Source organism: Malus domestica, chromosome 15 (assembly GCF_042453785.1).
Source record: "Malus domestica chromosome 15, GDT2T_hap1".
Taxonomy (NCBI): Eukaryota; Viridiplantae; Streptophyta; class Magnoliopsida; order Rosales; family Rosaceae; genus Malus; species Malus domestica.
The window spans coordinates 20,714,985-20,787,073 of record NC_091675.1 but is presented as its reverse complement, the minus strand read 5'-3'; the positions used below and the strand labels follow the sequence as shown (position 1 = coordinate 20,787,073).

General features: G+C 37.0%; 2 protein-coding genes and 1 long non-coding RNA gene across 4 annotated transcripts; 1 reads left to right on the top strand and 2 right to left on the bottom strand.

Annotated features, from left to right (window-relative positions):
- The first annotated feature begins 31,177 nt into the window (after nt 1-31,177).
- On the top strand, nt 31,178-35,709 carry LOC103401092 (probable methyltransferase PMT27). The gene is made up of 8 exons (XM_008339798.4): nt 31,178-32,875; nt 32,971-33,120; nt 33,666-33,936; nt 34,055-34,165; nt 34,338-34,512; nt 34,595-34,867; nt 34,960-35,154; nt 35,237-35,709. The coding sequence occupies exons 1-8, from the start codon at nt 31,376-31,378 to the stop codon at nt 35,457-35,459; spliced, it is 2,898 nt and encodes a 965-aa protein (XP_008338020.3). The 5' UTR covers nt 31,178-31,375; the 3' UTR covers nt 35,460-35,709.
- A 47-nt stretch (nt 35,710-35,756) lies between these two features.
- LOC103401091 (uncharacterized) lies at nt 35,757-37,423 on the bottom strand. Its single transcript, XR_011575822.1, has 3 exons — nt 36,461-37,423; nt 36,168-36,279; nt 35,757-36,074 (listed from the first exon to the last, which is right to left on the bottom strand). It is a non-coding gene; the product is annotated as an uncharacterized lncRNA (long non-coding RNA).
- Nucleotides 37,424-45,585: 8,162 nt separating this feature from the next.
- LOC103401089 (aldehyde dehydrogenase family 3 member F1-like) lies at nt 45,586-49,028 on the bottom strand. Of its 2 annotated transcripts, none has more exons than XM_008339795.4 (11): nt 48,820-49,028; nt 48,493-48,709; nt 47,994-48,062; nt 47,747-47,843; nt 47,428-47,634; nt 47,182-47,306; nt 46,982-47,086; nt 46,717-46,889; nt 46,527-46,617; nt 46,284-46,433; nt 45,586-46,194 (listed from the first exon to the last, which is right to left on the bottom strand). In XM_008339795.4, the coding sequence occupies exons 1-11, from the start codon at nt 48,825-48,827 to the stop codon at nt 45,958-45,960; spliced, it is 1,479 nt and encodes a 492-aa protein (XP_008338017.3). In that variant the 5' UTR covers nt 48,828-49,028; the 3' UTR covers nt 45,586-45,957. The 2 variants fall into 2 exon arrangements, with proteins under 2 accessions (XP_008338017.3, XP_070669247.1); XM_070813146.1 differs by having other exon boundaries at nt 49,006-49,023.
- Between the last annotated feature and the right edge of the window lie 23,061 nt (nt 49,029-72,089).

The window sequence follows — 72,089 nt, the reverse complement described above, 5'->3', positions numbered from 1 at the left end:
AACTCCATGACTTGTCTGGACAAGTGTTGTTCGTCATCCGGGTTGGAAGAGCTTGGAAGAAATGTGTCTCATTGATAAGTGGAAGGGTGGTAGACTCCGGGCATGAGATTTGAGTTGAGAAATATCAAATCCGCACAGAAATGTGGTGAGAATGCCCCGGTTTGATCGCAGGTCCTGAAATTTAAAATCGGGATGGTTGAGCTAATCTTGGGTCTGCTTGGGCAGCTTGGGAAGCCACATGAGCAGGCTAGGCCGTGGGAATTGGCTGCTCGGCGTGTGGCGCACGTGGGTGCGAGGCTTGGGCTTGGCTTAGCAACACATTGGGCTTACGTTGGATTTGGGTGGCACGAGCCGACTCGATTAGGGCTTAGGCCTTTAAAGGCTGAGATTGCACAGCTTGGGCTGTGGTGGTGGCACCATAGACCTCGTCGTTGGTGGCCACCGCGGTAGTTGCCATGGTGGAGCCTTGTGGTGGTGGTGTCGCTCCACTTATTGTCACGTTTAGCCTCGTGGATCGCCGTTGTCCTAATCCTTGAACGTTGGAATTTCCGTTTGTAGAGGTTTCCACATCTCTTACCATTGGACTTTTCTTTTACGTATTATCAAAGGATTTTTAGAAATAAAAATTCCTAAGACAAGTACGTACGAAAAATCTACAAATAAGCAAGGAAACGAAAAACCTTAGATGCAAGAGTCTTCTACGAGTGTGTGACTCAACTCTCAATGAAAGCACCAATTTGGGGATGCAAATTTTTTTCTTCCTTGATCTTGGATAAAATTGCACCTACGAAACAAGTAACACCTTAGGTCGAGGCCAAAAGCCTCATGCATATTATTATTATTATTATTATATTATTGCCACTCGCAAGTGCACTGTATAAGAAATCTTTTTAGTGTGACCATCATACTATTAAATATTGTTACTAATTCAGTGTCATAGTATGAATGGACGATTGCGTTGTGATGATGTGAATTAAGGGTACAATATTAATAAATCAATAAGTGGGTTATAATGATATGATTAGCAACACTATACGGTAATGTGGCGGTGATACTATAAAGTTACTCTCTAAAGTTAGGCTATTTAGACCATCTCCAAATAAGGTGTCAAATTACAATTGATGGCTGATATGGCAATCTGAAGCCTTATAACAAATTTTGTACTTCTCCAACCGAATTGTCAAATGTTATTTTATTATTTAAATAGAGTTTTAAATGGTTGTAATTATTAAAAAAATATTGAAACAAAATTTTTGTTGGTTGAAATGTTAGTGGAATAAGGGATCCACCATTAAAATGAATTAAAAAAATTTGACATTGATTTCAAATTTGACTCCAAATCACAAAACCTTTATATCTAGTTAGTAAATAACGCTTTGGTTGGAGAGATTTTTTATGTCAAATATGCACAATGGCATTCCACCTAGGATTTTGACATCTCATTTGGAGATGCTCTTAAACTAAATACATTGCAGTCAATTCCAATTCAATTCTTTTCCACAATGGACATGATTTACTTATGGGAAATTTTATTTGAACCCATATAACATCTTTCTACACTCAACTTACTATCCACACCCATATTACTTTTAATTGAATTCTTAATATCTCTTTAAACCCAATTTACTACCTAAACTATCCTGACAAACCCAATCCAATATATAAGTTTATCTTTACACCCATTTAGAAAATAAAACCTCAAAATCAATGTATTGAAGCTCATTCTATGCGGTACATGTCACTCAATCTTTTATGAAGATTAGCATTGAATGGCACCGTCAGCCACATCATGCACTTGAAGTGTTCATTGAATTTTTCCTCATAACAGTCGAAGGAGACAAAAATTATCTCAAAAACTCTTTGCCCTTCCGCTCAAAGCATTTCATAAAGTCTCACCATCTGAGAAGTAAGAGCCTTGCAAGGCATACACGAATTTGCAGAGAAGCACAGGCACGCCATCTTCCCATCACATGACGATAAGGGTACCTAATAATCTCGTAACTAAAACAAGATTATGATAAGGATTATATTTTAATTATCATAATCAAGATAAAAAATTCACCTATGAAATTGAAGGCATATTTTTCTATGCTACGGACCTACTTGAACCTCATGTTCCTATATTTTCATGAAATTGAAACATTTTCGACATCCAACAACCGAATTAGATTATGATTGATTCAAACAAGAGGAAGATGAGGAAGCTTTTGGAGACTACATACTAACATACATTTGTTTAACCAAATAGAAGGAACTCAGCACCTTCAAATTCAAGGACAATCGCTATATTGCTGCTATGCACTGCCATCAAAATTACAAGCAAAGTATTGCCTCCACTCTTCACGAATGAAACGAAAATAAAGCGTGACATTTACACAAGTAGCTAAACTTTAAAATTTTAAATCCCATATATGTTTCTGTGAGTAATTATGCAATGAAAAAAAGGTTGATTATGAAATTAAATGAAAAAAAAATTGCATAAATCGATTCATACCTTTGTTAGAGGATTCAAAACTTCAAAATCATTATCCATCATTCAAAAAAAGCTTGTCTTTCTCTATGGGAACGTCTTTGAGTTTTAGCTAGAATGAACAGAGGATGAAGAATCAGTTTAGGTTTGATGATTGGGTATGAGTTTGTTGATAAATTTTTGTTTTATTGTTAATTTGATTTTGTACTTAATAGTAATTATGCAATAGAATAAAAAGACAAATCACATTTAAAATTTAAGTTAAGTGTAAAGATAGATTAGATAGGTTCAAATAAAACTTTCCTTTACTTATTTAAAATAGATAAGCAAGGAATGTGTTTCACATTTACCCTCAACATATATATCCAGCGTTTACTAACAACATCCCAAAATAAAAAAATAAGTCCATATATAGATTTTTTATTTTGGGTCGAATAAGTCCATATATAGATTCAGTGGGAAAAGTAAGTCCATATAAATTATTCTAATTAAGTATTGTATGAAAAAATATACTCGATCGTACACTTGAATTTTTGAAGTGCTGTTATTTTTGTGTTTTGGGTTTGTGAGGTGGGATAATGATGGATGAATGGATGAATGGATGGATGGATGTGTGCTAGTCCCAATAATTATTGTACCTGCAGTGCAGGCTTCCCGCAGTGGGTCTGTCACTCTGTTATTCTCGAGCCCTGTGTTTGTTCCCATGGTTGACTACCGCCTTAGCAACTACTTTATGCTTCAGTTCTTCCTTTTATCCCTTCCTTTTTTTTATTAAAAGACTAAATTTTTTAAATTAAATAATATATTTTAAATAATTAAATTATTAATTACATATCAATTAACGTGCTCATTATTTATTAATAATATATTATTTAATTTATAAATTTAATCATCTTATCATTATTTCTAACTTACAATACTATACAAACTTACAAAGCATAGAGAGAGAGACTTTTTTCCATCTCTCTCACAATCCAGAGAGAGAGAGAGAGAGACATGCAACGCATAGAGAAGAGAGAGTAGTACTGTGCCGCCAACAAAACGGTATTATTTCACCTCTTTAAGCAAATGAGCAGCGAAACTCCATGTTTTAATGAAGTGTTTGATTGAGTAGGTAATTTTTCTACTCTCTCAAAATAAGTAATATTTTCTACAATAACATGTGTAAGTAAATCGGGTCTCATGTCTCTTTTTATGATAAAATACTTTATATAGATGAAGATGACAAAAAAAAAGAGTAGTTGCATGTTTAGTTCGTCATCTCTAATTTATTGGAGTGACAAACTTTGTTCACAAAGCAATTGAATAAGCAACATGTCAATACTAAGAAGATTGTTTTAAAATGAAACTTTTCATGGGCTATTTGTTACTTTACAATTTAATATCAATTTTCATGCCAATACTAAAAAATATTATGTCAAAACATAAAGTGGCAAATAATTCATAGATAATCTCATTTTTGAAGAGGCATGTATCTCAGCTTTTATAGTACAATTTTATCTACTTTAATTGCTTATGTTATTGGAGATGCTCCTGGTTTAATGGTGTGATAATGAAAATTTTGGCTAATTTTTTCTCCCAATGTTATTCCAACTGTTCACTTAATAAAGTAAAGCCGTCAAGTAAAATATTTTCTTAAAAAGTTTTATTTTATTATTATTTAAATACAAGGCCGTCCTGCTACTTAGTATTACGATATAGTGATATTCTTCTTTACTTGTAACTACGAGGTCTTAAGTTCGATTCTCACCAAAGGCAAATTTAAACCGCATTATTGCTAGCTCATTGCGAGGCGAAACTCACCATCTCCCCCTTAATGTAAATAATATCATTTGTTCAAAAAAAAAAATGAAAGGCCGGCCTAGATAGGAAGGAAACCCACACACAAGCAATATTGCAAAAACTACACTATTATATATCCACTCCATATTGTCATTATTAACATTCAAAGTTGAAAGGTTAACACAAATCAATGCAGTCGATTTATGGTGGACTCGGCGTAAAAACAATAAGAATCTTGACAACAAGGATTAAGTGGTCCATTCTTAAAAACTAGGCATATCCACTGAGGTGCTCGTATATATTGTATAAAGGTTACAAGAAGCACTCGATATAGTCTAATATCTTTTTTCTCTCTTATGTCTAACCTACTATAAGAGGTACCCATCCCTCTTATATAGGAACTCAATGAGCCCCAAAAGTTTATGAGCTTGATTACTCCACCGCCATTGTTTAGGCCTAAATGCATGTTTTCCAGGGCCAAAGCATAGCGAGCCCCTTGCTCGGCTTTGGATTTTGAGGAAACCCACACTCAAGCGCTTGATCTGACAGCCTTTATATCCCTTTATAGGATTTTGCTCTTGTTAATGACCAACACGTGGCATATGGTTGGTGTCTGAGTAGGGCTGCCCATGAGACTTTGTGCTCTAAAGTTGTCGGTATGCCCACTTGCCGCATGCAGCCGAAAATTACTTTATGATGAGATGCTCGGCTTCTTTGCTTGCAGGCAAACTAGATCGTTGAACGGTTATTTGTAGCACTCGGCGTTGCCCCTTCTAGTCCTTTTAGGCCTTAGTCTTCCTTTCCTTCTTTGGGCCTATCTTTCTTTCCTTCTTTGGATTGTCCTTGGATCTTTACTGGCCCTTTCTCAAGCTATACTATTTTAGGCGTCGAAAAGGACTGTGCATTAATAGTTATCAACTTTCATTTTTGGCAAACCCTAACCCCATTTAGACAACTCTTTCATTTCACACAATTCATTCTTCTTATTTTTGCCGATCACAAGTAGGTAGAGTTCAAAAGAAAAAGAACATATGAACCCTTCAAACCGAAAAAATCAATTCAATCTAAACGGTTGTATTCATCTTTTGCACTTAAAATGTGTCGTCTTCAACTTAAGTTTTTATTTTTTTATTTTTTAGGTCAAGTAGCACTTATTTCAACTTTTGCTAAGAGGAAGTGTGAATTGTAAAGGTAATGCGGGTGGCAGTGGAGAACGTATAACAAGGAATTATTTGGATGCATCGAAGTACCCGCTACTTTACTTGTTTTAACTGTAAAATTTTTATTTAAAATATAAAATACAAATCCAACTATTAAAATTTTTGAAGTACTGAATATTTTGAAACAAACAAATACACCGAAGCACTTAAGAATTTTGGGTATAATAAGGCCCCGTTTGGGATTGAGGTGATTTTAAAAAAAGCTACTATGAAAAAAAGCTGAGGGTCATTTTTTTGTTTGGTAAACTGAAAAAAAATGGCTTATTTTGGAAGCTGCTGTGAGAATAAGCTGAAAATCAAAGGAAAAGCTGAAGCTGCTATTTGCTGCTTTGAAAAAAAGCCAGTTTTTTCAAAGCACACGGAGCTACAGTGCTCCTTTAATGAAAAGACACACTATCATCCTGCTTTTTATTCCAAAAGCACTTTCACAAAAAAGTTTACCAAACACTCTACTGGCTTTATTTCACAGCCGCTTATTCTCACAGCACAGCCGCTTATTCTCACAGCAGCTTTTTTTCAAAGTACAGCAATACCAAACCAGCCATAAAACTAAGAGGGGGTTTAGAGGGAGGAGTCAGTGTCAAGGCAATAAATTTGAGAGTGACAGGAAACTACTAGGGGTGGAATTTTTTGCCAAATTACCATACCAAAGTTGTGCCAAAAAATTTGTACCATTGATAATGGTACGGTACCATACATTTTCGGTATGGTAATGGTATTCAAAATCATACCAGTGGTATACCGTACCGTACTACTATTATTAATATTATATAATTTATTTATTTAGTTATATATATAAATATGTATTATTATCATTATATATGCACTTTATATGTTTTTTCTAATTATTTATCCAATCATCTCACTCTCTAACCTCTACTTTCCCAATAAAAAAACCTAAGCCTTCTTGCACTGCGACTCTTCTTCTTTTCACTTATCTAGCCATCGGCTTCATCTATGTTGTTGCCGTTCCGGCAACTCTCTCTCTCTCTCTCTTTGCAGTCCATCTCATCTTCTCCTTCGTCAAATTGGGATGTCTTTCTCCCTGGCTTCGTCTATCAACTTAATTTTTGTACAATTTTAAAGAATGTAGAGATGAAATTTATGAATCTTTGTACTATTTTTTTAGGGATGTTGGGTTCTTTTAACAATTCTTCTATCTATTTACTTCTTGTTTCTTAAATGAATCTCTATAAAATTCTCATAATTAAATAAAAAAGTTTTAGAAACCCAAAGAGAGTGGCAAAACACGTTTGGACCTTGAATTGGGTTGAAAAAAAAAAAAAATTTGGCCCAAAATAAAGAGGTAATTACAATTACTATACCATGCTAACCGAACTATTTGGCATGCCGAAATTTGGTATACCAAAAGTTTGGCACATTAATAGTAATAAATTTTATCATATCGAAAGTTTGATATGGTAATTGATACATGGGTTTTGGTACGGTAATAGTACCGATACCACCCCCACAGGAAACGGCATGTGATATATGGGGGAAGTAAAAAATTATGCTAAATGATTTGGTTGCCTCCTCTCAGTCTCTCAGTTCGAATGAGTTCTCTCTCTCTCTCTCTCTCTCTCTCTCTCTCTCTCTCTCTCTCTATATATATATATATATATATTTGTTCATTTATATTCTATTGTTCTTAATTCTAATAGCAGAAGTAGGCCAAATGTTACCATTTTATTCCTTGGGTTTGTTTTTTTGCTTCTGTCTGTCTCTCAGCAGAGCTGGTTCTGGCTGTTGCTCCTCATGATCATGAATATACAGTGCATGGTGTTTGGCGATGATGAACTGAATTTTGGGCCCACCATTTCTCATCGTACATGCATTGTTTGTTTTGGAAAAGTATCTTATATTGTTGAAAGAATGAATTTTTTTTATCATTATTAAGTGATGGTAATATTTATAACTATATATATATATATTAAGAAATAAGTTTAAATTTTAAAAAATTTATTTATTTACTAAACAATTTTTAAAATTTAAATTCATTGAATGATGTTAAACGAAATGATGAATTTGAGAGTTGTTAACAAAAATACTTGTTGAAAGGACTGTTGAAGTCAGACTGGATCAGTGGATTAGACACTTGGTCCCATTTCTAAGTTGACCAATTGAGTTAGATAGTTTTATTTAAAACAGTACTGAAAAGGATTGTAATAATAACCAAAATTTCAATTCTTAGAATTTGAATATTCCAATCTCAATGGTGATTGGTAAAATGGTAAAGAAAAAAGAATACATAATTAAAATTTGAGTTATAAAAGAGTGAATGGAGGATGATACGAAATATGTAAAAAGATGCTTAAATAAAGTACCAACTGTTGTAGGCATAATTTACTGAACAATTATGGAGGCCTTAGAGAGAGAGGGGGTGCGGCAATAGATAGAAGAATAGAGAGATGTGTAATTGTGGGTGTGTGTTATCTCACCCCATTGTGCCTTTATTTATAGTAGTAGGAAGGATAAAACATTTCCCTTTAGGATTACAACATTTAATAGGTAATCTAATCCTAATAGGAATATAAGATACATTCTCATATTTCCTAGGATTTTCACAATCACATTCCTATTCTAAATAGGACTGCAACACTCCCCCTTGAGTGTGTAAATACTCAAGTAAATGGCGCATCAAGTCTTCATTGATGAAGTAAGTACAGTTGATGAAGTCGTCGGCACAATAGGCAAATGCGAGTCTCAAATCAACAGAAGAATGCATAAAAAGTAAAACTCACAAAACCTCAATATGGTAAAACCCAAGATGGGAGAAAAACCCATAGTCTAAGGAGAAAAGTGAGAAGTTGCATTAAGTCAAAACTATATGTCTTTTGGACGCAAGTAGAAGAGCTCTCAAGGGTATGATCAGCCCAGGATGGGTGCCTCGTTAAAACCTAGTTAGGTAGCAAAAATCCAGTGGGAAAAATGCTCCTAATCGTAGGGAAAAAGAATACATTAAGATCAAGTGAGTATACTTTTGGATACTCCCCCTGAGTTTGACATAACTTCCAAATGAGAACTACAAGCATTGCATATGAGTAATTAGGCATACCAATTCCTCGGACAAGCTTCTAGAAGGTTAACTTCGGCAGTGACATCGTGTAGAGGTCGGCAAGGTTGTCTGGGATCGGTTTGCATGACTTCAATCTCCTGATGCTTTGCTGATGTAGATGTAGACGCAATATGTCTTGGTGTTGATTTCGTTGATGTATCATGGCTTGGTCGGGTTGATACATGTGGCATAATCTTCATGGATCGTCGTTGGGACTCAACGATGGATGAAAATATAGCAAGTACTTCGAATATGCTCAACAAGAACTCCTAACCATGTCTCACTTGTGGCATAGTGAAGTAAGGTGAGTCTTGGAACGATTCGAAGATTTCGCAACTAGGGTCATATCGTGAACGTCCAAGATATTGTAATATCCCTAACGGTAAAGACATAACCATTCGGGGATTTTGCCTTGTGCGGGTTTGATAAGTAACCAGCATCAGCATAACAAACAAGGCAAGCATCATTTCGAGGATCAGGGGGGTTAGATCCGCTCAAGATGCGTTGGGATTTGCCCACGTAATACCTTCAGGGTACGTCTTTAATACCAATTCAGTGGTTGCGTGTAGGCGCGGTGCTGCATCTTTACCAAGATCAACAGCGAAATAGATGTCCTGTCTAAATACAATGAGCTAAGTACAATGAAGCGCAAAGTTGAACTTTTAGATATGGAATTTCGGATTCCATAGACTCTTCAAGAGTCTCATTTGCATATAACGTATGGACGATTATGGGTATACTCAAAGGTGACACATTCCGGGTGTAGTTCAACTGGTAGACCAAAATACCGTCAGAACAATGCTTCAACTTCAAGTCAAGGCATAAACGAGTTTTCCCAAGATCCTTCATCTCAAATTCCATCTTCAGGTGCGAGGCAGTTTTCTTAAGCTCTTCCAGAGTCTTAGTGAGATTCGTGTTAACGACATAAACTGTAACTCTAACAATTTGGAATAAGACTTCATAGTTTAACACGCAAGGGTATAATTCATATCCTTGACTGATCAAATAATCACTTAGACGAGTATACCACATCCGTCGGATTTTTCAATCCATAAGTGAACGCCTCAAAACGAGTTAAGAGGGTGTTCCGTGGTTTGGAACTATTTGAACCAGTCCATGTAATTCTTCGAGAACTTACACGTAAATCTCCGAATTTATATCCCCATGGAGAAATACTAACCACATTTCATAATGCTGCTATCAATCACATGACGTTTTGAGAAAAACCTTGCGCCGTAAGGTGTGCATCATATCGCACTATTTCATTCATCTTATAACGTTTCATTTCCCACTTGTAACTCAACAGGGAACGACAGGTCCAATACACACTTTGGTAAGGAATTTGACCTGGATTGTAACTTTAGTTGTCCAATCAGTTCTACGTTGTCACTTAATCAACGGAACACGGTTCGATATCGTCGCTTTTCATTTATATCAGTAGCTACCATATAAGTGAAAACATCATCGATGATAATCTCATTTCAATTCCATTTTCTCATCCAAACTAGTATACTGGACCAAGAACTTCAAGTCTTATGAGTAATCTGGATTAATCTCATGAGATGGAAATGATTTGAGACAGCGATTGAGTTTAGATTCATTGTTTTGTCGTGTCTTCCTCTTCCAGGGAAGTGAATCATACGAACCGAATGATATGTCGTGCTCCAGGCCAAGACATATTGATTGGCTATCCGCCGGTGTATCAAACCGTCTAACAGGGGCGTCCAAACCGTCCAACATAGGCGGCACACACTCCAGGGATGTTGACTCGACGTCCGTTAAGTACGTCTATCCTTGCAGGCATGTTTGCAGCTGGTATATGATCTTATCACTTTAGCTAGATTAGAGGAATGCGTCTGGAGCAACATTTTGAAATCTAGAATTCGTTGCACTTGCTTATCACACTTGTGCGGTATGGGGATCAAGATGAGACATAGTAGGCAACGTCCATGCAAATTCGCGCCGTTCTACAGGAACGTTGACATTCTTATCTCCCCCTAACGGCGGGAAGACTGTCTCATTAAAGTGACAACCCGCAAATAAGCGGTAAAGAGATCATGTGCAAGGGCTTGAAGAGAGCTAGTGTGAAGGAGAATCATGATTGACAAAAGATACACATCCTTCTTTGAGGACCCATGGTGGTACGTTGTGGCGGCGCAACTTGGCACATGGAATGCGCACCCAAATGCGTAAATACGAAAGTTGTTAGGTTCGTACCTAGTAACCAACTGTAACGTCATATAGGTTGGGTGGCAATGGGCCTCAAGGCGGACCAACATAGCTGCGTGCAAGATTGCATAGCCCTAGGCAAAGACCGAAAACTTGGTACGTTTACCAAAATTTGGGCGATCATTTAAATTGCGCTTTATGATCGCTAGGCTAGGCTATTTGGGGTGAACATGGGAATGCGATGTTCAATTAAAAACCCAAAATGACATGCAATACTTTATCGAAAACCGTCGATATAAACTCTCTAGCATTATCCGGTCTTCCAGACCTTAAGGGATAAGTAGGGTGGTGAACCCTTAATCGACCAAGAGGTTTAGCAGTAATGTGTGTGGACAAACATGTGACCAGTTTGTCGATTCATCAACCAAAACCATAAATATTTATATGGTCCGCATTTTGGTTGGATTAGTCCACATATATTCCCTTGAATCCACTGCGAAAATGGAGTCGTGTCGTATCTTTGCAAGAAATGATATAGAAAATCAATTTCCCTAATGAGCAGGATTGGCAAAGTGTGCTTGTAGGCACAAAATCGTTACTTCAGATAAGGAGATACGTTGTAGCATCATTGTTCGACCTAAGTGTCCCAAAAAGGTCGTGCCAAAGCAAGTAAATTGCTCAATCACCAGGCTATAGGCCGGCCACATGTGGTGTATTCCCAGTTAGAAGACAACCCATTAGCCCCAAATCAAAGCTTCAGGCTCATTTTTGGAGGTGGTGCAAAGATATTTCACTCTATTTTCTTCAGTGGTTTCATTTATGATCATTGTCATCTCGAATATCCTTAAAAACTCAACGTCAGGAAGAATTTAAGGTCTTTTAAATGATAATTCAGTATCATTCATACAACGAGGAGCGTGCCAATGCTCTTAATCAGGTTGGATAGACCTGAAGTCGTTGTTAGAGATGTGATTTAGGTGTAAAGTTAGTGTGCGTAGTACGCATTCATCCAGACAACTAACTTTCCTACATTCCTACCTAATCACGTGTTTAATTGAATCGGTCACATGTATTAAAAAACATGATTCAATTAACTCATAGTCGAGGACAATATCAATAAGATTATCCATAAGTAAAACATACACCAAACTTGAATCCAAGAACATGGAAAAATGTTCACAAAGTAAATTTACTAAGGGGATTCGGCCAATAAGGCCATCCATGTCAAAATTTTGCTCTGCCAACGATGTTCGGTGGAGCAAAATCAATCTCACATATTGACTACTAGAATGGTACTCCTCAACAACATTGGTAGGGGCACGAACAGGTGCATAACCAATGATCTATTCCATCAAGACGGGAGTAGATTCTTGCAAGGTTGAGGTTCGAGAATATTATCCCTTATTCTTGAAGTTTTAGGTTTTATGTACCAAGGATCATGCTTTGGGCATGATGCCACACCTTGGCAGGCCCTGATTATACTATATGTTTGTGAACACAAACTCGAAATTGTATTGTGAAAGAATATGCCATTCAGTGTATCCCTATCGAAGCAGTGCATCACCATTTGGTTAGGTTTTGACCGAACTGGGTCGAGCCATTCGGTAGACTCCAGCCGAACTGGGTCCATACCTTTCTCTCACGTTTATGGCAGTAATCAGATCCGAGAATTTGGTAAATTTTCACTTTCTACACTGCTGCTTCAAGAGCGAGTTAGAAACATGGAATGACGAGAAAAGTATTCTCCAGTCAAGATTCGATCGGACTTATAAAATTCAGAATTGTACTCATTCATGGACGTAATCATGTTTTGCTACGGTCAATTTCTTTCATGATTAGACGGTCTATAGAAGCAAGCCAAAGAGCCATGGAATCCTCGTTCGGGAAGTATTTCTATTTGTAATGCTTTGAGCATAAGTCTTCGAATGAAGATTATAGCGGAGGCTTATTCAGCTGTTCCTTGCCATTGTTTGCATCAATGGTTTCTCAGCTTCTTGATAGTCAAGTGGAGATTCACGTCTTGTACCCCACCTAAAGTGGTTTCTATTAGAAAATGTCCAAATCAAGAAAATTAAACTTGTGACGGTTCGACAATCCACTGAATTTGAGGGAACAAGATTGTGATTGGTGCTATGGGAATGAATCATCCATAAGCATCAAAGTTAGAACATTCGAGTTCTAAGACATGGTTTTCATGAAAAACGTCGGGTTTTCATGGGTGTATTGTTTTATGAAATCTTCGGGTTTCAAAGGCACTAAATTTGAAACTACAGGTTCAATTTAGTTTATGAACGTTTAGTTCATAAAGGAGAGGTTCCTGCAAGAAACTCATAATGCAATATACTAACTTAGTGTAGTGGATTTGAGTTGTCTTCGGGAACTCAAGTGTGAGAGCTTCGTTACTACAAAAGTATGTGACGGTTCAAAGAAGAGAAATAAATTATTGAATCGTTAATGTCCAAAAGAGATCTTTAGGTCAATAATTTAGGATTCAGTATCAGATTAATGGACTGCAGGTCACTTTGAATTAATTCAATAGATCGGGACCATTCGGGGTCGATCGTAGAAGCAAAATAATATTAAAATAATATTATTGGATCGAAAATAGAGCCCCAAAAATAATTGGGCTTAATGCCGGGGGTTAAGAGGCACGGGTTGGGTGCCTTAAGAATAAGGCAAGGCCCAAATGTTCCTTTGGGGGTGGCTGCAGGCCACGGGTGAGGAATGGGATACCCTAGCCGCAGCTGGGTCGTGTTTTGGGCCACAAGGGAGTGCACAGACAGGTCTAGCGCAAGCTGGCCTGTGGGTTGTCACGGGGATCCCAGCGAAGGCTGGTTGTGTGAAAGCAGCCCTATAGTGACTGCAGGTCACGGGCTTGGGTATGGGTGGCGCAGTGACAAGCCCAGCATATGCTGGCTATATGTAGGCGGGCCAGAGCAACAAAACCCAGCAACCAAAAAGGTTGCAGCGTGTGTATGGGAGGACATCCCAGACAATTGGGCAGGTTTGATGGCTGCGGGCCAAGGCCCGTGTGTATAGGCTCAGGGCTGCAGGCCCTACCGAGGTAAAATCCAGGCCTAGGCCTAGTGATTATTTGCACAATGATGGTGCAGTGGTGTGCTGCACCATGTCCTGATTCCCCCAATTTTTTTTTTCAAATCCTTTAGGGTTTAGGAAAACCCGAAACATGCTTATAATTTAATTAAATACTTTGACTCACAAATTCCACATAACAATTATTGCGTAATGTATGAAACAAATATATATATTGACCAATATATGAACATATACAATATATATATATATATATATATATATATATATATATCGGAAGGTAAATATAAATGTATGGGGTTCATGCATCATGGGGAATGTTTTCATGCTTCATGGGTCGTTTCAAATATCTTCCTTTATTTTAAGCGTACCTGAGTAGCAGAAAACAACAAAAACCTTTGAATTTGTAGAAGATCCTTCTTGAAAGCCGGAATTCTCCAATGCGTTGTATTATGTTCAACACAGAAAAATTAAATTGAATCAATAGCATGTAGATCAATTTAATAAAATAATAAATTAATCATGAAAAGAATGATTAAAATGTAATACTCCTCAAATTGAAGATCAAACTCTCTTGTTAGTGTAGCGTCAAGAGCGTGCTGATAACGTGTTATAGGCATAATTTACTGACCAATTATGGAGGCCTTAGAGAGAGAGGGGGTGCGGCAATAGAGAGAAGAATAGAGAGATGTGTAATTGTGGGTGTGTGTTATCTCACCCCATTGTGCCTTTATTTATAGTAGTAGGAAGGGTAAAACATTTCCCTTTAGGATTACAACATTTAATAGGTAATCTAATCCTAATAGGAATATAATATACATTCCCATATTTCCTAGGATTTACATAATCACATTCCTATTCTAAATAGGACTGCAACACCAACAATCAAAAATAAAAATAAAAAGCGAAATTATTATAAAAGAGCTCTGAAATACAGTACCATAATATAGCTTCAACATATGTATTCAAGTTTGGACTTAACAATTTCTGACATAGCCTGTTAATCCGACACGAAATGAGACGAAATTAATAGGTTATTGGATCAACACTATAACGAATTGGGTCGTTATTTGATGACCCAATAAACACCTGTTAAGATAACAGATTAGTTCAGGTACACACGGGGATAACACGATACACGATAAGCTAAACATTAATTAATAATTTTATACCCCTTAAAAATGCTATAATAATTATATATATATTAAATTAAATTTAGAAAATTTGGAAAATCAAGTAATATATTTTTATATGGTTCGGGGCCGAAGGGGTAGAGGAAGACCTAGGAAAACTTTGGAAGAGACCCTAAGAAAAGACTTAGAGTACTTGGATCTAACGGAAGACATGACACAAAACCGAGCGCAATGGCGTTCTAGGATTCATATAGCCGACCCCACTTAGTGGGAAAAGGCTTTGTTGTTGTTGTTGTTGTTGTTGTTGTATTGTACTATGCTTCTCATAATTTGAATGATTTATAATATTTGGTTTTTCTATACTTAATAGTTTATGCAAAAGAGAATTTTGATGTGGAAAACCTTACTGAAACTAACTTCAACATAACTCTTGAAGGTAATAGATCAAGCCAAAGTTTCAATACAATTTTCCCATGATGATCGATGGAAATTGAAGGATTTTGTAAAAGGAATAACATGCAAGCTTTGAGTTTCATTGGCAAGATTTTAACTTCTAAGAAAGGCTTCACAACTTTGAAAATAAAAACTCATTCATTTTGCTTATCCTTGCACATTTGATATTTTGTAGTAAACTAGTAGTGTATTAGTGCTTTATTATTAGGCTCTTTTTGGAGTGTAGATGTAGTAATTAATGACAAATATGTTTTTATGTTTGAAGTAATATTTATGTGGTAATGTGGTATGTGCAAATTTAAGAAAAAAAATATTTTCTTAACGGGTCGGGTCATTTTACCTATTAGGTAAAGTGATCCGACCTGTTAAGGACATATCAAGATAGCGAGTGTGACACGACATGACCTATTAAGATAACATATGTTACATGAAAACAACACGAAACAAGACCCGTTTGCTTGCTTTCGATAAAAAAAAAATCTAAATTAGTTAGCGTATGAGTCCTAGGTTTTTTAAAAGCACTTATAAGTATTTCTATTAGAAGTATATTGGATCAGTGCTTCTTGAGGGAATGGGATCCTCTCCAAACCCTCTTTGTGGGGAACCAGATGATCAGTTAATCGTGTCCGTTCATCGTACATCGTGTGATTAGAAATCATTTTAAAATGGAATATAAATAGTATCTAACGAAAATTGACCGCACGATGTACTATGAATGGACACGGTTGATCCCCGAATTTCCACACAAAAAAAAATCCGAAGAGAATCCTTGTCCCTTCTCAAGCCACCACATAGCAAGTACTTCTGAAAAAAATGACTTCTAAATTTTCTTCCAAATGTTGTCATACGAACTTATAGTAGATAATGTGTTTTTACCACATATCTAGTTCTTCAAAAAAAATTACTTCTAAATTTTCTTCCAAATGCTGTCATACGAGTTTTTAGTAGATAAAAAGTGTTTTTAATCCTTTCAAAAGCACTTACAATAAACCCTAATCATGACTACCATCACAAACTGAAGCTGCATTCCAAAGCATAAGCCACTCCTTTTATGCATTATATCTGCAGATTATTTGTTCCTATTCTACATATCTAATCTATACTTTGTCTCTGTGTGCATATATTTACAAGAAATGACAGAGTGATGTTTCATTCATCAACACAAATAAGTACAATGGTGCCAATTGGATACATAGCCCTAGTGACCAACAAATTGATATGAAGTGAATTTGCACAATTAAACAAATTAGAGTAAACTAGTATAAATTTGTCGCTAAATAACGGACGCAATAAATCTTTACCGAAGACCACACCAGTCATTGCTAAAGAGCGAGGCCATATAAAGTCATCGCAGAAAAGTGCGTTAAAAAAGATATCTCTGATTGATTAGTTAAATATTGTAAATTGTTAGTTAGTGATTTACTTCCTTATTTAGCTCTCAGCCAACCTTGATTATAGGCAATAGAGTAGGATCGTGATGTACATTGTGTGTATAAAAATGTGACCTAGTTCTGTGAATTAACAAGAAAGTAATTCCATCTTATTACGTTTCTTTGGATGGTACTAGAGTGTTGATATGGGGAAAATACAAAACAGAAACATAACCCTAGCAAATCATGCCATAGGTGACAAACCAGAGTTGAGGTCAACTACTTAAGGCCTGATGTCTTACCTTAAGTGGGAAAACCCTAACCATCCACTTTACCTGAACCACTCGAACCAGCATGGTGCAGTTCTTGTACCACAACCATTGGTAAAAGAAAACTATAGCACATGGGTTCAATCCATAAGCATGGCTTTAACGGTCAAGAATAAACTCGGACTTGTTGATGGAATGATCAAGAAACTGATTGAAGACAAAAATGAGGAGTTGCAACAATGGAACCACTGCAACAACTTGGTGAAGAGATGGCTACTAGGGTCGATGTTGAAAGAAATTTCAGGGACGTTATCAACTGCAAAGATTCTCGACAGATATGGTTTGATCTGCAAGAAAAGTTTTCCCATGTGAACATCGTTTAACTATTCCATATAGAGAATGAAATTCATGACTGTATGCAAAGCAACATGACGGTAAGCTCATATTTTACAAACTTAAGAGTCTTTTGGGATGAACGTGATGTCTTATGTTTGATCCTAGCATGCAGTTGTGAGACGAAGAAGGAAATAACATCGTATGTCGAAACTCAGAAAACGATGAAGTTCTTTATGGGTCTAAATGACTCATATGCTACGGCTCGCAGCAACACTCTCTTTCTAGAGCCATTGCCTACGGTGAACAAGGCTTACTCATTGGTGTTTCGACATGAACAACAAGCAAAGACCGTTGTTTTTACAGTGAAGAACTCAAGCCGAGAAATTGAATTAGATGATAATAGGCCTCTATGTGGAAAGTGTAACAAAACTAACCACACCACAAGGAACTGTAGTACTTATCTTAAGTGCACCTTTTATGGCTAGAAGGGTCACACCTTTGAGTTCTGTCATAAGAGAAAGATAGCTGCTGAGAATGAGTCAAGGTGTCCCTTTTCTTCCAAAGGGAACCAGGCTACAACACATGACAAAAAGGAGGCGATGCCCAGCTTTCCTTTCTCCCAAGAGGATTGCAAGCAAATCATTCAACAAAAACAAGTCCTCATTTGCCAACCAAGTCGATAATTCCTTAAACGTTGAAGAACTCCTAGGTAAAGCTTTCTCTTTTACATATAATGGGAAGAAAAATATTTGGATCTTGGACAATGGTGCTACATACCACATCGTTTGTAGCTCTGATCTCCTCACACATTCAAGGCCTATTGAGAATCACACCGTTGAATTACCAAATGGTTCCTTTGCCAAAGTCACCCATATTGGACAAATTATCTTCTCTCCCAATCTCATTCTTGATAATGTCTTATGTGTACCACCTTTTAGGTCAAATTTGATATCCATCAGTAAACTAGCCTATGACTCCCTACATATCACAATTTTTCTAAGCCATTTTTGTGTCATACAAGACCTATGCTCGAGGAAGATGATTGGGACGAAAATTGAACAGGAGGGGCTCTACTACCTCGACCCACCAAAGAAAGGAACATGCAACAATATTCAAGTTATTTCTCTTAGCCTTTGGCATCGACGTCTTGGACACCCATCTCATAAAGCTTCTTCGTTATTTCTCTTTTTCAATAATTAGTCTTGTGATTCCAACAATTGTTTAATTTGTCCATTAGCTAAACAAACAAGATCACCTTTTCCATTAAGCTCCATTTCTAGTAAATCATGTTTTGAGTTAATACACATTGATATTTGGGGTGGCTATCAAGTTGCGTCTATTTCAGGTGCCAAATATTTCCTCACTATTGTAGATGATCGTACTAGGAGCACATGGATTTATTTGATGAAGCATAAATCTAATATAAGAGAACTCTTAGTCCAATTCATTCACATGGTTGAAAACCAATTCAATGCTAAGGTCAAAATAGTGTGAACTGACAATGGCCCTGAATTTAAACTCAGAAGTTTTTGTGCTCTTAAAGGAATCCTTCATCAATCTAGTTGTGTCAACACATCACAACAAAATGGTGTCGCCGAACGCAAGCATAGGCACTTTCTTAATGTGGCTAAAACGTTACTTTTTCAGGCTTGTCTTCCAAAACGTTTTTGGGGGATGCAATCCTTGCTTCGGCGTACCTCATCAATAGAATACCACCTCTTCTTCAAGGGAAAACACCATATGAAAAATTGTTTCAAAAAGAGCCAAACTATTCCCACTTAAGAGTTTTTGGCTGTTTGTGGCTTGCATCCACTCATGCCCAAAGACCTTCTAAATTTGATTTGCGTGCGATTCATTGTATTTTTCTTGGCTATCCTTACGGTCAAATTATTTGATCTCACACTTAAGAAGGTCTTTGTCTCCCGGGATGTTGTGTTCTTTGAGGACCAATTCCTTTATCAAAATCCTGATCTTTCCACTGTACCACACTCCATTTTAAACCCTCCAACTTCACTTTTGCAATTTAACATGGACTCTTTTCACGGGTCCACTCCTTTAGCCAATATATTAGAGGACACTTCTCTTGATCCTCCTAGCCAACCTATCATCACATCCACCTCAACCCAAAATCTTCCGCCTCCACAACACCACTCACCAAACACGATTTCTTCCCTCGACAGCTCATCCCATCCACCATTGCCTAATTCACCTCCACCCATACTCTCTCCTGATCATGTCTCTCATTCTCTCCAACGAGGCATGCGACAAATAAAACCATCCATTTTTTTTCAAGACTTTCACGTCCAGGTAGCCTTCCCTCTCGAGTTGTTCCCACATCTTCCACAAGCATGGTTAAGTCATCAAGTACTTTTCATTCTCATTCTAATCATTTATCCTATGATCGTTTGTCTTCTAACCATAAAATCTTCACCACCAAGCTCACCCTTCTCAAGTAACCTACAAGTTTTTCACAGGCTGTTCAAGATCCAAAGTGGCGTGATGCCATACAACATGAAATTGCAACATTTCAAGCCAACCACACTTGGACCTTCGTGCCATTGTTGCCCCACAAATGTCGCATTGGCTGGAAATGGGTCTACAAAGTGAAGCTTAAACCTTATGGGAGCCTCGAGCGGTACAAAGCTCAGCTCGTTATGAAAAGATATAGTTAAATAGAAGGTGTTGATTACTGGGAAACTTTTGCTCCAGTTGTCAAACTGACCACCGTTCGTGTGCTTCTTAGTGTTACATCATTGCGTGGTTGGCATTTACACCAGCTTGCTGTGAACAAAGCGTTCTTGCATGGTGATTTGTATGAAGATCTTTATATGTCCTTGCCTCTTGGGTTTGAACGAAAGGGGAAGACTCGAGTATGCAAATTAAACAAATCCCTTTATGGTTTAAAGCAAGCCTCAAGACAATGGTTTATCAAACTATCCAATGCTCTCAAGGCTGTTGGATTTCATTAATCATGGTCTGACTACTCACAATTTGTCTAAAGTCGTCAAGGTAGTTTCATAGCATTACTGGTCTATGTTGATGATGTGATACTCACATGAAATAACTTAAAAGAGATTGAAAATACTAAGCAATTTCTTTCCCTACGTTTCAAACTTAAAGACTTGGGGCATCTTAAATACTTCTTAAGGGTAGAAGTTGCAAGATCAAAGAAGGGAATCACTTTATGTCAACGCAAATATGCATTGGAAATATTAGAAGATGATGGGTTCCTTGGTGCAAAACCCTCATGGTTTCCTTTAGAACAAAACTTGTCCCTCACACAAACAAATGGGACGTTACTGAGTGATCATTCTCTGTATAGGTAACTCGTGGGAAGATTGATTTACTTGACCATCACGAGGCCTAATTTGACATATGCAGTTCATGTATTAAGTCAATTCATGGATAAACCATGGCAGTCACATCTTGAAGCAGTGCACAATGGTCTTAGGTACATTAAATAGGCTCATGGACAAGGAATATTTCTACCTTCTACAGGTTCATTGCAATTACAAACGTTTTGTGATGCTGATTGGGCTCAATGTAAAGACACTAGAAGATCGATAACTGGTTATTGCATCTTACTTGGTCAAGCACCAATCTCTTGGAAAACAAAGAAACAAAAACAAAGAAACAAAGTACTGTGTCTCGTTCCAGTGCAGAGGCAGAGTATTGTTCTATGGTCACTACATGTTGTGAAGTCACATGGTTGAAGAACATTTTGAAAGATTTGAGAGTAAATCATGCACAACGTGTTAAACTATTTTGTGACAATCAAGCCGTTATACACATTGCTTCAAATCCGGTATTCCATGAATGAACAAAGCACATAGAGATAGACTATCACGTAGTGCATGAGAAGATTTAAGGAGGGATGGTGCGAACAGCCTATATACGAACAACAAATCAACCAGCTGACTTGTTTACCAAGGCACTGAGTTCGATCCAGTATGAAACATTGCTTAACAAGTTGGGTGTTATCAATATACACTCCAACTTGAGGGGGAGTGTTAAAGAAGATATCTTTGTGATTAGTCAAATATTGTAAATTGTTAGTGATTTACTTCCTTATTTAGCTCTCAGTTAGCCTTGATTATAGGCAATAGAGTAGGATCGTGATGTACATTGTGGGTATAAGAATGTAACCTAGTTCTGTGAATAAACAAGAAAGTAATTCATCATATTACGTTCTTTAGAAAGCGAGACCAGAAGTCATCGTTGGAAGGCGATAGCACATAACTCATCGCTCAATGCCGAATTACAAACGAACGGTGCGGAATTCAATTTCAGTAAAAGTTCATCAGCGCTCATAGTCAACTACTAGTCAAAATTGAACTAACCTCTTGCCTAACTAAATTATATTAACGGCAATAATCCATCCGAGAGGAGAGGACCGCTGAATTTGGAGATTAATTTTTTGCCTAATTTTCTTTATGGCCTGTTGGGTGGAGGATGGTCTTACTTCTTAGGTCTACTTACGTAGATGCATGTAGAAGCAAATTAATTTTCAGAGTAAGAGGTGCCTATATTTGCTGTCACCCAGTGACGTCAAGAAATTTAGAAAAAAATTGCAACTATATATAACTTTTTAATGTCATTGCTAATCACAACCCTTTTATGTTTTCTAATTTACTTCTTTTATCATTGAAAAAAAATAAGTAAAAAGACCTTAATAATATAATTTGTTGCAAGTAAATTATGACTGGCTGATCGAAGAAACCTAACCCATGATGAGAGTTTGCCGTTAACCATCGACTTCAACAGTAAATATTGAAGTATCGGTTAATTTGCTTTGATATTTAACAACTAAAAGAAGAAGAAATAAACAAAAATTTGTACCTGGTTTATTTTCCATCATCACTTTCAAGAGCATCAGCAATCGTCTTGTTTTATAACTCAGTTTTTATTTTGATCACAGAAAGTATGGCTTAATTTTCATGGCACCTTCTCATTACTTCTTGTTTTGTCCAAATAAGTATGGCCGTTTTACTTAAAAACTAGAATATTTATCAATAATAGTCAAAGTTTAACACCCAATTTCATAAATGTCATTTTTTTTATAAAATCTTTCAAATATATATATAAAAAAAAACTCACTTAAATAAACGTAAATATCCTCAAAATGAAAACCAAATAAATATAGGTGGCAAAACCCTCACTCCCATTGTTGAGAGCAGCCTTTTCGCACACTCACCCTATTGTTTAGTTTTGATTGGTTTGTGAGGTTTGGAAAAATTCAGAACTTGCTAATCGGAATTACAGATTAATTAGATTTGCAGGTAATAGAAGCAAGAATTAAATTGGAACGATCCTCTTGTGAAAACGTTATTGTTTTAAATCTCTGTTCTCCAGCAAATTTAATTCGTAAGCATAATTAAATTGAAATTTGATTTCAATGAGTTAGAAACCTCAACTAATATCATGTTTGCTAAGATGATTGTACAAAGCATATTCTACCGAGACAATATTGTATCAATGGTAGCAATTGAGTTTTAGACATGAGTGGCAAATTTCAAGTATGTACTCAATTAGTGGACCGTTGAACAACACCCGCAACTGCTCCACGACATTTACCAACTCCCCTCGCCACGTCGCTCTTGTACAAATGTGTAGAGTAGATCTATTCAAGTGTTTTGGATTTCATGGGTATTTAGGTCTATTCACATAAGTTTTTTGCTATATTTGAATGTTTTTATAAAATGTGACATTTATGAAATTGAGTGTTAAATTTTGGCTACTATTGATAAATCCTCAAAAAGAAATTATTGTGTTTGATTATAACACACTAATTTTCATGGCACCTTCTTATTACCAGCATGTCATGTATCAATTTGTTTTGCTAATATAGTTAAACAAAAAATGTTCCTAATTAATATATTAAGCAAACTAATAAAAGAGACCTCATTGTACAAATTAAAATTAACATATTCAATGTGAAAAATTATTTCAAAAACAAGGATCGTAACAACTTTCCTCTTAGTTTATTTTTGACAAACTTTCCTCTTCGTTTAACTAAAAGTTAAACATTATTGAGACCTATCATTTTGCATATTAAATACAATATATATTAGACAATAGGCTTGACCCCTAAGCCACAAATTGGAAGCTTTGGATGGAAAGTTTATTCATTAGGGTGTTCAATTTCTATACAATTCACAGCGTCATGTTTTTCTGTCCGGTCATTTTCAGTAGGGTTAAAGTGCTTTCATATGTCCTAATTAATTAGCTCCCTAACTAATAGCGACTTCAGTAAACTTAATTAGCCACAAGCTCACATATTAACAGGTACGTGTGGTAGCATAATTCACTGTTCATATGTACAAAATAAACTAAGTTATTAACTTTGTTAAAATAAAAAAATAAAAAAATAAAAAATAAAAAAACTAATTAACTTAGCTAGGGTCATTGACTTGCCCATCTTCGCACCTATTGCACTTTTAGACACATCATAATGGATTTTCAAAATTTTAATTATGGTGATGCGGACAAGTGTATATATATATATATATATATATATATATATATATATCAATGATCAAGGGCATAAACTTTTATTCTTTTGGCTAATAATTAGTTCTGTGGAGATCAGTTAGATGACCAGATGGAAAAGAAAACTTTTAATGTACGAGAGTCACCTAATGTTTCTTATCAAAATAACTCAAAGTATAATATTAATAAATAAATGTATTATATTTAATAATTTTATAACATTGTGTGTGGCGATTTGATTGGATCACAACGAAGATCATCTCTAAACAACTAGGGTTCTAAATTTCTAGCAAATCGTTCATGTTTTGGATGAATTTGGTTTATCTCATAGTACAAATGAACAAAATATCATACCCAACTTTTCATACGATCACGCATCTTTGAATGGCACCACTACCTTTAGAACTAGTAAGTTGCAAATTCTTACCTTAATTCTTTCTTTAAAACCCAGTACAAGATGATGACTAGCTATGAAGATACATGAACCTTGTTACTGTCCTCCTCATCAGCTTGGTTATCTTCCGAATGTTCCTAAATTACTTTAAGATAATAAGCATTTAAGAGCTGTTGTATGTGTGATGGTCATGAGTAGGGGGAGTCTGAGCTGTGGATTATTTCAATATATATTAGGAAGGAAATAGCAATAGACTTGGGAGAAATTAGGCAATACGAAAACATGAAAGAAGAAAAAAGTAACATTTTCTCCAAATAGATGGTGAAATATGCATGCATTTTAATTAAAGATAATTCATTTAGAGGATGTTTACTTATAAGAAATAAATTTGCAATAAAGGTTCATTGATTTTGGGTATGACGATCTCAAATATAAAGGTATGTAATAATCAAAGTGCGGCTTGTCTATCCTATACCCGTGTTTCTTTTATTTTCTTTTTCTTCTTATTTTCACACCAAAGAAGTAAACATGTCTTAATAATTGATGCGGTGATAAACCTAGTAATTTGAAACCTTTAAAACCTATTTTCATCCAAAAAGAAAAAAGTGCCATAATCAATCTAAGAAAGTATCTCCTCAAGCATTAGATCCGACAAATTCAATTTAAATGAAGTTTCATAAGACGAACTAGAATCCTAGGAAGCCAAATGCTCAAATGAATATTCCTTCTTGTTTCACACATAATTTAGTCGATATTTGGACCTCTACATTGGGAAAGATATGGAACGAGAACCCTCCTTCCCCAATACACATTCACACGATTAAGATTCCCTGATCATGAGGAAGGAGAATTTTACTTAAGATGCTTTACTTGAACATCCAAGAATTAAAGAAAGTCTTAGATTAGGTAGCCAATCAAAATCATAATTAAAACAAAATATGAAATATGACATCTCAAAATTATTACAACAGTTCCAAAATATAAACACCAAGGTTTCTACAACACATGCAAGAATAAAGGACTCAACTTCGTGATTGGACACCGATAAGTATAATATCAACTGTTCAGAAATGCACATCTGAGTTAAAGATTATGAACAAAATTACAAACACTAATAATTATCTAATAAATTTTGACTGGTGTTTGTGTTTGGAGGGAGGTTTGTTATGCTTGACTATTCCTTGGATAAGAAAAATGAAATTTTAACGAAAAATTTTTGGTATTTTTTACTTTAACGAAAAATTATATTTTAATATTAAAAAATTAATTATAATATTATTTATTTTACTCTTTATTTTGTCATTTTCGTTAAAACTCAAAATTTTTAAAGAAGTGAGTAAAGAAGGTTATAACTTTTCATAAAGTCTACCTTCCCAACCAAAATTGTGGATTAAGAAATAGAGACGTATAACAAAAGCATCAAAGAGGGCTGTGCATGACGCATAAACCTATATGAAAGATGTGAAGGGATTGAAATGATGTAAAAAGAATATATGGCATGCCTATAATCTCATGCAAGCAAATATGGAGACACGTACAACTGCCCACACAGAAAGAGAGACAGAGAGAGAATCTCTTGGATGTTCAAATTGATTAATTAAGTTCCAAAGTTGCTAGTTAAACAGATGTAGATGATTATCTTAACTTTGTGTACGGTCGTTGTTATTAGGTAGAAATGGTCACGTTTTGCCACTTAAGCTTGTCTTAAAGAATTTTAGACCTCCATCATGAAGCTTCTTTTTAGTGAATTATTGCACCTTTGTGGTTTTTTTTCTTTTTTTGGTAAACCACCTTTGTGGTTTAGGACATAAAACAAATTTAAAATGTAATGTAATTCAAACACATAAAATTAAAACACTCTTAATAGGTAGAGTCATTAATAGCTAGAAAAAGTACTGGTAAACGTGTCAATTTTGTATATGTCTAAATAACATTACTTAACTTAAGAATTAGCAAAAATAGCCTTTAATCCATTTGTCATTCTAAGTTTCAAATAAACTTTTCTATTTTTCTTTAGTGGTAGCATGGTACATCTCCAAGGGAGATGTCAAATGCAACGTCTTCATTTCATGATGTCAATTCCAACATCAAGCTCTATACATGGGATAATAAAGAAGTGAGGATTTTTATATCATATCCGTTCATCGTATATTATGCAGTAAGAAATCATTGTAAATTTTTTATTTAAAATTGAATATAAACAATACTCGATGAAACCTGAACGCACGATGCATGATGAATGGATGTGATTGAAGGATTTCCGAGATCCTTACAAAGAGGATCCGGCGAGGATCCTCTCTCATAATAAGGGCAGCGTTGGAGTTGTATATACTTCAATATTCACTGTTTTTTTGTCCATTTAACATTTTAAAGACTCCGTTACAGATGCTTTGGGTTCACTTCAACTAAATGGAACATTTATTCTGAATCTCCTTCATCTTTCAAAGTATAAACTTTTGATTACTTAATTATTAATTTTGTAAAAAACTGAACAGTAATTAGTTGTGAAAATGGTAGATAATGCTGGTAACATGATGCAAGTGTGCCTTTGGAATTTTCATGATTAAATTGCCTCGATTGGACAGGCAGAGCATAAATACCATCCAATAAATCCTACTTAGTACATGGTGAAAGTGATGCACCGCCCAAATAGTACTATGGTAACATCAAACTTTTGCCATGAACCCTTTTGATTTTTTATTTTATTTTTATATTTTTTGGCACAGCACCTTTAAATTATTATATAATATGTTCACAATCATGCACTATATATTAGACTATTTTCTTCTATTCAGTAATTATTTTGTAGTGAAAGTCACTCAGTAAATGGTATAAATTGACCACCCTTTAGTTTTCCTTATCCTTTGATACCCTGTTCTTTTTTTCTTTGGTTACTTCGAACTTCGAAGGAGTAAAATGTTAAATAAGAATCCGTTAAAAAGGCTTACCTTTTTTACACACTTGTTTAATTTTATTTGTTGATTATGTATGATTTATCTTATTTGATGATCATAAATAAAGAGGAGTGTGTGAGACACTAAAAATAGTATGTGAAAATCACTTCTTTATTTGGCAACGCAAGATGTTTGATACTTATTTAAGTAGTTTTTTCTTCTTTTTTTGTTGTTGTTGTTGTAATTAAGTAGTTTAAAAATTGGTAGAATTTAACTTAATTATATGTTCTTTTAAACAAAGTATGTGGAATTACTGTTTGAACACCCAGATAATAGCTGAATGTATATAAACCACTTGTTATCGTTCTACAGGTCGTCAATATTGTTTCGAAATCTCTTTAGGGCTGACTATCAAAGAGATAAAGACATGCAATATCAATAAAAATCAAACTCAGAATAGTGTTGTGATATCGTAATCCAAGTCAATGGGTTACCCATCAAGTAATTAGTTTCTACTTTATTAGTTTATTTGATGGTAGGGAAGAGCAACAACAATTATTATAATTCTCTCGTGATCAAACAAAGATAACTGGTTTAATACTTGTGAATTTGTTAGTAAGTAATTATATTTAGTTAGTAGGGCTTAACTTAACCATATGATGTAAGACTGAACATTAGGGTTGTTCGAGCTCCACAACCCTAGCTGATCAGGTCAAACCAAACTTGTTTACGAGCAGGTTCGACTGTGTGAGAGTTTGATGGAGCCTCCAAAACCTACTCTTTTATTAGATGTGTTGTGTTGTTAGATTATTAATGCATTAAGTAAGAGATTATTATATTCTAGTAATAGAACGACCGATAGTTAACTACTAAAATGTCCCAAGTAAACTTGTAGTGAAGGTGGTATTATTAATATGATTGAATTGATATTAAGGATGCGATGGCGATTATATATATAGACAAGGTATGGCTATGAATTTGATATGGAGCCTATCCAACCGACACCTGTATCAAATTTGGCGCTTTTCTTATAGATATATAGACATATAGCTAGCTAGGGTTACTTTTAAAGTTTATAAATTGAAACTTTAATACTATTGGAGGCAATGGATGGTCGTTACCTGTCCGTTTCTGGGTCTGATAAACTCTCTTATCCTGATGAGGAAGATCACAAGGACGGGCCTGCCCTTCCTCCTCTTCCAAGTCATCCGAGAAGGAGAAAGGACTTCAATATCTTATACAAGCAAGCACGCATGGTGTTTAAACTAATGGGTCCTGAAAGATACATAAATAACTACATACCTTGACCGGTCAGTTTGAAAATGAAAATGCTCTCGTTAAATTTCGCACGTTTTATCTGGTTGTTCTTGTTTCTTTGGTTACAATGCAGTCGTTGTCTGAAGAACTTTTTTCATTTCTAGCTTCAGTTCGACCACAAAAACATTATTAAATCTTTAGGGCAACCCAAGAATAAACTCAACTTATCAACAATTTCGGTCCTATTTGATAATCATTTAGTTTTTAGTTTTTAGCTTTTATTTTGTGTTAGAGATAGAGAGAAATACATGAGAGAAATGTGGAAAAAACATACAAAGAAAGACACAAAATTAATGAATGCTAATAACTTGAAGCAACAAAATATATATTTTAAGTTGTTTTCATTTCAAATTTTATTTTCAAGCAAAAAAAAAAAGTGAAAATTAACATAACGAATGAGCACTTTTAACATGACAACTAATTCTGATTATTTTGGGTTCAACATGACAATTGTCAATCTAAGATCTTGTGTTCATTCAAGCAAAATGTACTTTATGTGATGAAGGATAAAGGATGAGCATTGGGTACTCAAAATAGGAAGGGGTGTGCTATCTACACACCTCATTTTACTTCTCACACACCTCTTGATAATTTTTTTCCATTGATCTTCTTCAATTCATTCGATCTGACGGCCGAAAATTAAAAAGATGTGTGAGAAGTAAAATAGGGTGTGTGGATATCACACCCCAATAGGAATTGGGTACTCAACGTCAAAAACTTCAACTGCACATACATGGGGCTCTAACTATTGATGAAGAGTACTCTATAGTATCGTTTGATGTCTAGAATTAAATTGGAAAACTCACTATATTCAAGGTATATTGAAGGAAGAAATGAAGATACTGTGTCCAATTTGAAGGTCGAAGATGAATATCACCCATTATTGAAACTTACCCCTTTCAATCAGTGGTGGATTCATGATTTGAACCTTGGGGTCCCAATGTTCCATACAAGATTTTTAGGTAGAAATAGAGCGCGAAGGGCGTAGAACAAAAAAATTCAGCTTATTCACTGTGGCATTTGATCGAACGTTCAGTGGGCTTGTTGTCGTCAACCAAATCATGTTGCACACATCTCAACATATAACGGCATATGCCAAAGGAATCTAATAAGTGATATAGAGAAAATTTGTTGAGTGTTGTCTACACAACCTATCGAGATATTCCTAGCATGCATTACATCAAACATTTAGTAGGCATAAAAAAGACCAGTACCAAATATTAAGAGAATCCGCAGAAGACCTTCATATGTATATTTTTCGGACTTCATATGGCCCTGGGACCACCTTGGTCCCTACTCCCATATGCCTCTGCTTCCAATCCGTCCCAAAATCAGAGGCCAAAGGGTTAGAAAAGATGAGTTACCTTCATGTCTAATCGCCCTCCAATCCTTTCAAATGAAAAAATAAAAATCATACAACTCTAATTTCAATAAACCTTGAATTTAACGAGTTATGAATTAAATCCAATCCTAAATACTAAATGAGCCCTAAAGGCGTCAAGGCACAAATTTGCTATCGTCGAGATTTGGGGCTTAGAATCTTCAGTGTGAAATAATTTAGGACCTTGTTCGACAACTATGGATTCGTAGATAACTCACTAGACCATGTATGTTAAAGGAAAAGATTGATATCAATTTTTAACTTTAACAAAATTTGGAAGTTGACATTCTTTTTTTTTCATTCATCTTACGTTGAATTCAGTATGTTATTTAATTCAATCATAAACATCAACCGAGTCATAAATTAACTTGAGACTGACTCTCATACTGTCGCACTCCCCCGTTTTGGGGTTTGGGTTTTAATCAAATCTCCAAATAACAACCACAAATTTTGAGATTTCATGATCCTATTGTGGGCATATACCATGGACCAAACCCACCACTTTCATTATCATCCTCTCCCAAAATCAGACTTGGGCCCTTCAAGGTGCCACAAGAGGCTGCCAAGGGCCCATGTTTTTCTACCTCCCAAACTATATGGACTGGCCCTAGCGCATGCAAGGGAACACTACATTGCAGGCAATTAGGGGTGAGCGCGTGTATCGGTTTAATTCTGTTTGATACCAAAAATACTAAATTAATAAGTACTCAATAGTTCGGTTCAGTTCTACTTTGACAAATACCATCATTGAGACCAAACCAAACCATTGTTAATCGATTTGGTTTGGTCAGTCAATTTGAGCTTATTCAACACATAAATACATATGTTCACCATTTCAAGAGTTTCAATCTTTTAAACATCCACACATTTTATGCATTTCAATTGCATTGAAAGGTTAAATTTTTCGGAATATAAAAAGTTTATCAAGTCAAATAGTTTTATGTTTCAATTAAATAAAATATCATGATGTAGCAAACAATTTATTAAGTGCAACCTCACATAAGATAAGATAAATATAAATCTCCTAATTGTTAATAATTATTACAACTTATAATATGATGAGACTTATGACATGTGTATGGTAAGACCTCTAGATAACTTATAATAAGTTGACGTATGTAAAATACATTAACTAATAATTAAAAAATACATGATTTGTTCGATTAAGTTTTAGTCGGTTTCAAAAATACCCAACCGATCCAAACCAAAAATAAATCGATTGGATTCGGTATTTAAATTGTTACTTTTTCTTGATCAAAACCAAACCAGACCAACCAAAACAATTCGGATTGGTCAGTTGAGTCGGTTTGATGCCCACCCCTACATTGCAATATTTGGAATAGTTTGCATGGAAACCCAAATATTTGATTGTATAACAAATTCCATTGTCCGACTCCCTTGGATCTTGAGACATTCCAACTTGGAATGCGTCCTTGTCTCTCTCTCTCTCTCTCTCTCACTTCATCTTCCTCCACAAACACAGATCCTCTCAGATAATTAATTCACACTTCCACACTAATCACATCCTATTTTCCAAACAACAGAACTCAAATGATCTCTCTCCCAATCGCGAAGACACAGACAGCACAATGGCGCTAGGGTTAAGGTCGCGCAGCAACAAGCGATCTTCGTCGTCGAATTCTTACGCTTCTACTGTGACGATTATGGTGTTCATATCAGTGTGCGTTTTGGCCGTGTGGATGCTCAACTACTCTAACTCAGGAGTCCCGCAAACCTCCACAAGTGCTCGAACTGCCACGACCTCCTCCACAGACGATGCTTCGTCGGATGATACTCAGGCCCAAGTGATCACCAAAAACACAAACAATGACGACGACAACAACAATAACAAGAACAATATTATTAACGAAACACCGAAGGCTTTTGAAGACAACCCGGGTGATCTCCCCGACGATGCCATCAAATCCGATGATCTGCTGAACAATTCAACAAAGGGTAGTGGTAGTAGTACTAGTTCATCAGAGCAAGACCAAAGTAGTACTGGCGATGGCGGAGGCCGCGGCGGTGATAATAAACAAGATTCTAGCGAAGTGCAGAAAGATCAGAAGGAGAAAGAAATCAGCCAGACCCAATTGGCTGAGGATCAGAGCGGCTCAGTGGTGGAACACAACCAACAACAAGCAGACCACGATGAACAGGGCACTCAGAAGGATTCTGACGATCAATCTGATCATAAAAAACAGAAGGGTGCCGACGATCAATCCGAAAAGAACGGCGATCAAATTATCACAAGCGACGATCAAACGAACAATTCAAAGAGCAATTCACAAGAGCATCAAGACACAAACAACAATGACAAGAATAATAATTCCGAAAGCAATAAGAAATCGGATAATGCAGATCAGCAGCAAAATGCAGCATCGTCGGATCAACAGCAACAGCAAGAACAAGAATTTCTAAGCAATGGGAAGCAGGGGAATTCATCGCAAGAATCCCAAAACGATCAGCAGCAGCAGCAACAGAATTGGGAATACAACGCGACCAAAAGCGGACAGTTGCAGTTCTCGGACGAGACGAGCAATGCAGTTGCCAGCTTGCAAGTACAGAGCAAGGAATCTACCGATCAGAACTTTTCACAAACACCTTCCGATCAGAACAAAAAGAACCTAGAAAAAACCCAGCAGCACTCCGACTCCGATCAGAAGAAGAAGGACGGCGGCAGCAGCGGCGGCGGAGGCAATGCAACCAATCAAAGCAAGGGTCCGGCAACTGAGTCCAACTCGGGCGATTCGCTATTGAGCGGGGACAACACTGTTCGGAAGGAGTCGAAGGAGTCAAAGAAGTCGTGGTCGACGCAGGCGGCGCAGTCGGAGAACGAGAAGGAAAGGCGCAAGGACGAATCGGACGGTCAGGACGGCATCTACGGATACACGTGGCAGCTCTGCAACGTCACGGCGGGTCCGGATTATATACCGTGTTTGGACAACGAGAAGGCTCTGAAAAAACTGCGTTCGACCAAACACTTCGAGCACCGGGAGCGGCACTGCCGGCAGGAGGGGCCCACGTGCCTGGTCCCACTACCGGACGGATACAAAATGTCCATCGAGTGGCCGAAAAGCAGAGACAAGGTGCGAAATATGTAAGATTTGTAGGATCGTGTGTGATTGAATTATTTGAACGGCGGGATTTGTGGGGGTGTAACTTTTTTGTTGTGGTCTGGCAGATATGGTATCATAATGTGCCGCACACGTTGCTGGCGGAGGTGAAGGGCCACCAGAACTGGGTGAAGGTTTCCGGTGAGTTTTTGACGTTTCCCGGCGGCGGGACGCAGTTCATACATGGCGCCCTCGTGTACATCGATTTCCTTCAAAACGTAAGCATCCTTCATCTTTGATCAAAATCCTCTACTTTTTATTAAAATTGGAAATAATGTTTTTGTAATCACACTTCATGAGTGACGGTAAGAGATATATGGCTCTTATGATTCATCCGTTCACGCCCCCAGCAGAACCGCGGACCGGCTTGTATGACAGTTAATGTGTCAATTAACCAGTAATTATATTAATCGAACATGTTATATCAATTGCGTTTACAAAGATAAAATCTTTAGTAGGACAGCCTGATCACGTGACAAGTTGAACGACTCTCACAAAGAAACATATGTCCTTTGTATTTAGATATCATACAACCCCAAGTCAATACGGTCCAATTGCATGTACCCTCGCTCTTTATGAAAGTACGTGACCAGTCCACGTATTCCTAATTCCGCCGCTGTATGCTCAATTGTGAGAATCCGCACATCGGTCTTTACTAATTATGTTTTTTGTATAAAATAAGCTTTTAGTTAATATCTGGTAGAAATTGAGTGCTAATAACATAGGAACAAATAGATGATTAATGTTGTTAAGTTGCATGCAGGCAGTCCCGAACATCGCATGGGGTGAGCACACTAGAGTTATATTGGACGTTGGTTGTGGGGTTGCAAGCTTTGGTGGATATCTCTTCGACAGAGATGTTCTAACGATGTCGTTTGCACCGAAAGATGAACACGAAGCTCAAGTCCAGTTTGCCCTTGAGAGAGGCATACCCGCAATCTCTGCAGTCATGGGTTCTCAGAGGCTGCCCTTCCCCAGCAGGGTCTTCGATGTCGTGCATTGTGCGAGATGCAGAGTCCCTTGGCACAGAGAAGGTTTGTCAGAATGTGTGGTTTAGGTTCACAGTCTGACGGCATAAGCATTTGACTAACAGGGCACACACATTTATTATAACAAGCACATTGTTAGGGTTTCCTCTTTATGACACTGCAGGTGGTACGCTTCTTTTGGAATTGAACCGGGTTCTGCGGCCCGGGGGTTACTTTGTATGGTCAGCCACTCCTGTTTACAGGAAGGAACAAGAAGATATCGAAATTTGGAAGGGTAGGGTACCGAATTTGTTATGAACGAGTACAGCTTAACGAGGAATGCTCTCTTGTTACGTTTGATTGACAGTTTGATAACAACAAACATGGAACTATTTGATAAGCGAACATTTCCCCTATTTAATGAGGCAACGATCAAAACTGATATAGAGAACGTTTCAATTTTGTAGAGATGTCTGCACTGACGGCCTCCATGTGTTGGGAGGTTGTAGCCATCAAGAACGACAAGGTTAATTTAGTTGCGGCCGCCGTCTACCGTAAACCAACCTCAAATCAATGCTACGACCAAAGAAAGCAAAAGCAGCCTCCTATGTGCAAAAACGACGATGACCCGAATGCTGCCTGGTAATTAAGTTTCCCTTGATGACCGAATTTCGTAGTCTAATTTTATCATGACTCAGGGCTATATATACCTACTTCTCTACAGGTACGTACCTCTACAGGGATGCATGCACCGGGTACCCACAGACAAATCGGAGAGAGGGACTAAATGGCCTGAGAAGTGGCCTAGTCGCCTGCAGACTCCGCCTTACTGGTTAAACAGCTCCCAAATGGGCATCTATGGGAAGCCAGCACCCCAAGATTTTTCAACAGATTACGAGCACTGGAAACGTGTTATCAGTAACACTTACATGAAGAGTTTGGGTATCAACTGGTCGAACGTCAGAAATTGTATGGATATGAGAGCTGTTTATGGAGGGTACTGCTAATTTATCGATGAATTTTTATTAATGTAATTAGGTTTACTTAATTCTAAGTGGTAATCTCAACTAAGTTGTCATACGACTGCAGATTTGCTGCAGCTCTGAAGGACCTTAAAGTGTGGGTCATGAATGTGGTGAACGTAGATTCACCAGATACACTCCCCATAATCTACGAACGGGGTCTTTTCGGAATTTACCATGACTGGTGTGAATCGTTTAGCACTTACCCCAGAACCTATGACCTACTTCATGCAGATCATCTCTTTTCAAAGCTTAAAAAGAGGTACAACTTAAATCTATGTTGCTATTCATTTCTATGATCTCTAAGTCATGGTAAACCAGATGTACCTGTTTTCGCTTCCCAGATGCAAACTTGCTCCGGTACTGGCAGAGGTTGATCGGATTGTCAGACCAGGAGGTAAGTTTATAGTCCGGGATGAGTCGAGCACAATTGGGGAGGTTGAGAACTTGTTGAAGTCCCTGCATTGGGAAGTTAGTCTAACCGTCTCCAAAAACCAAGAAGGAATGCTCAGTGCGCAGAAAGGGAACTGGCGGCCAACCACATATGCAGATAGAGATTCTTCTTAACATACACAGAAACACAGCATTCAGCTCATATACCGTGATCTCAAACTGTTGGTACCCCGGAACTAGTGATGTGCTAACCAATTTTTAGCATCGTGGTCAATTTGGATGCAATCTAGTTTTGCTACATGACTGAACAAGATTGATATGTATTTGTTCATGTTGTTAAATGCATGTAAACCTGTGAGATACATGTAATTATTGAAAACTCAAATGCAAGACGCATAAACATTACATTCACCTACCTAGAAAACGAAGGCGTTATCATTTCTGTATCAGTGTCATCGACAAAAGAAACAGTTGTTGAATCCATTCCTTCAATTTGGATTGCAGAAAATCTTAGTGTGACAAAAATAGAAAACCGAGATTGCTGGTTATCAAATGCATACAATTTCTCAAATGTTGTGGAAAATCGATGAGGTCGTGCTAATTCAACATTACACCGATTATTATGTTTTACATCACTATCATTTTAGGTACATCAAAGTCAGAGAACTAACTCATTAATCCCCATATGCAGCTTCGCATCTGCGCTCGGGCTTCTTCATTTAACATATCTCCTCGACTTTATACTAAGAAGAGTCTGAAGCTGGCCACTCAGAACTGCTGCTTTGAGGTCTGAATTGTAGTAAAGAATTAAAAAAGCAGATTGAAGGGAACAATGCCAGACGAAAAGCATGAAAACAAGCACAAACACAGATGAGAGCTCACCATCAGAGACGCCAATGTGCTTTCCATTCACAAAAATCTGCGGGACAGTGGTTCGGCCCACCACATCTAGAAGAACACTCTGAATTTGAGCTCCATCATCTTAGTGAAATATCTGAAGATGCAAACAAATATTGATACAAATTAGTAATCTCAGACCAAAAGATCAGTAATTTATAAATTAGTGAAAAGATGCAAACAAATATTTCTCAAAATTATAAAATTGAGCTACTAATACTTCTGAAATTACAATGTGATTGCTTTACGATTTTCAAAGTTTGAGGGAGAGAACGTACGGGCAATAGGATTTGGAGAAGATGGCAATCTTGTTGGAGTAGATGGTGTTCTGCACGAACGCCGCCGAAGACGAAGACGAAGCCGAAGCCTCCACAACGACGCCGTTTCCAAAAAGTAGCAGAGTCGCCGCCACCGCCGCGATCACAGCACCGCCCAATAACTCTGCCCTACGCATCTTCCCACCACGACACCGCGATCCCGCCGTTACGCCATTCCAAAACATGTTATCATTTCCCGTTATATCAGAATCCGTGGGCCGGGCCCATTAATTGGCAGGCCTTTTCATCAAATTCGCCCAGTTTTTATTTGTTTTTCTTCTAAATTTAATTTTTCATCGAGAAATCCAGGCAAAAAAAATACCAAAATTCACTAAAACAATCTGAACAAATTGTGAATATTCAATCTTTGAATTGAAATCTGGTTACAAAATTATCTTAAGATCTACAGCATCAATTCGAATTCAAGCTATTTGGAGTTGGAATCACATTTGTACAGCTTGTTGTATTCGTCGAGCTCGTCGTAATACACATCCCACACGCACCGTACGCATCCGCTGCCGCAGCAATCGCCCGGCTCCGGCTTCTCGGGCGGCGGAGGCGGAGGTGTTTTCTCCGCTGACTTTGCTTCTTCCTCTTTCGGCTTCGCTGCTTCAATCGGTTGAGGGACTCGAGTCTTCGTTGCTGCTGCTGCCGCATCGCCGTTGCGGTCGGCCATGGAGTTGTGCTGGATGGTGGTGCGCGCGCAGAGGGGTAGGCGTGGTGGAGGTCGTTGGGGGTTGATTCTGGTGGTGTTTCGGATGCTTATAGCTCCTCCTCTCATGGCCAACATCGTGTGGGTCCGGGCATTCTCTGGTTTTGCCACGTTCTGTTTGGTTAGCGCCTGAGGTATACGGTAGGAGCTCCCGCAGACAATGACGATGCGGTGCTGTGTCCATACACGCCACGGCCACGGCTACGGCTCATAGTTTCCTGACCCGTCTAGTAGTCTAGTAGGGCTGGGTTTGGTTTTTTGCCAAAACCGAAACCGAATCGAAATTTCGGTTCGGTCTTTTTTTTTTCGGTTTCGGTTTTTTCCGGTTCGGTTTCGGTTTTTTCGGTTTTTTTTTTTTTTTTTTAATGATGTAAATGGAAGGAATAAATCTCCCAGTTCTCATATATCAATGGAGCCTGCTCCGCCCAGCATCGTCTTCCATTTCCTGACCCGTCTAGTCCCCCAAAGAAGCTTTTGTGGTAATTGAGAACAAAATTTTAAATTAAATTTATATATTAATTGATGTGTTATCAGTCTTATTTATTGTGTAAAGGTTTTTCTTGGTAATAGGTTATTCAATCTCCTTGATTGAATAGTAACTGATTTTAGTAAACAATTATTGCCTATCGCATTTTCATCTTTAAATTGAATGGTCTAAGCAATTTGTATTAAAATATTATTATTGTTATTTTATAAAATAATTTTGGATATGATTTTATTTTAAGTAAAATACCAAATTAACTAAATGCAAATATTACATAAAGTATTAAATTAAATAAATATGAAATTACATAAATTACTAAATTAAATAAATACAAAATTACAATCCAAAGTAAATAGAAACTTATGGCCTCCGATTTTCAACAAATTCCCTAGCAATCACACCAATTTGTGGTGCTAGGATATGTGGTACTAGGATCTTCAGTGCTACGATCATCTCCACTTGTTCCCTTGTCTTGCACCACATCCGCTTTTCAAGATGTTTTATATCATTTTTCTATTTCAATAAAATTCCTTTTGTTTTATGGTTGTTCGTAAATAATTTTCTTTTGCTAGGGTAAGGCCACGAGCCTTAGCATGAATATGTAGTCTTTATTTAATTGTTTATGATATTATACACGTATACTTTGAATTATTAATCACTGTGTTTAAACTGTCTTTGTGTCTTAATGATCCGTGACCATTATGATGTTTAGATAAGTAATTGGATGCAATTTATGTTGGAATGTCACCCTGAAATTGAGGAATGCTTCTTGTGGTTAATAATTGTAAGTTCACCTAGGGCGAATGCCACATCTTAGGGGTTGCATGGTTTTTCAAATGGTTTTCACAAAACGTAATGAGTCATGCATGTTTATATTTGATCTGAATGCCATAGACGGATTGCATGTTTGATATGCGTTCTAACTTGAATGTCACAAGTAGAATATGCATAAGGAAAATCTAACTTTCAAAGTTGCATGTGTAATTCGTAAGTAATTGGTAAAACTACATAGAATTGTTAAGGTGATGGTGGAACACTAGTGTTTTTACAATTTTAATTTTCAAAATTGTTTTCTTTATTTTGCTAATTTCTTTAATTGTTTTAATTTAAAATTCGTTTTTAATATTTCAGGTTATAAAATCGACTTTTTTTGTTTTTTTTCAAACTTTGTTTCAAATAGTTAATTAAGAATTAGTTTTTTTTAGTACCGATATTTTTATACTAAGGGGAGGGGGAATTTGGCTAAGCCACATAATGGGCAATCTAATTTGGTATTGAATTCGCTATCCACGAGATTTGAACCTAAGACCTCTCACTTCCAAGTGAAGATGAATACCACCAGACCGTAGTACTAAGAGGCAATTAAGAATTAGTTTAAATCCAAATTATTCAATCAATTCCTATGGAAACGACCTTACTTGAACAGTTTATACTACAACTACCTTGTTCTCTTGCAAGTATTTTTAAGTGTTCTTATCCCCACTTTTGCAGGTGGTAAAAATCTTATCAGTAGAGATGATCTAAGAAATAAGAACGTTAATCAATACTTAATTAATAGTCCAATGGCTAAATTAGATTAAGTTCCCGTGGTGATAGAGTAGTCGGAAGATAGTGTCCATGGTAAAAAAAATTCGAATCTAAACCCTTGTGGTAGGGCGCGTTAAGATTCAAGCTTAAAATTAACATTTTTGTCAACTCTCCATTAACATTCTTCCATCTTTTTTCCTAGATAGCTCATCATCCATTTGGGTTCTGCCTTTGCCTACTTGCTTTTCTGCATCCATGCTATCTTTCTTTCTTCTCATTGCCTCTCCAGACTTTCAACCTGCCTCCCTCTCTCTCTCTATCTCTCTCACTCTTCAGCTTCCCTTCGTTGTTCATGCCATTATTGATGAACAAATCCTCAGATGAGAATTACTGTCATTTGTTAGATGTTTGAAAGTCAGTGGGTCACTTAGCTAGTTGACTTGGCACTATTAAGCAGTACCTTCCACATCTGGTAGCTATGCAGCACTATCAAGATTCTTATGAGCATACCGTGTTTTGTTACTAGTCGTAATCTAGATTCCTATAAAATTAACAAACAAGCAATCCAATTAAAGCACCCACATAAGAAAGGATAACTAAAATTTTCAATTTTACTTGGACGGGCTAGTGCTGCATTGAAAAAATCTAGTCGCATTGATGGACAAAAGAGTTTTGAATGAAATTGTAGCATAGAGTGAAGGATTCATATCCTTGACTGAATGGGTTTTTAATTTTTTTTTATTTTTTATTTTTAATTTTTTTTTTATGGTTATGAAGGCAGAATAGGTTAATGGTGAGTTGATGAAAATGTTAATTTTTTGCTTGAATCCTAACGGACTTCATTACGAAAGTTTAAATCCGAATTTTTCACCACATGGGTTATCTTGTGATTATCCTATCATCGCGGGACCATTAACTCAATTAATAATCCAATTAGTCAAAGAACTCGAAATTTTAGTTGTTTGAGATTTCACAATAATGTAGCAGCAAGTTGTTATTTTCTAATTCTAAGGGTGGGTAGGATCTATGTGATTTATAACCTATTAATTGATGAATATATCGATAAGTTTCCAATACAATTATTGTTGAAAATGATCCATGATGTTTGGAGAACTCGTCGTTTTCATTCCTTATGTTTCAAATCAATTAGTTTTATTTGTACCATACTTGACCAATCTTGAAACTACTGAGCACCGGTCAATGTTATACCGTCAAGGACCCAGAAGAGTTTCCCTCCAACCAGGAGGCCAATCACAGCGCGACACGTGTCGACATCAGAAGCCAATCATAGCGCGACACGTGTCAACATAAAAAGCCAATCACAACACGACACGTGTCAATGTCAGAATGAAATTAGAAACTTTCTTATATAAATAGAGATTATTCTCTCACAATATTTCCTAATGTCATTTGTACTAAATCATTCACTTGTACTCACTAAAGGAGAGCTTGAACCTATGTACTTGTGTAAACCCTTCATAATTAATGAGAACTCCTCTACTCCGTGGACGTAGCCAATCTGGGTGAACCATTAGTGACCGGAGCAATCTAGCAAAGGTCACAAACTTAACACTTTCTGTTGTACCAAAGTCCTCACTGATTTTGTGCATTAACATTTGGCGCCGTCTGTGGGAACGACACTTATTCCCACTCTCTTCAGCTTTGCCAAGCTGGTTTCCACCATTCGTACACTCTCTTTTGACTAGGCATCCCTTTCCAACATGGGGAGCGAAGGAAGCCACAACACACAGAATGACACCCCTCTTGCACCTAGTGCGAAGCAACGAAAGAAGGAAAGAAAGAGGGTTGCTCTTCAAGCTAAAGTCGATAAGCTAAAAGCTCAGAATAACAAGATAGCAATGAAGAATGAGGTCCTCCAGGATCAGTATGAGAAGTTATTTGAGACGCTCCACGAAACTAGGCGTACTCAAACACACGAGCTCGTTGCCCCTGTGGACATCAACCATCATCTGGGTGCCCCTCCAACACGGAGGGTCACCTCTCTTCGACATGAGTATCCTTGATGAGGAGTGAGCTAATCATCAAAACATTGATCAACATGAGACTTCTCTCAACCCAGATGCTTCGACCCGAAGTAGAAGAAGTGGAGGAAGACACATTCTTGCAGAGGGTTGGAAGGATCGAAAGCCGTTTATTGTGACTGCCGAGACTTCCTAAAGCAACGTCAAGAAAATCCCTTCCACATATGCTCGAAGATCAATGACCCAAGGGTTTCTGAAAGACTCGGTCCCCTCCCACGACCCAGGCTAGCTGCCAGTCTAGGGAAGGAATGACAGGTCCTAGAGGAACATGAAGGTACGGGGGACTCTGAGGTATTCCGACAAACTTGCCCTAGAAGTCAGTACGGCGAGTCCAAGAAAAAACTACACGCCCTTGCTCAAACTTTCATACTTTCAAAAGGCGATGTAAACTTATGAAAGAAAATTCCAGTGGTACATGACTCCACTCAGGACCCCCTTGTCCTATAGCTAATTGAGGAAGTAAACAAGTTGAAGGTCGAACATCAGGCTGAGATACCTGATTGGAACCAACCCAGGCTTGACCCTCTCACAAAAAGGATATTCGACACCCTCTTTCAAGCGAAGACAAAACAAAAGCTTGGTTTACAACTCTATATTGGAAGGGAGGACCCAATTGAACACCTTAACCTCTTTGAGTCCACCATGGCATATCTGATGCACACTGACGAAGAACGATGTCTTCTCTTCCCCTTCACCCTCTCTGGCGGAGCTCTAAACTGGTATTGTCGTCTTTCACCTGAGACAGTAGACTCATTTGAGGAATTGAGGAAACTGTTTGTCTCTCATCACATCTTCCAGACCGATCACTTGCATTCTGCAGATGACTTGTACACTATTCGCCAGAAGCCGGACGAGTCACTACGAGAGTATGCCGGTCGCTTCAGCCATGAATATTCTCGCTGCGTTGAGACAGATGACAAGATCGCCCTCAAGGCTTTCACGGTAGGCCTACGTGATTGTTTCTTCAAGTACATGATCAATGCCAACACTTGGAAGACTTACTCTGAGATGATGGCACAGACTTACAACCACGCCTCTGCCGAAGCAATAACATACCAAGGGAACCCCCATATGGTTAACCCCTATCATCAAATGGGAAGTGGAAGTCAAGTTCTACCAAGTAAGGAGATATTGGCCATTCAGATACCCATTGCATCATCTCCTGCCTCATTTAGCTACTCGTTAAGTCACCAAACGTATCTGTCTCTTGGTAAGAGGAAGGATTTTTACTCTCAACAAGCCCATTACAATAAGAGGGATAAAAGTTTGTATCAAGACAACCAGGGGTGAACGTACCGTCGACTATTATGACTATGGGGCCAAGCTTCACTCTTTCAAAGTGAAGGACTAGGTACTAAAGGAAATGCTATTATAAGAAGGCATATACATTACAAATGTTTTGACTCTCAACCGCTTGAGATCTTTTGTCACACAAGCCATTCGACAAATATTTAAAGAAGAGTACTCATTGCTCTCGAGTACTCATCTTCAACATCTTATGCTTCCAGAGAAGATACCACATCTACCTGAGGAACATATAGGGCAAGTGAGAAGGATACAAGGAAGCATGTGAAGACAAGTGTAACAGAACACGTGCCGGTACATCCACTACTTTGTCAACAACAAAGGTATCCCATATCATCAGGGTCGAACGTACTCTAGATTCGATGGACTTGTTTTGACCCTTAAATTCTTGAGTTAGCCTTATACTCTGGAGGAAACCAGAAAACCCTCAAGCCCAGTTCAAGAATAAGCCTGTGGAAAGTTACTTCTTCAAAAGCAAAAGTATCTTATATCATCTCTTCTCCATTTGCTTATCCTTATCCTTGTTGCTATTTATGACACAAGGAGAAGGAGAACAATCAACCGGAAGCCAAAGTCGAACCTTTGATCTAGGTTGCTTGCTTGGAAGTCTGATTGCTTACCTTGTCTGTTACCTCCTTCGTCAAATCTCCTAGCTCGGCGACTTGGGGGACTCCTACTATAGAGTTTGTATCGCACTTGACCAAGCCCGAAACAACAAGTAAGCTTCAATTGAAATTGATACATTACCTTGTGCATCTTTATCGGTTAAAGATACCACCCCTGGATGGAGGAAAAGTACTTCCAGAGAAGATGCCACATCTACAAATGAGATAGATAAGGCAAGTGAAAATGATACCACACTTTGGTACTTAGAAGTTTAGTGATTACTCAATGGCTTGGATCTTGCAAGTCCACAACCGAGGAGCTTCCCTTACTCGAGAACTTAGGGGAGCACTGTTTGTACCATACTTGACCAATCCCGAAACTACTGAGCACCGGTCAACGTTATACCGTCAAGGACCCAGAAGAGTTTCCCTCCAACCAGGAGGTCAATCACAGCGCGACACGTGTCGACATCAGAAGCCAATCATAGCGCGACATGTGTCAACATCAGAAGAAAATCACAACACGACACGTGTCAATGTCAGAATGAAATTAGAAACTCTCTTCTATAAATAGAGATCATTCTCTCACAATATTTCCTAATATCATTTGTACTAAATCATTCACTTGTACTCACTAAATGAGAGCTTGAACCTATGTACTTGTGTAAACCCTTCACAATTAATGAGAACTCCTCTACTCCGTTGATGTAGCCAATCTGGGTGAACCACGTACATCTTGTGTTTGCTTTTCTGTCTCTATCCATTTACATACTTATCCACACTAGTGACTGGAGCAATCTAGCGAAGGTCACAAACTTAACACTTTCTGTTGTACCAAAGTCCTCACTGATTTTGTGCATCAACAAGTTTCATCCTCGATGTTTTTCTTTGTCTATTAGAATCAGTCAAAAATTATGTTAAGCAATAATGTGTGGAGACAAATGTAAAGGATAAAATTGTCATTTGATTTAGAGTTTCCGTCTATAATGTGTCTCTTAGGTGAGGATATCAGTGAATATCTCCTAGTGAGTATTTTAATTTTGTGCTCATTTGTTATTGGCTTCTCACATGTCTACTTCGTTGTTTCCACTAGCTTCATCAACGTTGCTAATTTTAAAATTTATGTTAGTATTCATGTTGTAATGATCATTAATTAGTTCTATATCAGTTCATCTTCGGAGTGTTCGACATTTTCATCATTAAAAATGGAGCTCCTTTCGCTGTGGATGATTTCAAGACATGACTACATTATTTTGCATATTCTTGGGCTTTTCTCGTGGCAACTATAATTTGATCAAAGTGGTATCCTTTTCTTGTTATGTTGAAATCTCTTTGAACTGAGAACCTCTTGTATCGTCTTTAATTTCTTTATGAATTCTTAATATTGTAATAAAATGAGAAACAAAGGGGCAAAACATTTTTATTTTAGTGATAGTGAATCAAGGCTGATAGGCATTACTTTCAAGATTCAGATTAACTGTTGAGCGCACTGTCCACCGTAAGGGCATTAAATGAAGGAGGTGAATTTTCTGTCCTTCCATTTCCATACTTTTTCCATCCCTTTCTGTTTTATGTGGTCATAGTTAAGCCACGTCAATATTTTACATTTCTATTACTTTTTGTTTTATTATTTTTATAAAAAAATCAATATAAAATGTTAACGTGGCTTAACCGTGACCACACAAACAGAAGGGGATGAGAAGAGTATGGAAATAGGAGGGTAGACAATCCACCTCCTTAAATGAAACCCTGAAAGGTCGTTTACAATTGGTTTAAATTGAGTGAGGTTCCTCACCAGTCATTTTTTGTGAGAATTCTCACTGGATTTTCTTTGTGAGGATTCTCGTCGAATTCTTTTTGTGAGGATTTCAGGAATCTTCAAATCACATTCGTTCATCGTACATCGTGTGATCAGAAATTATTGTAAATTTTTTTATTTAAAATTGAATATAAACAGTACTAATAAATATATGATTGAAGGATTTATGAGATCTTCACAAAGAAAATTTGGCGAAGAAGCTCTCTCATTTAAAGTTAGGTCATAAATTTTGTTTGAGAAGAACCACAGATTTGGTAACAAATCCTAAATATTGGGAGAACGATCTTTGCTTAAACCTAATTTTATTTGGAATGCATCGTGCCACTGCCACAGAACAAAATAAATGTTTGAAAGTTATTGTACCTACAAACATTATTATTTGGACTTTCGCGTTTTCTTTATTTGGTTCACCTGATCATCCTGTATATTGGACAATAATTTGAACCGTCTTATTTGGATATTCGCGTTATATTTCCTTAGCCTTATTTTCTTATTTTTGTTCTTGAAGAAAAAGAAAGTCAGATGGTTGAAAAAATTATGGTTCATACAAGATTTAAAAAATATGAAGTGCAGTAATATAAATAGAAGAAGATACACCAAGTACAAATAATTATAATAAAATTCTTACAACAAAAGAACAATTATCATAGAATTACCTTCGTAGTTCATAACAAAAACTAATAATAAAACATGAACGCTAAATATTTTCTTTTGAAGATCAAGATAAGATAGTAAGATACCATCTTAGAAGCAGGCCTCAAGCAGCCCTCAAGTAGCCCTTTTTTCCCAGTAATTTCGAGGTCGACTTTTATTTTTTATTACAAACGATATTAATGTTCTAAATTATACTAAGGGGAGGGGAAAACGTTTGCACACCAGATGCGATGAATTGAAAAGGAATACCCTATCTATCAGGGCAGTCCATCACTTGCTCGTGGTTTATTTTTATGACTCAATATAAACTCTACCTCTTAAGTCCCAGGAGGAGCAAAGCAAGACTAATGTAATCGAAATTGTAGGCGAATCTGATAAATTTATCTTTGAAGTCATTCCATGGAGGATATCTAGACCCAAATTCGATGATGAAGTTTGCTCGCATAACCGCTTTCTCGTGGCTGAAAGTATCGAAGGAATACTTGCCATGGTACCTTCCAAAGCCGCTCTGACCAACACCGCCAAACGGTATAGAATCACACACAAACTGTAGATAGAAAGATTTGTGATGGAGTTAGGTCTTGGAAAATCATATAGGAAAATGAAAATACTTATTAGAGGAGAAAAATGCAGTACTTGAATCAAGATGTCATTGAAAACCACAGTTCCTGAGGATGTTTCGGATACAATCCGTCTCCTCAAGTTTTCATCTTTAGTGAAGGCGTAGATGGCTAGAGGTTTTGGCTTTGAATTTATGAACTCTATGCTTTCTTCAATCTTTTTCAGCTGTACAAATCAAAGTAAGGAGGTTTTTAGGAGTTTGGAACAAAATTTCTGGAGCGTTCAAGAATCACAGAAGGGTCTATGTCAATTTCTCACAGTGATTATTGGAAGCAGCGGGCCAAAGATTTCTTCCGTCATGATTGCAGCATTGAGCGGAGGATCTAACAAGATCGTTGGCTCTATGAACCTGAAAAGTTCGATGAGCATTATATACGACAGCAGTTGCTTCTGAATTATCTTACCAAATTCGACAAACTGGGGAACTGCTAAAAGGGTGAGAAGTTACAGGTTTTCTTCATCAAGTGAACCACCATATACAATGGAATCTGCAACGAGAGGGTCTTTGAGAAGATTACGCAGCCTTTCAAAATGGCGCTTATTTACGACTCTAGCTATGCACTTCGAGTCTTTTGGACTTTCACTATAAAATCTCTTGATTGTTTTCTTCAGTAAGTCAATCTAAAACACAAACAAATCTGACATGAAATCATCTCAATTCTGATTGACCATTAGACCTTACTCATAACTGTAAAGCAAATATTTATGTTTACCGCCATGGAAGCAAACTTTTCCTCAACGAGCATATAATCAACTCCGATACATGCCTGTCCATTGCAAGGTCCCCACTTCCCTCCTACTATTCGTTTGACTGCAACCTTCAGGCCGACACAACAAAAGCAATAAGAGTAAATATGTGTAGGTAAAGATCTTAATCCCACAACCATTAGGTTATAGTTACTCCAAAAAAAACCTTCAAATCTGAAGCATTGGAGAGTGAATCCAGGACAATAGGGCATTTTCCACCCAGCTCTAGTGTAACCGGTGTTAAATTCTTTGCAGCTGCGGACATGACCATCCGTCCTACCTGTGCACTTCCTGATAGAGGCAAATTTATGCTTTTATTCATGAGAGATCGCCAAAGCAACAAAGCATGACAACACAATACGTTGGGTGTGAACTAATATATGTACTCTGAGGTGATCGCAGAAATATATACCAGTAAAGAATATCTTGTCCCATTTCTGCTGCAGGAGGAGTTCACTGATTTCTGACCCACCCTCAATAACTTCAACTGCTTTGCCGTCCAAGTATTGAGGGACGGTCTTGGCAAGAAAAGAAGAGCACGCCGGTGCTTGCTCTGAAGGTTTTAGAACCACTACGTTCCCTGCAGCTATTGCTCCGATCACAGGGTCCAACGCCAAGGCTGCATAAACGCCGAAAATATCTATTCATAACGATCTAATACAGCACACCTTATGAGATCTCCTTAGATGCAACATATATATACAATCATATTACAAATCAACTGCACTCACATATTGGGAAGTTCCAAGATGCAAATATGAGAACTACGCCGAGGGGTTCCGGCAGCACCTCCCCGCTCGTCGGAAACAAAAGCAACGGCAATCGTGCCTGCCCAAATGCCAGAAATTTACATAAATGACAGAAGTAGCAAAACCCTAACTCAGCAGTGCTACACTTTCCTGAACAATTTTGAGTTAAAACCTAAGCTGAACAAATGCAACCATAACAAATAAGGTCAATTAGTAGATTTCAATGTACCTTTTTAGGAGCAGCCCATTTCTCCAAATTGCTCAAACTATGGTTGAGTGATTTTTTCACAACTCCAACCTACAATCAAATAGCAAAACAAAATTTGCTTTTGTATTATACACACAAAACTAATTTTTTTTTGCCTTGTATGTGCTTCAATACTAAAACTTATCACGGGCAAAGGCCGAATGGCCGATCACGATTAAATTGCCATAAATTCTCACCCATCGATATGGTTGAAAATACACGATAAATTGGCAAAGAGGATCAGAAATCAAATATGGAAAAGAAATCAAATCTCAATTGTTAAACTAACCAAATCATAAAATAACTATGTTTTTATCAATCAGAAATAGACGACACACAAAAAACTGATCATTTCAACAATTGAGATTTGAATAATAACGGTATATTTTTATTGGCGAAAACAATATCGACATATTATTGATGAAACAATTAAAGAACAGACGTTGTGCCATAATAACACAAATTAAAGAAGTAGTCCTACTTCATCCCGATAAGATTCAACTGGGTGCTTGCCAAGATCTTGATCGAGAGCTTTGAAAATCTTCTCTTCGTTGCCATTCACGAGCTCCAGAAGTGCACTGAGTTGTTTTTTCCTCCATGCAACGCTTCTGGTTATTCCACTTTTGAATGTTTGCCTCAGCTTAGACAAAGTTTCCTCCACTTCTCTCACTGCTTCCATGGCTGTAACTGTATGAGTTCTGAACTCCAAAAATGTCAAAGAACTTAAAAGCACGGACGCCAACTTTTGGAAATTTCAATTCAGAAGCATAACAAAACAATTAACTTTAATTGTAGACAACAACTATACCGTTCCATTAAACGAATCCAACTAATTGCTTAGACTTTTTTTTTTTTGTTGTTGTAAAAACTTAGTAGTTAGATGTGGATGTCGATGCGTGAGCCAAAAACAAGTTGCAGTTTTTACTTCCTGCAGTCTTCATCTAACTTGGTTCAAGACGGGACTAGTTAGAAATCAATACAAAATCAATGCTACCTGACCCACCGATGTCTGCAGAAACGTGGCATGATTATGGGACGACTGACAGTTGATTCATGTGAATCCCATTGTGATTAACGCTTGTCGTTGTATCAGAGTGTCACACACGAGGGAAGAGATGTATACATATCTTCTAATTTCTATCAAAGAATTTCCAATGCAAACACTCATTCTTAACACATATTTTTATATTTGAATTTTAAATAGTGAGTTTATGTATTTTGATTTTCTGAACATTGGACTCAAAATTCATATTTGAGTTCTAACTATTCGGTTATGTGCATAGTGTATTGGAGAGAATTAGACTCAAAACTCAAATTTCATTTTTCTTAATTGAATAACATTTTTCTAGTTGACATGAGTTCCATCTTAGATTCAAATCTCACGTTGAAATCTAAATTTGAGTAACTTCACCAGAGACTTATATATGAGTTTTAAGTCTTTAGTGCATTACTTACTCATATTTATACTGAAATATGATATTTGAATCCAAATTTTCCGGTGCGAGTGCTCTCAACGACTGTTGTTGCATAACACGACCACTGACAATTGATGTTAGCTTAATTCTTTTTTCATCTCTCTTATAATGTGTCTTGCAAGAGGGAGCAAAAACTGTATATGTACATGATTTTACAAGATATCCCCGCGAAGAGACAAGTGCATAACTTTTAATTTGTCACGTAATGCATACATATGTAATTCAAATTAGCGATGAAAGAAAAATATATAACTAAGAAATAAAAAAGGAAAAAAGACTTTAGTGATGCATCTCAGTACGCCGTTGGACATTGTTTTCAGATTCAGATAAGCTTCTTGACTGCACTTCCCACCTAACAGCATCAAATGGGCTGGAGATAAGCCATGACTGCCATTACCAGCAAACCATATCCTCAAGTAAAAGTCCACATATTTAGGGCTGGTTTGGTATTGCTGTGCTTTGAAAAAAAAGCTGCTGTGAGAATAAGCGGCTGTGCTGTGAGAATAAGCGGCTGTGAAATAAATCAGCAGAGCGTTTGGTAAACTTTTTTATAAAAGTGCTTTTGGAAAGAAAAGCAGTCTGATAGTGGGTCTTTTCATTAAAGGAGCACTGTAGCTCCGTGTGCTTTGAAAAAAAGCCAGTTTTCCAAAGCTGCAAATAGCAGCTTCAACTTTTTCCTTTGATTTCAGCTTATTCTCACAGCAGCTTCCAAAATAAGCCCTTTTTTTTTCAGTTTACCAAACACCTAAAACCCTCACAGTTTTTTTTCATAGGTGCTTTTTTTTTAAGCACCTCACTCCCAAACTAAGTCTTAATCACTTAGCGAATAAAATACTTTTGTAGTATAAATTTTATATCTGTTCAATTTCTTAGTTTTTCATTTGAAGATTATTTTTACTAAAAATCATTTAAATCAGAGATCGTCTAGTCATTCAAATATATAAAATAAATTGACAAGTGTGAGTATCAACTAACATATTTATAATAAACCGTTTATGTATTTAAGACATTTGGATAACTAAACAATCTACAATTTGAAAGATTTTTTTCTAAAAATAATCGTTAAATAAATGAAACATGTACATTCCCTAATAAAGAGATGTAAGAAAAATGGAACCCCAACGTGGTGGTCCAATGGTTCTAAGTTAGGTCATCGATTTTATTTGGGAAGGAATTGCATGGACCACAATTTCTGGTAATAAATCCTAAATATCCAAACCACTGAAAAAATGGCTTAAAATGTGAGAAAGTTGTTCCGTCTACAACAATTTTTTTTTTTATTATTCTTTTTCAGAAATGCTACCGCTCATCTTGATCAAACCTTCTCATTCTATTCTTTTAAGTTCTTTTTTCTTATCTTGCAAAATCGTATAATAATTGAAATTGTCTCGGAATTTCATTAAATTTGACCCTAAATCTAAATCCTTAAAATTTGAGATTAACTTAAAAAATACAGTTGGAATATTGTTCACATTGAAGTATGAAAATGAAAGCTGACAAGGTTACTAACACTCCTCTTTTTGTTTTCTTTTTTATATATCTTATTATGGGGCTGGGTCTTTGATTGGACATGATTTTAAGTCTTTAAGGGTCCGTTTGTTTGACAGGATTAAGAAGGACTAGACTGGATTAGACTATAATCCTTTGTTTGGTGTGCACCAGGATTAGCTTTAATGAGCTTAGCAGGGATTCGCTCGGATTAAACACCTCTTTAGCCGTTCTTAACGAGGATCCCCAATTTTGGGCGGACTCGTAAGCCAGAGAAAACACGAGAGATTTTTTGCGTCTTCCCTCATCGTCCTTGTCTCTGCGTCTTCCCTCATCGTCGTCCTTGCCGTGCTCCCTCATCGTCGTCCTCCTCACCCACATCGCTACGTCTTCGCTCATCTGCATCTTTTCGCCCTCATCTGCCTCGAGTTGTCTGGTAAGCTTCGAATCTTCGATTTATTTTGTCGATTTGTGTGGATTTGTTTGTGATATTAACTGAGCTTTATTTGATTTTGTTGTTTTGGGTTTGAGAAATTTTCAATCATAGACCTCTGCACTTGAACAAATTAGGGTTTTGATATTTAGGTGAATTTGAGATTAGAATTTGGAGTTTTCATAAGATGAGATGGAACTTGGGAATTTAGGATGTCAAAGTTGTCAAACTTGGAAGTCCTACCGACATACTGTTTTCAATTTTTAAAATTTGGGGTTTTAACAATGGGAGTACTCTGTATGTGTGTGTCTGTGCGTGTGTGTGTGTGTTTGTGTACTCTGTGTGTGTGTGTATGTGTGTGTGTGTGTGTGTGTTTGTGTGTACTCTGTGTGTGTGTGAGTGTAATATGTGTGTGTGCGTGTGTGTATTCTGCACATTTGAAAGGATAGTGTGTGTGTGTGTGTGTGTGTGTGTGTGTGTGTGTGTGTGTGTGTGTGTGTGTGTGTGTGTGTTTGTGTACTCTATGTGTGTGTGTATGTGTGTAATTTCTGTGTGTGTGTGCGCGCGCGCCCGTGTGTGTGTGTGTGTGCTTATGTGTACTCTGTGTGTGTGTGTGTATTCTGCACATTTGAAAGGATTGTGTGTGTTTGTGTGTGTGTGTGTGTGTGTGTGTGTGTGTGTGTGTGTGTGTGTGTGTGTGTGTGTTTGTGTGTGTGTGTGTGTGTGTGTAATCTCTCTGTGTGTGTGTAATCTATGTCTGTTTGTGTGTACTCTGTGTGTGTGTGTCTGTGTGTTTGTGTGTGTGTGTGTGTGTGTGTGTGTAATCTCTGTGTGTGTGTGTGTAATCTATGTCTGTTTGTGTGTACTCTGTGTGTGTGTGTCTGTGTGTGTGTGTAATGTATGTGTAATCTGTGTGTGTGTGTCTGTGTGTAATCTGTGTGTGTGTGTGTGTGTGTGTGTATTCTGCATATATAATGTCCTTATTTATTTTTCCTTTTTTTTTGTTTGGATAGATATGGAGCGAAGGAAGCTTTTATTGATCTTATTGTTACAGATGTCTCATTTAGAGACAATTTGCATTTGTACATTCTTGTGTTGCTGATGCTAAAGGCCAAAGAGAGACATGTTGAACGACGCACTTTGACTAACCGTTCACTTGTTAGACGAGAGATTAGTTTGTGTTATCTGAATGGTATAATAGGGAATACTGATATTGAATGTGTCAACGAATTGAGAATGGATAGAAGGACTTTTGGCATATTATGTGACTTACTTCGTCAAGATCTGAGGGTAAAAACGGATGGTTTAGTGTCTATAGAGGAGCAGGTGTGTATGACTTTACAAATACTAGCACATCATACTAAGAATCGTAGTGTTGGCGGTAGATTTTATAGGTTGGGAGAGACTATAAGTAGGTATTTCAATAACATATTGCAAGGAATTTTGTGATTACAAGGTATCCTACTAAAAGTCCCTCAGCCTGTGCCTATTGATTCTACAAATCCTAGGTGGCGATGTTTTAAGGTATAATGATAATTTTTTTTCATCTTCCCTAAGCTTTAACTCTTCATTCCCTTTGTATAAATTAACAAAAGCTTAATTTTTTTTTTTTAGAATTGCTTAGGAGCATTAGATGGAACACACATTGATGTGCATGTACCTGAAATTGACAAACCAAGATACCGGACAAGAAAGGCTCCAGTCGCAACTAATGTGTTAGGTGTGTGTTAAGGAGATATGCAGTTCATATATGTGTTTCCGGGGTGGGAGGGTTCGGCATCAGACTCTAGAGTGCTACATGATGCAATTACTAGGCCTAATGGTTTTAAGGTACCAGCGGGTAAGACTATTAGTTAGTCTCAACTTTGTAAGTTAGGTCTAGTTTTGTTTGTCAACTACAAAATGCTAATAAGGTCTGCTTTTTTTTATTAGGTTATTATTACCTTGTAGATGGTGGTTATACAAATGGTGAAGGATTCCTTGCACCCTATAGAGGAATACCTTATCATTTATCTGAATGGGGAATGGGAGGGACGAACACCTTCTAATAAGGAAGAATATTTTAACATGAAGCATTCTAAGGCAAGGAATGTAATTGAACGCTGTTTTGGCTTGCTAAAAGGAAGGTGGTCGATACTAAGGAGTCATTCTTTCTATCCGATAAGGACACAAGGTCGAATAATTACCGCTTGTTGCCTACTACACAATCTTATTAGGCAAGAGATGTCTATAGATCCAATGGAGAATTTGCCAATAATAGAAGATTGACAAAATACAGAAGAAGGTGAATATGTTGGTAGTGTTGAAACATCTAACCAGTGGACTACAAAGAGAAATGCCATGGCTCAGGAAATGTATAATGAGTGGAGAGCAATTAGGAACCAGCAACCGAACTAGCTATATATGTTAATGATAACATTTTATTTTAGTATTCCTTTTTATCATGCATTTGTTGGATATTAGCAAAATGATTAGATTGCTCATCAGTGATTGTTAAAAACTTTTTTATTGATTGGATGATATGCAAATTAATTGGATATTATGCAAATTGATTGGATATTATGCAAATTGATTATTTGTATTGTATTTTAGTAAATTCAAATATTTTTTGTTTAGATATGGATAACGACAATATTTTGAATGCTACTCAAGAGCCAAAAGGAAGAAGGCGTAAATGGGAAGCATTTGAGGAAGAAGTATTACTATCCGTTCTTGAGGATTTTGTTGCTCGGAAGCAACAGTGTGACACCGGTGCTTTCAAACAAGGTACTTTGATTGAAATAGCGAAGGATGTCAATGTTTTATGTCCTCATTCCAATATAAAGGCAAGTCCACATATTGAGTCAAAGTTGAAGAAATGGAAAAAAACATATAGTTTGGTCGTTGACATGATAAACACAAGTGGATTTGCATGGAATGATGTCAAAAAGTGCGTTGAAGTTGACAATGATGACGCATGGCAAACTTATGTGCAGGTTCATATCCTATTTTATTTATACATTAGTTATATTCTTGCTGCTATATTTGTTACGCATGCTAAATTTTAGTTTTGCTATGTTGATATAATCTTAGAAAAATAAAGAAGCCGATGGATGGAGAAGCAAACCTTTTCCACTGTATGATAGGCATATATATTTGGAAAAGATCGGGCTACGGGTAATGTAGCCGAAACCCTTGCTGAAATGGTGGAGGAACAAAGTCATGATCAAGTTGGTGCAAGTGATATTAGAGGTGAAAATTTTGTTTCTTCAATAAACCAACAAAGCCAACATAGCACCTCATCTGAAAATAGCCAAAGAAAAAGGAAAAGAGCTGTGGGAAGTTCAAGTGATGGAACCGAGGCAATTATCAGTGGACTGAAAGATTTTAATGTTGAAAGTGGGAAGAGGATGCAAATGGTAACTGAAGCTTTAGTTCAAGGTACTGCAGATCATAGTGACATAGTTAACGAACTTGAAGCAATGGGTCTTTCTCCTATGGATCAAATTGATGCATTGTCTCTTATTTTGGAAAAACCACAAAATGTGGGAGTGTTCAGGGCAATCAAATCGAAACTCAAGAAAGTGTTCGTCCAAAGACTTTTAAGCGACAAAGCAAGCGGATGAGTATATTATGTGGTGCCTTTTGACATGCATGTATTTTATTAATCGTACAATCTTATGTTATGGCTTATGCATGTATTTTATTAATCGTACAATCTTATGTTATGGCTTATAACTTAACTTTGCACTATAAAGTATTTTGGCTAATGTTAACTAGGATTTTGTAAATTATGGAGATCTACTTTGGAATGCTATACTATAGTTCACTGGCATTTTGTAAAATATCCTGGATGAAAGTTTAGTGAATGATGTTTTAAGAGTCAATCAATGGTAAAGATTGACTTGTCATAAGTATCTTCTTATGTACTTGTATTTGTTGAAGTTGCATGTATTGGCCATTATTCTTTTTCTTCTTTTGGGTGATAGAGTTTAAACCAAGCTACATTTACAAATTCATCTCAACTATTTATAAATAGTATGTCCCAACTATAGTATGTCCCAATTCTATTAGCAGGTAATAGAAACAAAACAGTTGTCCTCTTTTTTTAAGATTCATAATATACATGGCAAAAATATGCTCCAATAAACCCATATCATGAGATTTGTAGCATTACTCTATTACACAATGGCAAAAATTTGTAGTCTTAGTCTAAGCAAACACAAATCTGGTGACCAATACTTTTTTATTATCCTGCTTCTTAGTCCGACACTGCACCAAACGCTTCACTAAGTTAGTCCAGCTTAGTCTAGTCTAAGCCAGTCCAACTTAGTCCCTGCAGCTAGTCCAGTCCGAGACAGTCCGGCGCAACAAACGTACCTTAAGAGCATTTCAATGGGGACTTTATCCATAATGGATCAAAAAATTGGACTACATCCACCACATGGGCTAGCAACTTCAATCATTGGGTAGCACAAAGTTAGGCTACATCTAGCTCCAAAAAGTAAGCGGCCCACACCAAATTGAGGGCTTAATCTTGTTCCTTTTTTTTGTTTTTTGTTTTCTTTCTGTTTTTTGGATTAGAAATGGGTGAACTCCATTTTTAATTCCAAAACATGATTTTAAGGATTTATTATTCAACCGTTTGTTTGATTAAGAAGACATATACAAACAATGACTATTTTTTGTGTGATTGATTAGAAAAAAATGTAGTGCTTTGTGTTTAATTTTCTAGATTGAAAAATTCATAAAAAGTGATGAAATTTAACATTGGTAGTTTATAGACCTAAACTAAAAATATACACAAATATCATAACTAAATTGTGATAAGATAATCCAATCCAATGTTTGTTATGAAATGACAATCTTGTTTGATTTCGGAGAATGTGTCAATAGATAAATAAACCACCAAATGAGATTGAGATAAGATAATCAAATCTTACGGTTATTCTAAAATAAAATCTTATCTAGTCTGATTTCATACAAACAAACTAACGGATGAGATTGAGATAAGAGAGCCTACAACAATGCATAAGTGATAAAATCTAACTTTGTCAGAATTTGAATTTTGTTAGGTCAAAAAGTTCATAAATAAAATTTAAGATAACACATCCAAAAATCAAGTTAAGAAAAGTTAAGACAAAAATAAATTTACTGCATCATCAAATTACTACATAAATAAAATAAATAGCCTCGTATAGAGCCCGGAAGATATATAGCCCTTTATTGGGAGAGATTCTTTTTTAGAGCCCCAAAGATTCCTCAAAACTCTAAATTAGGCTATATCCACCACTTTTCTTCTAGCCCTCATATAGAGCCGCTCGTTGGGGATGTTTTAACAGGATCATTTTTGAAGAGTTTTCTGACAGCATGATACTAGGGTTCTTGCTTGGTACCCTACACAATTCAAGAAATTCGGATAGATAAATTTACTTTCGCTTATCTCTTTATTTTTGTTCTTCAAGAAAAGGAAAATCACGTGTTTGAAGCTTTCATTGTTCATAAAAGCATCTCCAGCAGTAGGGCAATTGCTCTACCAATTAGGTTAAATAGTCTTTAGGTTGAAGAAAACAGCTCCAGCAGTCCACAAAATGGGAAGCTATGGGGTTGAAGGTAGTTTTACAGCTACTCCCATCAACAATTGCAAGGGCTTGCGCTCGAGTTGAAGCCCAGTTCTTTCACTTCCCCACCCATGTGGCTATTTGTGAGCCTTTGATTTAAAAAAATTGTCCAATTTGATAGCTATGACTAATCCAACTCTAAAATTATTCAAATTTACGGCGGTAATGATATGTGGAGATAAGACAAAACAAACATTAAAAAAAATATATTTATGAATAGTAATCGACATTGCCCTTGCCTTTCCTCATTCCAAAAGTGTGGACTTAGACTTGCATAAAGGCAATTACTGTTTAGAGTGAATAATGAAGACAATTTCATTACTCTTCCTTTCCAATTGCCATTGCCCTCCACCAACTAGTGGAGTTACTCTAACCAGTGGCTTCACTGGACTAGACTGGACTACTCATTAGTGTAGTCCTGTGTTTGTTACATAGTGGGAATAATTTTAATGGGATTAAAGGGGACTCGTGTTCACTAATTCTCTCATTAAAGGGTCCTAGCGAGACCCCCCCCCCCAAATACAATGGGACTGCTAAGACCCTCGCTGTGTTCTTCTTTTTCGCATCGCGTCTTTCTTTGCTTTCTTCTTTACGTCGCGTCCTACACTCACCAAACTATGGCAATATCACATCACATGTCCTAACCACCACCAATCTCTCTCTCTCCTCACCCTGACCCCAGAATCACAAATGAGATCTCAAATTCGACCTTTTATCAGAGAACCCACAAGCTCCATTTCCAATTCGAGAGAACTCCGTCGATTTAAGGTTTTCAGATTGAAATTCTGGTCCTGCATATACAAGTGAGCTTGAATGATTTAATTTTCCTTACGAAGGATTATAACTATGAAGGGTTTGCAGAAGTTGATTGGGTTCTGGGTTAGGTGCTTTGTTTTCTTCCTTTTTTTTATTTTTACTTTATTTGTTCTGTTCTTTAAAGTTTCGAAACATTTGATGGATTATGTGAATTCGTTGCTTTTGGTTTGTGAAGGGAGGTTGGATTTGTGAGTTTTTGGGATACCATTTTGTTCTGATCAAATTGAACGATTTCTGGATTCTACGAATGGATTGGTTGATCAAATTTTGAATGATTTCAATTAGTTCTGATTTTTCTAGGATACCAAATTGAACGATTTTTTATTTATCTGAAGTTTGGGTTAAGCATTTGTTATGGGAAGTTCTGCAATTTCCAAGGTGCAGAGGAGCACCAACAATTTGCTCAGAAGATGCCATTTTTTACATATTGATATTTAATAGAAAAGAAATTAAAATATAATAATAATAATTTATTGTTAGTCCAACTTCTTAGTCTGACACTACACCAAACGTTTCATTAAGTTAGTCCAGATTAGTCTAATCTAAGACAGTCCAACTTAGTCCCTGAAGCTAGTCCAGTCTGAGATAATCCGGTGCAACAAACGCACCCTAAGGGACTAGGGAAGTCCTAGGCCTATCCTGCAATTTTTTATTTTATTTTCTATGTATAAGATAAAGCATGATCTCCTTTTACTTCTGGTAAGTTTAGTTGCAATCTTGGAGTTCTTGGATATGAGATTCTCTTGTTCTAGGTATAATGATGTAGCTTATTGTACTTGTTAATTACTTCAAGTTCACCTTTGGGAGGAGCGGATTAATCTAGGTTGAATTTTTCGATCACAGTAACTGAATCTAATAGTCAGGATTTATCACTGACTGCTTTTAAGCTAAGGATTGTTGGCTTGAACTTCTAGTCCATCGTTTGTCTCCTTTCTTAAGCTTTGCTCTTAAATATTAGTCGGGTTACGTGACTATGTGGTCGATGCGGTTTGAGATAAATAAATAAAAATACAATTAACCTACACAATATCTTAGGCGTTAAAAAATAAAGTTTCAGATTTGTGAAGGGCTCCCTGTGAAGCAAGATCCTGACTCTATCACTGGTCCAACAAATTATTAAAAAAATGAAAAGAAGTAATAATTCTTTGTTTTTAATATAAGTTGTGATATAATAAAAGAAGATACCTCAAGTGCAAACAATTACCATAAAATTACCTTTTCACTTTCACAGGGGAGGGGTAAAAAAAACACATGTTCGTTTAAAGTTTCCTTTGTTTTGTTGGGTGTGGTAATGTGGCTAAGTTTTTTATTGTGTTTGTAATTATAAAATTGCCTCCTTTTATTTATGTTTGGACCCAAAATTGCACCATCGATCTGTGCAATTAAGGCCATTGAATGGGCATAACTACTAATCGTCGGATGATTAGAGATTTTTCTTGACATTACTATTGTTCTTTTTATCATAGTAATTATCCTGAAAAATATCCTTAAAGCGTACAGAGTTGTGATACGTGTAAAGGTTCATGCAGATGAGGTTATGTGAAATGCCGTGCAGCATTAGAGGTCTATCCAAATGCTATTTAATCAGTTGCAAGAGTTGCATATTTAGCTGGCATGCAGAACCACTTGGAAAAATACCACAAGGATGCAATTAATATTGGATGATCAGCATGTGGATATGCCATTCGTATCCATTTGGAGTAATCAAAATAAGGTGATGTGATGGGATCATGATGGTTTTGCAGATAATGCAAAACTACCAACCATGATGTTTTGTTTTCGTGCATGCATGAGATGTAAGGATAATTAAGTGATGGTGGGATAATGATTACACTTTGCAATTGGTTATCAGAGATGGTAATTCAATTAATTTTCCTTTTGCAATTAAGTCACTGAGTGCATTTTTTAGACGAATAATGCGGAGAAGGAGTCTCCTGGTTGGAGTAGGATTAGCGTTCAAATTCCCCATTTGTCGACTAGATATGCATGTGGTCATTACTTTTCTCAGAATATCCCATTACAGAGTCTTCATGTGCAATCAAAATTGCTTGGCTTATTATCCAGGCCATTCCAAACAGAAAATATGTTCCTATAAATACATACGTAGTGGCAACGGAAAAGCCCCATCCAACTTAACACACAAACTGCCCTGCGCAAACTCTCGCGCTATGCAAAACCTCTCAACAACCTTGAGATTTTTGTTTTCTCTTTCGCCAACACATATTCAGTTTGGATAAAGAGCACTGTGAAGGCAACCGGTAAACACTTTTAGTTTGGATAAACAGAATTGTTGCCGTAGAATCAGCCAACTGCGGAGCACCTTCAGTTTGGATAAACAGCACTGCGTCGAGGCTGATTGGTTACCTATCCAAGTCTCGGCCAAGAAGGATTTTCAAGTTCTTGTTGGCAGATGTCATCTCATTAGCCTTCTCGGAGAAGTGAGGTGTTATAGATTATTGGGCTCAGCATATTGAAAGCCGAGTTCTTTATGATTGGATATTCACAAGTAAGTTTTAAAGTTCGGCATTCTAATGGCCGAACGACATTTACTATCAAGACATACATCTCTTTTGAGTACTTGTGTCTGTATAGTTTGGTGCCAGTTCGACGTGATTATATTTTCATGAATATAATCATCGTGACCGAACCCAGTGCTGACGATCCGTGAACTTCGCAAGAAGGCTCTTGATGCGAAATATATAAGCACACAAATTAAACCCTCTTTTTGACAATTGTAGTAAAGTATGTAAGTAGGGATCGTTCTAAACCGGGGATTAGGAGGGCTTGCTAAAACCTCTAAACTAACTCAAAAACATAAAAACAAAGTTAAAAACGTTTGAATAGACTTAAAGAACTCAAAACAGGTTCACAAGACTCAAAATAACTTAAAGACACTCAAAACTGCCTAAAAACACAAACTAGGCAGTTTCTGACTCTAGCACAACTTTGGACGAAATTTGGGTTTTGACTTGACTCAAAACACTCTAAAACACAAACAAACAAATTTTAAACACTTTGAAACAAGAAAGTAAAAGGGGGATTTTAGTTTTGATGAATTTGAAACAAACAAACAAGTTATAAAACTAGGAAGATTGTAAAACAAATTTAAGAAATAAGATGATGGATGGATTAGTTAGAGGTCCGTTCTTCACACATGACACACTTGTATATGAATTGATTTCCAATTGCTTTTCAATAAACTATGATGCTCAACACCCCAGATTAATTAGGTACGCTTAAATTAATCCTCAGATTTTCCTAATTTCATTGAATTGGATGATTGCATACAACAACCCAAAGCATTCCCCACAAGTTCCCTACATGAATTGCATAATAGAGATACAAGCAAGAATCATTAAGTTCTATAAAAATCATAAGCATTGACGAAACACCTGTAACTATGAATTGCATGAAACTTATGCCAAGAATTCAATTAACGCGATTGTGATAAACAACCTTCACTACTTATGAATATAAATTTGTAACGATTAGGTGAAACTCATTTATATTCTAGCATCTAATTCATGCATGAAAACTAAGTATGCATCCTTAATAAACATACAAGAATTAGTTATGAATAAAATAGATAATTGAATTGCAATCACAACTTATCAAATCACAATTGGAAGAAATCAATTTAAATCTCAAGCATGTTCATGGCTTCAAACTTCCCCCTAACTAAATAGGGGTTCAGCCACTCATACTTACAAAGCAAAGATAAACAAATTTAAACATTGAAAACAAAAGAAAGAAAACACCTAAAAACGCTCCAACAATCCAATTTGAATGGCAAGCACGTCCAAGATCCTTCTTCTTCTCTTTGTAGCGGCACAAGGTGTGGTTTGATGGATGAGTGGTAAATTATGGTGGTGGATGGATATAGGTGGGTTATGGTGAAGGGTGGATGGGTGGATTGTGTTCTCTTTGGTTTTCTTCCCCCTTGTTATGGTGAAGGGTGGATGTATTTATAGGCTAGGGAGAGGACCACTCCATTTCCTTTGCATGTGAGCTTGTGTGGGTGTGTGTTGGCATGTTTCCTCTTTACATTTACACACACATGCTTCATCATTTCAACCACAAAACACACGCATTTTCTGCCCATGTCAAACTATCCATGCCTTGCCTTTCTCTTTGTGTATGTGCTGTCCACGTTTCTGAACCTTTCAGTGTTACAATGCCCATAACTTCTTCTAGAAAAATGATATTAACAATCCGTAAATTTCTCCAGAAAGTAGACATCCGTAGCTTTCCACGAATATAAGGCTCATTTTCTAATTAATTCTGAGCTGTTTGTAACATGCTTTCAAAGTCAGCTAATCTGCACAGGCAGTTTTGACGAATTTGTTACTTAATAATTCACTTGTGCTACTTTTCTTTTCTTTGCTTGATAAATCACACAAAATACAAAAACATAGTAAATAGCTCAAAAATGTAAGGAACTAACTAAGAAAAGATGAGTGAATTCGAAGTAAAAATATATATAAATATGATCCGATCAAATACCCCCACACTTAACTTTTGCTAGTCCTCGAGCAAAACAAAGAAAACAAGAACAAGAAGTAACAAGAAAAACATTAGCTTCCCCCTATGTGACCCTCATAGAATTTCATTCGAGAACACAAATCAACAAGAACCATAGCTAGCATCAAACAAGCTAATCCAAGTTCATCTTCCTTATTCAAATATTAGCAGTAATCTTTAAATCATCCTTGAAGTGTAGTGTGTGAGATAGCCATGCTAATGCAATTTCAAGTTTATATTTTTAAAATCATCATATGCAAACTAGCGACCTTCTCACGGGATATGCACTCAATCACACATGTGTTTAGTTTTAATGTGTTTCGCTCAAAAATTCAAATGTGAAATTTCTACCATAAGCTTGCATAAAGATCACTTCTCCACAGTCATAATTGCAAAACTTAAATCAAGAGGACTTTTATTGGATGTAATGAGGTTTAGGGATATGGTTATTGAAACGATAGAATAGGAAAACACAAGTTCCAAGCTACATTGCAAGCAATTCTTTTCTTTAGATTTATAAGAACTCAAGCTCTCCAGCAATTCTTCTAGCACCTCCAACCACAACCTTAAACTGAAACTTTAAAAACTTTTTATTTCATTTGTATACAATCTTTCTTTTTCTTTTTCTTTTCTTCTCTTTTCTCTTTTTTTTTTAAATACAAACATGAAATACCCCCACACTTATTCTTTTGCCAAACACCTTCAAAGTACTTCACAAACGTTTCTCATAAGACAATCTCGCATTGCTCGCTTGGAAAGGGTAAGGAAAAATGTTTCAGGTATAAGGGTAGACATATCTGGTGATAAGAAATAAAAGGCTCAACATACACGGCTCAAATTGGCAATCTAATGATATCATTTTTATTTGGGAAACATGGTTATTTGGGCCATAGTGGTAAACCTAATGCCTCTATCATTTCCAAGTTCATGCAATCAATGACAAACATTTTGAAAGATCGTTATGCAAGTTCTAGAGATGTATCTCACATAAGTTCATCACACATGAAAGAATAGGAGTGTATGAAAAATGCACACACTTTCAATCGGCTCAAAAACTCACATAGGATGTATATGGTCACTAAATTCACATATGAAGCTTTAAGTCATACTTTAGTTTCACATTAACAAGGCTATGTGCATTTGGTTTTTCAAAGATGATCAAACATGTACAAAACTAACAAGAGAATTAGGAATTTCACAAAACACATGTTAACTAAGTTCTTGATGATCATGGTTCAAATTTGATCCAATTATATCATTGGGTTGGGAAACTAACAAAAATCTAATTCATAACAATAAGGGAAACAAGACAATATTTTTGGATTTTTAAATTTTCCGATTTTTTTTAAATTTTATTTTATTTTTTTTTAAAAGAAAACAAAACTAATTAAGAAAACAAAAAGCAACAACATGGAAACAAATGAAACTCGTTCGTAGTTGAAGGTACAAAAAAAAAAAATTTCAATTTGGTCATTTTTATACTCTTTACCCCCAAACTTAAACTGGACATTGTCCCCAATGTCAGAAAACACTATAATGCAACCAAAAAAAAAAAAAAATAAATAATAAGAAACAAAATAAAGCAATTGGACTGAAAACTTCCCTAGTTTGCAGTAAAACCAAGCGATGACCCCCCAAGCTAAAATTCTGCAATCAACTTCTTGGGTGGAAATAACCAAAAATTCCTGCAAAGAAAAGAAATAATTCAGTTAAGTAACGCAAGAAAATGTAAAAAAAATTGCAAACGAAAAATTGAAAATCACGATAAAAGACAATGAATAGAACTAATAAGTGATCATTGATCGTGCTTGTTGACTTTCCACAGCTTTCCTCTTGAACGAGGTGACACTTAGCTTTTTACTTGCAAGTGATGATTTAATGATATTGTACGGCGAAGCTTTGCTCTTTGGTGATGTTGCAGTTCCTTATTTGTTCTCCAAGTAGATGTGGCAGCTTCTCTAGTTCCTCAGCTCGGACTCCTTCCGCTGGGATGATTGTGCAAGCTGCATTCTTCTCTGCTTGTTTCTTCTGTACGTTGTCTCCATATGCTGTTGGTATCATTTTCGCTTGCCTTATCTGTTCTTCAGGTAGATGTGGCAGCTTCTTTGGAAGTATATCAGCAGTGGAAGACGAGTACTCGAGAGCAATTTCTCCATGTCCTGCAGGTTAGAACAAAGACAAGGAAAAGGACATGGAGAATGCATGATATGAGATACTCTTGCTTTCAACCATTATGATATGAAATACTTTTGCTCTGGATGGGTTGTTTGCAGGGGTATCCCAGGGAATGAGGAATACAGAGTGACTCGAGAGGGTTCTTTGGGAATGCATTCTCGGAGATGAAGAAGTGCTGAGAGGGTGTGCCTTTGCTGTGGAAGGCGAAGGTAAATACTTATAGGACTTTTCTTCACAACCGGAACTATTCTCTCACTCATTGTCGGCAGCCGGTGGATGGATGAATAATACAAATTACGCGCTTTCTGACAAAGCTGCCCGTAATTTCCGCAAAGCAGATTCCTCATTGATATCTGGAATCGGCGCTTCGAGCTCTGAGCATCGTCGATTGTAGAGGTAGCATGTGACACGTGCGGATAAATCTGGAAAAGAAGATTTGCCCGTGGGTTGAAGCCCAGCTTTTGAGAAAGCTAGCGTGTCTTTGACTGTTGAATTTCCCTCTTCGATTTCTGAATTGGTGCTTCGACAAACTGCCCGAGAATTTCGCAAAGCAATTTGCGTGTGACAAGTGACGACACGTCAGGACAAATTGATCTTTTGAAATCCGGGGTTCGGCTCGTGGTTTCTGAGCAAGCCCAGCCTTTAAGAAATGAAACGCCTCTTTTGAGAAAAGAATCCGGCTTTTGAGAAAGGAGCCCCGACTCTTCGATTTGCGAGAGGACGCTTCTCTGAGAAGCGCCTTTTTGATTTCTTCTTTTTATAGAGGCGTTAATTTTGTTCTATAACACACTTGAGCTCCCTCCTGTAAACACTCCCTCCTGTAAACTTCCAAAATCTTAATCAGTCTGATCTCTTCTTTCTCAACACTTTCTGAAAATGTCTGGCCCTTCCGATCGCCGTTTTGACTTGAACCGTGGTGAAGAGGCAGCCCCGCCTTCACCAGACAACATATGGCGCCCATCCTTCATATCCCTTACCGGTCCCCTTACCGTGGGGGATTCGGTGATGAAAAATGACATGACCGCTGCGGTGGTGGCCCGAAACCTTGTCACCCCCAGAGATAACAGACTGCTCGCTAGACGATCTGATGAATTGGCGGTTAAGGAGTCTCTGGCTCTTAGCGTGCAGTGTGCCGGTTCCGTGTCCAACATGGCCCAACGCCTATTTGCCCGAACCCGTCATGTTGAATCGTTGGTGGCTGAAATACAGAGTCTCAAAGAGGAGATTAAAGGACTCAAGCATGAAAATAAACAATTGCACAAGCTCGCACACAGCTATGCCACCAACATAAAGAGGAAGATTGACCAGATGCAGGACACCGATGGTCAAATTTTACTTGATCATCGGAGGTTTGTGGGTTTGTTCCAACAACATCTGCCTTCGTCTTCTGGAGCGGCACCGCGTAGTGAAGCTCCAACTGATCAACCTCTGCCGCCTCCTCCTTCTGTGGCCCCGCCGACTGCTGAAGCCCCGCCTACTACTGAAGCACCACCCGACCAATGAATGTTTATTAGTTAACACATCATTGTAAAATATTTTTACTTTTATGTTTTTTTTTTTATTTTTTTATTTTTATTTTTTATGTATTATTATTATTATTATTATTATTATTTTTAAATATGTAAATTAATGTAAAAAGACTTTGGTTAACCTTCCCCCACACTTAAACTAAATAACACAAACTCACAGAAATCAACCAAATAACACAACTAACTAAACAAAACAAAATGAAAGCAGTAAAGATAAGGGTGTAAGAATTCAAATCTGATTTGGTTAGCGATTCCAAAGTCTCCCTTCGTTGAATGCTTGGGTTGCCTCCCAAGAAGCGCTTGATTTAACGTCTTTAGCCGGACGAAACTTTCCTTTAAACTCCCCTCGGCTCCAAAGCATGGAATTTATCTTTTAATGGGAGGTGATACTTGAAATGATTCGGCAATGGTTTAAATTCAAGAGTGGGTGCCTGAATCATCAAAATCAGAAAAATGTTAGTATAAATAAAAATTAAAATTGGAGAAGATGGCTTACTTTCTTTTTCCGACACAAACTCAATGACAAACACCACATTTTTAAACATTTCCGGGACTTTGAACTTGGCCAGGTTTACTATGATGGTTGTGGCTTGTCCCGTGTCATCAAACTCAACTGCTCTGGGCTTGATTGTCTCATGCATAGCCTCTTGGATGTATTCTTGATATGCTTCAACCACTTCATTTTCTTGAATCCCTTTTCTTGGTGTGCAAGGTTCTTTGAACATTTCAATACCATCGGGAACTTGTTTTGGTGCACCAAGAATTGGGATATCACTTTGCACCTTTGGAAGAGCTTCCACAATGTCTTTTTCACTCTCTTTGATATTTAGAATAAAAAACCTGCAAGGACAAAGGACATTCGGTGGAATAATGTTAGAATGAAGTGAATTTAGAACTTCCTCACCTGAGTTGGATGACATAGGGATTTGAGGAGCTTGCAGCAAAAATTCTTCTAAACTGCCCAGGTCGTCCTCCTCCTCTTCTGCTTGCAGCAGCAATTCATCCATGTTCGGGTTGTGTTTGGATGGTTATGGGACAGCTTCATCCTTCATGTCACCTTCCAAAGTGATGGCTTCATCGATTTCACTTTCTGCCTTTGAATTTGCAATGTTTGAGTTGGAAAGTTCACTTTGATCTCGAATCTGTGCCATGAATTCCACAATCTGCCCAACTTGCATCTCCAATTCGTCCACTCTTTTGACTCGGTCTTGCATCTCCTGGTTTCGATTTTCTACTCCCTGATTCAAAGAGGTGAGTAACTTATTAAGTGTATCATTATCCAAGGACGTACCTGAATTGAATTGGGTTGATTGTTGTGGTGGCTGTGACGGTTCATATGGCCACTGATAGAACTCTTCTGATGGCGGCAATTGTTCTTCTTTTCGTAAACCCTGCGCTACAGAAATTAGTCCTTCAAGAATTTCATTATAATTCATGGGCATACTTTGATTTGATTGGAATTGTTGTGGGGAATGCTGTGGTGGCTGCATAGGTCTTGAATAGAACTCGTCTTGCTGCCAATATCCACTTTGTTGAAATTGTTGAGGTTCATCCCACATATAATCTGAATTACCTCTCCAATCTGAATTGTAAGCGTTGGAAAAAATGTTGCCCCTCGATTGGTTATGGCCTTGATATCCCCAAACATCTTCATTTGCATAAAATTGAGGACTTTGATAACCTTGCCCATAGGGCACATCAAATGTAGGGACACTTGGCATTGTGGTCCGTTCGGCATTATGAGTCAATTGAGCAGTGAGCTGTGCCAATTGAGCTTGAATGGTCGCAAGTGCCATGTCTCGCTCCATTTGTACCTAAAATCAAAAAAAAGAAAAATAAATCAAATATCAAAAGTAAAATACACAAACACCAATATAAACATAAACAAAAACAAAAATAAAGGGATTAGCAAAGTTGCTAATCCCCGGCAACGGCGCCAAAATTTGATGCGAAATATATAAGCACACAAATTAAACCCTCTTTTTGACAATTGTAGTAAAGTATGTAAGTAGGGATCGTTTTAAACCGGGGATTAGGAGGGCTTGCTAAAACCTCTAAACTAACTCAAAAACATAAAAACAAAGTTAAAAACGTTTGAATAGACTTAAAGAACTCAAAACAGGTTCACAAGACTCAAAATAACTTAAAGACACTCAAAACTGCCTAAAAACACAAACTAGGCAGTTTCTGACTCTAGCACAACTTTGGACGAAATTTGAGTTTTGACTTGACTCAAAACACTCTAAAACACAAACAAACAAATTTTAAACACTTTGAAACAAGAAAGTAAAAGGGGGATTTTAGTTTTGATGAATTTGAAACAAACAAACAAGTTATAAAACTAGGAAGATTGTAAAACAAATTTAAGAAATAAGATGATGGATGGATTAGTTAGAGGTCCGTTCTTCACACATGACACACTTGTATATGAATTGATTTCCAATTGCTTTTCAATAAACTATGATGCTCAACACCCCAGATTAATTAGGTACGCTTAAATTAATCCTCAGATTTTCCTAATTTCATTGAATTGGATGATTGCATACAACAACCCAAAGCATTCCCCACAAGTTCCCTACATGAATTGCATAATAGAGATACAAGCAAGAATCATTAAGTTCTATAAAAATCATAAGCATTGACGAAACACTTGTAACTATGAATTGCATGAAACTTATGCCAAGAATTCAATTAACGCGATTGTGATAAACAACCTTCACTACTTATGAATATAAATTTGTAACGATTAGGTGAAACTCATTTATATTCTAGCATCTAATTCATGCATGAAAACTAAGTATGCATCCTTAATAAACATACAAGAATTAGTTATGAATAAAATAGATAATTGAATTGCAATCACAACTTATCAAATCACAATTGGAAGAAATCAATTTAAATCTCAAGCATGTTCATGGCTTCAAACTTCCCCCTAACTAAATAGGGGTTTAGCCACTCATACTTACAAAGCAAAGATAAACAAATTTAAACATTGAAAACAAAAGAAAGAAAACACCTAAAAACGCTCCAACAATCCAATTTGAATGGCAAGCACGTCCAAGATCCTTCTTCTTCTCTTTGTAGCGGCACAAGGTGTGGTTTGATGGATGAGTGGTAAATTATGGTGGTGGATGGATATAGGTGGGTTATGGTGAAGGGTGGATGGGTGGATTGTGTTCTCTTTGGTTTTCTTCCCCCTTGTTATGGTGAAGAGTGGATGTATTTATAGGCTAGGGAGAGGACCACTCCATTTCCTTTGCATGTGAGCTTGTGTGGGTGTGTGTTGGCATGTTTCCTCTTTACATTTACACACACATGCTTCATCATTTCAACCACAAAACACACACATTTTCTGCCCATGTCAAACTATCCATGCCTTGCCTTTCTCTTTGTGTATGTGCTGTCCACGTTTCTGAACCTTTCAGTGTTACAATGCCCATAACTTCTTCTAGAAAAATGATATTAACAATCCGTAAATTGCTCCAGAAAGTAGACATCCGTAGCTTTCCACGAATATAAGGCTCATTTTCTAATTCATTCTGAGCTGTTTGTAACATGCTTTCAAAGTCAGCTAATCTGCACAGGCAGTTTTGACGAATTTGTTACTTAATAATTCACTTGTGCTACTTTTCTTTTCTTTGCTTGATAAATCACACAAAATACAAAAACATAGTAAATAGCTCAAAAATGTAAGGAACTAACTAAGAAAAGACGAGTCAATTCGAAGTAAAAATATATATAAATATGATCCGATCAGCTCTAGAACCCGAAGGCCGAGACGTGTTCCTTCCTTGGCCGCAATCGTAAGATCAAGAAGTCAGCAGTGCGCTCATCGCCACATCAACAAATTTTACTCCTCGGTCGAGCTTGGCCGTTGAGTTGGCACACCCTGAACATAACCGAATGACGTAGTTAGTTTATTAATTACTCGGCCTGCGCACCACGTAGGCTTGGTAGTTTTTAGGGTTAACAATTTAATTAATAAATATTTCTTTTCTTGATAAAAGGATGAAGGTAGTCCTTTTTAGGGCCTCTAGTTGAGGGAAGGCTAGCTTTCCATGGAGGCCCGGCTTTACGATCTTGTCCAAGGAAGACGCCGCGCGTGCAATTGGTATAAAACATTATTTTAAAAAAAATATAGAAAATCATATTTTCTTTTTTCTTTTGTCCTTTTTTATCAATCTATTTTTTGCACTATTTTAAAAATCCCTGTGACATGCCCGACCCTGATATTCTCCAAACACCATAATAGGCACGTGTTGGCCGACACCTGAAGGTGATGAAGTCATATTAGGATGCATAAGAACTAAAAACAATTAATCGACATAAATAAAACTTGTAAATTTAATTATAATAAATATGCAATTGTGGAACGTATTCAGAGTATACAACTAATCCGAGACATTAAAAAGGAATAATATAAAATTGAATGAATAAAAGGATGGGTCCTACACGAGAGGACTCGAAGATGCCGATACGGGAGTGCCTTGACTCCGTGATTGTACGCCTCGATTCTAAGTCATGAGGGGGGCGCAAAATAAAACATGAGTGGACCAAGTTTATATATATTCAACAATGTATTATCCCCCAAAGTTTATGAAAACTCAATAGCGTAGTATGTAATAGGTTTTCTGAAAACCCTAGGATGCCATAAAACTTCATAAAACATATTATATATAGTGTGCTTAGTAGTAGTAACACAAAGGTATACATATATATATATATATATATATATATATATATCTTCATTCGCCTGAAGGCACTACATCTCCCACCCGTAGGCAATATATAAATATTTTCCAGCCTAAGCCACCAACCTACGCCCGGCCGAAGCCATATATAAGTATCTTCCGGCCGAAGCCACCAACATGTCCCCTAACAAAGCCATTATAAACATCTTCCACTCGCAGGCACTACATCTCCCAGCCGAAGCCAATATATAAGTATCATTCACTCGTAGGCAGTATCATTCGCCCGTAGGCAGATCGTATGAATAACCACTAAATAAGCACATAAAAACATGAACATAATATTTCTAATAATATATATCTTTCTCAAATCAGAGCTCAGTAGCTCAAACGTCATATCGTAAAACCACATTCATAAGTATGTATATAATCATAAATATTTCAAAGCACATAAATCCGATAAAGCATGATATTTGATAAAGCATGGTAGCCAATTCACTCATAATCATTTCATAAAGTGTAGTCATAAAATCATGATTTTCATGTATGTATTTCTAATAGTAAAACATGCATTTTGGAAGGGGTCCACTCACAGATACTTTGCCGTCGAAGAGCCATGTAAACTAGAGAAGACAGAAACGCCATAAACAATTACACCTAAGCACATAAAGGTACCAATTAATAAAACTATACTAAAACGGTTGAATTTCAGGAAACAGATGTCATAAACGAATTCAGGACGTCAAAAAAATAAGGGGGACCTCGGGTACCCTCACGTGTCGTCGCACGCGCCAATTTGGTTCGCTGGAAAGTTCACCGAAAAAGTCACTGGCGTCGTTGTGGATGGCGGCGGATCACAGTACCTTGGGTCGGTTCAGCTGGGTTAAGCCGTAAGATTGGGCCTGGGCAACTGGGTTTAGGCTTGAGTGTTTGGGTCCTATGGCCCAACGAGCTGGGCCAGTATAGTGTTTCTGAGTCAGGTTTGACCCGTTTCCAGGCCGGGTTGGCCGTTTCAAAGAAGAAGGAAGCTGAAGCCTTTCCATCTTCGTTCAACCCAAAAACCTACCTAAAACCTATCATGTAATATACTAAAATGAAGTCTAAGGAACAAGAAAGAGATTTGTGCCAATGAGAGGTCGAGAGGTGGCCGGAGTTGGTTGGAAAACGGTATGAAACCCACGGGTTCTCGCCGAAATCTGGGTAAAGCTTATCCGAAGTGTTTTATGTCACAAAAGTCCACAAAACTAACCTATAATCTTTAAAACATACCAGGACGTTGAAAAGGAAGAAGGGTAGATGGGTTTTTTTTTTTCAAGCCTTATTTAGTCAGAAGGGATTGGACTCGCCAGAGTT

Coding starts and splice junctions, on each gene's coding strand:
- LOC103401092 (XM_008339798.4), top strand. CDS start 31,376: ATGGCGCTAGGGTTAAGGTCGCGCAGCAACAAGCGATCTTCGTCGTCG. Junction 33,937..34,054: donor AGTCCCTTGGCACAGAGAAG/GTTTGTCAGAAT, acceptor ATGACACTGCAG/GTGGTACGCTTCTTTTGGAA. Junction 34,513..34,594: donor GATGACCCGAATGCTGCCTG/GTAATTAAGTTT, acceptor ACTTCTCTACAG/GTACGTACCTCTACAGGGAT.
- LOC103401089 (XM_008339795.4), bottom strand. Junction 46,618..46,716: donor TCACTTGATGAAGAAAACCT/GTAACTTCTCAC, acceptor CGAACTTTTCAG/GTTCATAGAGCCAACGATCT. Junction 46,195..46,283: donor TCAATGACATCTTGATTCAA/GTACTGCATTTT, acceptor TTCTATCTACAG/TTTGTGTGTGATTCTATACC.